This window comes from Artibeus jamaicensis, unplaced genomic scaffold, assembly GCF_021234435.1.
Source record: "Artibeus jamaicensis isolate MK-2021 breed Jamaican fruit bat unplaced genomic scaffold, CSHL_Jam_final contig_700, whole genome shotgun sequence".
NCBI lineage: Eukaryota > Metazoa > Chordata > Mammalia > Chiroptera > Phyllostomidae > Artibeus > Artibeus jamaicensis.
The window spans coordinates 9,042,028-9,102,975 of record NW_026521930.1 but is presented as its reverse complement, the minus strand read 5'-3'; the positions used below and the strand labels follow the sequence as shown (position 1 = coordinate 9,102,975).

Here is a 60,948-nt window from a genome sequence, read left to right as displayed (position 1 = left end):
AAGTTGAGCTGGCCGTCTCTCCCTCCAAGGGTACTGGAGATGCAGCCCGTCCCCCTGGGATCAGAGCAGCTGAGCACTGGGGCACCTGGACACCCCAGGCTTTAGCTCCCTGGAGTCTGGAAGCCTCAGCTGAAGGCCCCTCGAGGTCCCAGGGGTTCCCCGTGCCGGAGATCTCACGTCTCCTGGGAGGAGGGATCCTCCCTAACCCGTGGAACTGCAGCCCGAGCCAGCAGATGGATGCGCTCAGCAGCAGTTAGGGAGGACAGCCATTGTAAACGTGCAAATTTACACGTGTGAGTCAAACAGACTCGGGATTTCCCTGTTATTGAGCATAAAATGAGTGCGTGAGATTTCTAAGTGCAAAATGTGCATTCGATGTAGTCCCAAGTGCCAGCAGCCGGCGGATGCCCTTCAGAGCTGGGAGCCTGCAAACAGAGAGGAAGCCCCAGTCCACCCCTACCCCATTCAGCCGAAGGCATGGACTCAGCGCCCCCAGCCCAGCCACCTGTCCTGTGGCCAGGACTCCCTGCCTGCCTGGCTGGAACAGTGCTGCCCTCCCCTGGCCCTCCTACCTGCAGCTGGGACAGTTCTGCTCTGCTGTGTCCTGGGCCGGGGGAAGCGCCCCCTGTGTCTCTGGATCCAGGAGGCTCACGGCCCCCACCCAACACGTCCTTCTGTGTAAACTCTGGGCGGCTGTGGCTTTCCATTCATTCACATGACAGGCGTTTAGTGAGCACATTCTGTGCCTGTCCATGGCCAGTGGGAGTGGTCTGGTGCCAGGGGTTGTGCAGTGAGGGATCTCAAGGCAGGGGACATGAGTCCTTCCTGTCCTTGGCACCCACCTGGACCCCAGGGTTCTCAGCTACCACTGGATGCCTTTTGCAGGTGCTCTGAAGTCTCCAAGGCCTCTGAGAGAAGCAGAGTAGCCATGCAGACAGGCAGGGCAGGGGCTATGGGCCCAAGGTGTTCAGCCCCCCAGTCCTCATGGGGACCCTGGGGCGCAGCCAAGCACCCCCTGCTCCTGATCCCCACAATTCTGTCCTTCCAGAAATGATTTCCGGGGCCTCCAAGTCTCAGGAAGCTTCTGGAGTGTTTCAGGTTGAGCTGGAGGAACAGACGGTGAGGCCTGAGATGGGGCCACTAAAGCCGACTGACTCTCCTTATTGATCGGGGATAATTACCTGATGATAAACCCCATTAGGTTCTCACACATCATTTAAGACTTTAAAAATAACAGTTTATCATCAATATCACCAAAGGGCCAAAGTTCAGGCCAGGATGCTGTGTGCCCCATTGCGAAAAGTTGCCTGCTACCCTGATGCAGGACACTTTGGAGCCCAGAATGCTTTGCTTCACTAGCCCCAGGCCCCAGGGTCCCCAGTGAGCAGGTGCGTCCAATGGGAAGCCTGCCCCTTGCTCAGGGGTGGAGGCTCGATTCAGCCCCACCCCCTCACCCTAGACCTGGTGAGCGACTCTCCACTGAGATTAGGAGGCCCTGTCGTCATAGAAACAACCACGTTCCAGAGTAAACCACAGCCATCTGTGCCCCTGTCTGGCCAGAGCTGGGAGTGAGCTGGGAGTGGGTGTGGACAGGTGGCCTCTGCTCCCAAGATCTGTTAGTGGAACAAATAAGGTCAGTTCCCTGCTCACACCCCGCCTGCTTCCCATGGTGCAGGAATCAAATCCTGGGGCCCCTGCATCGCCCTGACCCCACCTGGCCCCTCATGTGCCATGCCGGCCCCTGGCCCCCAGCTGTCCAGCAGGCAAGCCAAGGGACACCAGGAGTTGCCAGAGGCTGGACGAGGCCAGAGGATCCTCCCCCAGGGCATCAGACAGAGACCCAGACACCCTGATGCAGCCCTTCCTGCCTCCTGCCTGCGGGAGAGTGCCTTTGTGTGTGAAGCCCCCCAGTTTCTAGTCTTTTTTTTTTAAAGATTTTATTTATTTATCTTTAGAGAGGAAGGGAAGGAGAGAGGGAGAGAAATATCAATGTATGGTTGCTTCTCGTGGGCCCCCTGCTGGGAACTGGCCTGCAACCCAGGCATGTGCCCTGACTGGGAATTGAACCGTGGTTGTTTGGTTCCCAGGCCCGCGCTCAATTCACTGAGCTACACCAGCCAGGGCTCTAGTCTTCTAAAAAGATTTTATTTACTTATTTTTAGAGAGAAGACAAGGGAGGGAGAGAGGGAGAGAAACATCAATGCGTGGTTGCCTCTCATGCGCCCCCTACTGGGGACCTGGCCCGAAACCCAGGCATGTGCCCCGACTGGGAATCAAACCAGTGACCCTTAGGTTCACAGGCTGGCACTCAGTCCACTGAGCCACACCAGCCAGGGCTCCGGTCCTTTGTTATGTCAGCCCTTGGAAGCTGTACACTGCCTTAAATAACATTTATAATGGCATTCTTCAATATGGACAGTTAATGTCTCATGTAAAATGTGTACAAATGTATCTTTAAACCTTTTGCTGCTTTTCTTGATGAGTAATATTCAAATCCAGCACTGTTTACTGAAGATAGCACCCTCCACATTTTTCCAATTAGGATACCTCCTAGACACCCCTCAAGGCCCTCCAGGACTTCTGAGTCTGCCCTTGGGGCAGCAGTAGCCCTCAGGTGCCTCCGGCCAGGGTCTCATTCGTGGCTGGCCAGTCAACCGGCCCTTGGGTGGCCAGGGCTCTGCCGACTGGCTGAGCTGGCAGCTTTGCCAGCACCAACATGCCACACACCTGCTGGTCCATCTCAGGGCAGAGCTCTGGCCAGCAGCAGCCCCTCCAGGACTCTGGCAGTGGTCACTACTCACCTGGAAGGGGGATTGTGGCTTAGCACAGTGAGGACCGGAGCTCCTGGCCTCACAGGTCTTGCAGGCCCCTCTGCTGGCTCAGGTGCTCGGTGCCCATGGTGCTCTCGGGGCCACTCACCATGGGAGGCATCGGCATGGGCAGCCCAGAGGCCCAGCTGAGGGGCACGGTGGTTGAGCTTCCTGGAGGAAGGGGCTCCAGACCCAGGCCCGAGGGCGGAGAGAGTGGGGAGGAAGGGGAGGGCACTCCGAGAGGGAGAATGACCCTGGGGGGAACCTGCAGACACAATGGCCTGGGTTCTCTGGACCGCTGAGGTCAATCTGATAGATAAGGGCCACCAGGGGGTGCTCGTGGCAGGTGGAGCAGTGCACCGGGAGGCTGGTGGGGCCGGGGAGGCAGGCGGAGCCCCCAGGAGGGAGCTTCCTGCAGACCTGAGCAAACGCTCCGGGGTTTGTGAGGGCAAGGCGCCTGCTTCCTCAGGCACACAGACGGGCCCCCAGAGCACACTTCTCTCTCTTCTCATGAAAAGCAAGATTTTCCCCTGGCTGGTGTGGCTCAGTGGATTGAGCATGAGCCTGCAAACCCAAAGGTTACTGGTTCGATTCCCAGTCAGGGCACATGCCTGGGTCGGTGGGCCAAGTCCCTGGTTGGGGGGCACGTGAGAGACAAACCGATCAGCGTGCCTCTCACACACTGCTGTTTCTCTCCTTCTCTTTCTCCCTCCCTTCCCCTTTCTCTAAAAGTGAATAAATAAAATCTTTACCAAAAAAGCAAGATTTACAATAATGCAGTGCATTAGCTCGAAGTGGGGAGGGCGGTCTGCGCCCATCAGACCGATCGAAGCCTCTGCTGACTGACAGCTCTTCAGAGCCTCCCGGGGGCCGTGGGGAGGGGCAGTGCTCGCGGGGCCTGGGGGCCCGGAGAGGCTGCTTCCCGCGTGGCCCCTGCCCCTCCTGCCTGGCTCAGCGACTGGCAGCTCCTAGAGGGGCCCGGGCTGTGCAGGCTCCTGTGTGGGTCAGGACCCAGGAGCCGAGGTCCCTGGCCTGGGCCTGTCCCCGCCTCAGCGACTCCCCTCGGCCTCTGATGGGCTCAGGACCTGGCGCGGGGCCTCCCGTGCCCCCCATGGCCTCTGCTCCATGGACTCCAGGACCCTTTTCTGGATCTTGTACCCCGGCTCTGGGTGCTCCTTGAATTCAGAGGCAGCAACTCGGCCCCCACCTCTTGGTTTCTTGCCCCTCTCCATGTCCCCCTTGCCCTTTGGCTGTGCTGACCTCTGGAGCTCCACTCCTCCCACCAGGTGGGCCCAGTGGGGGTGCAGGTGGCAGGGGCAGGGTTACCACTGCCCCTGAGAGCCAGCAACCCAAGTGTCCCAGCCTCACCTGGTGAGGGACAACAACTCCTAGGAGTTTATTTTATATCCAAGGCCAATTCGAACAGCCAACCTGAAATCGGGAAATTGAAACAAGGGAGTGCCAATTGCCTGGGGTCGTGCTCCCACCTCTGACCTCCGAACTTAGAAAGCGAGGCCAAAAGTGGAGGGAGCAGGGGTTGAGGGGTTGAGGGCCTGGCCTGGAAGCAGGGGGGTGGGGAGAGGCCTGAGCTGCTCACTTTTGGCCCAGAGTGACCTTGGCCTTCTCCTCCAAGCACTTAACTGGCTGCCTGCTTCCTCTTGGTGGAGACTGAGTAGCCCTGGTTCCATCAGCTAAGTGGCTCCCCACAGCGTCCACTGCTCCCACGAGGACTGTCTGGGGCAACATGTGCCGCCCAGCCTGTCTATTTTCGGGGCCTCTTCGGTCTAAATGCTGTGTGGAGCCTGACCCTTCAGCCGCGGGCCCTCGAGGGCCTGGCGTTCTCTGGCCAGAGGGCACATGGGGGCTGGCCCGGGCACCCCCACAGACACGCCTGGGCTGGCATTCTAGGGAAGAGCTTCTCTCTTCTGCTGCCCAAGTGCTGCATTAGAGGGGCCTTCTGCACACAGAACCTTCCCAGGATCCAGCGGCAGAGAACCGAGAGGCTGCTCTCAGGGCGGGGCCGGTATCTCGGCACCTCTGGCCCTCGGGCTGTCTGGACGCTGTAGGGGGCTGAACAGCAGCCCACACTTCCACCTACCAGATGCCAGGAGCACCCCTTCCTTTACAGTGGTGACCCCCCAAAGTCCTTACAGACATTGCCACGGTCACCTCAGGGAGAAGAATAAGATGGGTGGTAGCCCCATGGGGCTGGGGGCGACCACAGCAATGTGATGTGAGGGGGCCCCGCATGGGGGGTGTTGGGGCCTGGGGACTCCCCAGTCACACTGCATGTGAGGTCCTGACTCCTTTCATCTGGCAGGGCATCTTAGAAGCAGCCCAGCCCCAGAGGGCTTCAGGCCCAGACCACTGCCCCCCGGGAGAAGACCCACTCTGAGGCCCCCCGCAGGCCCAACCCCACTTCCAGCCTGCTGGAGCCACTCGGGGAGCACTGGACTTCTCCACCAGTCTCCCTAATGGGCTTCAGGAGCCCCTGGAACCAAGAGGTCAGTGGTGGGAAGACTGGAGCTCCGGAGGCCAAGTGGCTGAGGACCGGACACTCCACAGCTAGGGAAGAGGACAGTGGCTCAGGGTTTGCCGACAAGGGCACAGAGAGGTCAGGGGTTTGCCAGAAACCATACAGTGTACAAGAGGGATGAGAGGCTCCCAGGGCGGGGGTGGGGTGTGGTGACTTCAGGGCAGCTCTGTGCCCTTGACCTGCCCCTACACAGGGGCAGGATGAGAGGGAGGGGGCAGGCGGGGGCAGGGGTGGATGGGGGCAGCACGCTCTCCACTGTCCTCTGCGCTTGCCCTCAAATGGCCCTCTGGGCTCTTATCTGCAGCCTGCACACCCTGATCAGTCAACAGAAGCATTTACATACGATGTTGCCGGGGAATCTTAACCACAGAGCGGCTGCTCAAACCCCACCACCTTTGCGGACGGCCCAAGGCCACCTGGGCCATGACTCACCCAGGGGGCCAGAGAAGTGGATAAGGGGACAGGGGGGCCACCCCAGGAGGGGTCAGGGTGGGGCCAGGGACCCCCTGCTGCAGCGGAGGTGAGGGGACACCCTCGGAAGTCACTTCCAGGCCCCGTTACCCCAATCTCCCGGTCTGTAGCTCAGGGCTGGCCTGGGTTTGGGTTATTGCTTCGCAGGGGCTGGGACAGCCACGTCCCCCCTCAGGCCGCTCCCCTCCCATCTTTGGGCCAACCTCCTCCAAGCTCTCCTTTTTGGGGTTGCACAGGTAGTGGGGGCCAGAAGGGACGTGAGATGGGGAGTGGGCACCCGCTGAGACCTGCGGGACTGGATCCGTCTCGGGGCAAGCAGGGCGGCCAGTGACGCAGGGCACAGTCAGGGTTCAGCCACGACAACGACAGGCTCCAGATGGTCCCTCTGTTTCACAGATGCGGCCTGACCTGCCACCAGTCACCGACTCCCGGAATGCCTTGCTAAAAATAGCCTCAGCCCAGCCCCGAGCTGCCCAGGACCCTCCTGGGCCTGCAGCTCATGCGCTGCCGCCCCGCCTGGTGCCTGAGAAAGTTCCTGTGTGCCCGTCGGCGAAGGTCACCTAGAGCAGCGGCGTGCAACTTTTTCACCTCATGGCTCACAGACACTAATGACTAAAATTCTGTGGCACCCCAAAAATATAACTTTGATTCATTCTCGCTGAATGGCTGTTCTGTTGGCTGTTGTCATTTTTTGATTGACAATCTGAAGGGAAAGAGGTCGGCGTCTCTGACACAGAGGTCAGCGCTGTGCTGCACAGGATGAAAGTCACTGGCCTGACACCCCTGGGATGCACCCCTCCCCCTGGGGGAAGGGCTTCCAGGATGTGGGCGTGGCCGTCGGCCGGGGGTGGTCCCTTAGTCCAGTCAATTGCACTGCAGTCTGCTGGGCCCAGCCTGGTTGAGGGGGGCAGGGTGAAGACACCAAAGCCCTACGGGCTCTTCTGCGCCCCACACTCCCAATGGCAGGACACGAGCCCAGGACAAGGGCAGCCAGGCCTGGCAGGTGGAGGAGGGGCGGGGGTGGGGCTGGGCCCTTGGGAACTGTCCCTAAGACCACCCTTTCTCCTGACCACTCAAACTTCAGGCCCAGGGGTCTGCGGAGCCTGCCCGAGCCCAGGCAGCTAGGAGTCTAGGTGGTCCTCCCAGCGCAGGCCATCGGGGCCCGTGTCCTGCAGCCCTCGTTACGGGCTCTGCTGCCTCTGGACGTCAGGCAAGAGAGGCTGTAACGGCTCCAAATGCACGCTGGGCCTCTTGCATCATGAGGCATTTCTTTCCCCTTGGCTGTCCATGACTCTTGCTGCTAGAAGGTTCCTGAGGTGGTTTTCAAAGGCTCCGTGGCCTCTCCTGGTCCATGGCCAGAGCCAGCTTCCCAGCAGTGGTGCCACCCTGGCCTCAGGGCCTCCTGGCAGGGCTGGGGGTCATTAAAGCGATCCCTTTACCCTCGGACTCCAGAGATGGCTCGGGACGAGCGGCTGACAGGAGTCTGCCCCTTCCTGCTCAGGCTGGCTGTCTGCCTGCTTTGGGGCCCACGAGTCCGGGCTGTCTCCTTCTGTCCCCACGGCTGCATCCGCCTGGATGGTGTTGTGTCCGAGGCCACGTCCTAGTGCACCACTGCCTGCCTGTGGTTGAGCGTCAGCACACGGGTGACCTCACCAGGCCTCAGTTTCCTCATCCGTGAAAGGTCGGTCGGGAGGTAGGGGAGGCTCAGCCCTGCCCACAGCGATGGAGCCTCTGGGGGTGACGAGAGGCTTGCCAGACACAGTGGGTTTGGGGGCAGAGGGGGAGCACGGCGCAGGGGACTGGTGCCCCCCACACGTGGCCCCACCAGCAGGCTGCCCTCGCTCCGGGCTGCTGAGCCCCAGGCTGCGCGCCGTCTGCCCACCCGCCCACCCGAGGCCCAGGCATCAGCTGCCTGTCATGTCAGCCTGTTCCTGGCCCTGCTTGGGCAGATGCAAAATCTCTCCTAAATCCTGTATTTAATTTTGTTCTCTGGGAAACTGTAGGAGGTTTTTGGAGATAAAGCTGAGCTGATAAGTCGGGGATTTGGCCGTTCTACCCGAAAGTCCTGGACAGGGAGGCGGGTGACAGGGCCAGGATGCGAAGTCGGCTGGGCAGGGCTTAGGAGCCCCCGCCGCTACGCCCCCGCCTACCGCGTGCTGGGTCAGTAGGCTCCTGAGGGTGACATGCGTGGGGGTCCGACCCCAAGGCAGGCTGAGGCGCTATCAGGGACCAGTGTTCCTGGAGCCCGGGGCACATTGCAGGGCGGTTGCTGATGCTCAGGTACCCGGGGGCCTCTTCCAAGGCCGTGCCTTCCCCGGGGGTCTGGCGTCAGTCCTGCCCTGGTTGGATGCTCTGCCCCACTTAGCAACCCCCCACCTTCTGGAGCATTCTCCTCGTTCCTGGTTTGATGGGGGTGAGGCAGGCAGTCCTGCTCCTGCGGAGTTTACTCTTTAAGACCCCAGGAAGGTGCAGCCTCTCACTGCACCGCCGTGTTTTCAGAGTCAGGGTCTTCAAGACTCTTCAAGTGCTACCTGGGCAATGAGAGTAACAACATACCCCAAGAACCGAAAACAGCATTCAAACAAACGGAGGTGGCGTATCCATGTTCATAATAGTTCTATTGACAGCAGCGAAACCTGTAACGACCCAGGTGTCCATTAACGGACGGAGGGGTGAGCACAGTGTGGCCAGTCCGTTGTCCACACAGGGGAGTAGATGCACAGGGAATGGGCCCTGACACCCCACCTCCAACGTGGTGACCTTACAAACACTGAGTAGAGTGATCCAGACACAAAGGGCCACAGGTTGTGGGGTTCCATTTGCATGAAATGTCCAAAACAGGTGGACCCACAGGCAGGAGAGCAGATGGGTGGATGCCCGGGGCCAGGCGGTGGGGCGTGACTGCTGGTGGGGTCAGGGCGTCCGTCTGGGGCGTCCGTCCGGGGCCATGCAACGTCCTGCAACTGAACAGCGACGGCGGTGCACAGCCCTGCGCGTGCCCTGAACACGGCCCAACCACACACTTAGACGTGATCACAACGGCAGGTTTTCTGCTGTGTGTCTTGCCACAGTCAAACCGTAGTGATAAAAACAAGTGTGTCTCCATGGCCTGCTGCAAGGTAGGCGCCCTCCCTGATGCTGTCTCCGTCTTGCCTCCCTTGGTGGCCTCACACTCACCGAGTGGGGGATGGGCAGGAGCCGACACCCCCGCTTCACTGGTGGCAGGTAAACCTCCGGACCTCCCTCCCTCATGCCCATCTCTGTCCTTTCCACGTCACTGGGCAGAATTCTCTTTATAAAGCTGGCTTTCTATCTCCACATCGGTCCACCCCGTGCCTGGCAATTCCTCCCTTTCCGTCAGCAGCCTGACCTGCATCGGCCTCTCGCAGTTGGGCTCCTCACATCATTCCCTTTCATTCCGGACTTTCACGGCTTCTTTTAAAAACTGCTTAGCTTGGACATTTCTGGAGTTACTTCCGGAGGGGGGGCACCCTGAGGGGTGCTGAAGGTCAAAGCCCCCCTGCCTGGTCCCCCCTTTGTGGGCGAACAGGACCGGGAGCCCGGCGGACGCCCGCTCAGGGGCTGGTTTCTGGACCCTCCCAGTCTTCTCTCCCACCTGCACCCCCACGCCACCCAGACAGGCTTAGACGTGCCCGGAAAGGACATCGCGTGGGGGGCTGACACTGACCGAGACGTCCCCTGGTGAGGCCGAGGCTGGGGGCAGAGGCTGTTCAGACGAGGAGCTGGCCACACCAGCAGCCGCACTCACTGTCTCCCCGATTCTCCAGCCCCCACGAGGGGACTGTCCTATCCCTGTTCACAACTGGGGCGCCGGCCACACGGCCTCGGGGGGTGGTGTCTAGACCTGCCACCTGTGCCACAGACCCCCAGGGCTCAGCTGTAGGGGCGTGGACGTCTGGAACGAGCGGGCCAAGGCATCGGCAGCTGCCAGGGGCTGGGCAGAGCCCCTCTCCCCTCACCAAGTCCTGGAAGTGGACATGGCCACAGGGGAGCCACACAGAGTACCCACTTCCTGGCAGATGAACTGAGTCACACATGTGACATCCTCCCTGGATGAGGGGTAGATGGGACAGTGCCAGTGGTCCTGGGTCCCCACCTTTTGCCCACTGCCCAGGGGCGCGGGTTGGGGAGCCGCACCCTGGGTCTCCCTCAGCTTCCTTCCCGCTCGGCTGGGGGCCAGGCCTCCGGGTGCATCCTCACTCCCTGCCCAGCCTATCTGCCCACACTCAGGTCCTCTGCCTCTTCGTTTTTCCCCACCAAGCTTAAGCCTCCCCAGGGAAGGGGGCTTCCACAGCTGCCTTGGGGTTGGCCGGGGATGGAACACCCTTGTCTCCTCCCTACAGCCTTGGAGGTGCTCTGAGCTCAGTTCAAGTTGTGTGCTCTTCACACCTTGGTGGAGACCCTTCCTCCAGGAAGCCCTCCTGAGCCTCCCTCTCCTGCCTCCCGTCTATGCTCTGGGCTGATGCACCTGGAAGAGGGGTCCCTCACCCTCCCTTCCTGCATGTAGGGTGGGGACAGCACCTTCCCTTCCCTGCTTCTCGGCCTCTCAGGCATCTGCTGTGGCCATAGCCCAGCTCAGGGCCAGCTGAGCCACCTCAGGTCCTCCTGTTAGTACAATGTTCTGCTGGCCCAGGAGGGAGACAGCCAGGGATGCCCTTGCCCTTGCACAGCAGGTAAACCTTTCAGAGGCTGGAGAGCTCCCAGGTGGGAGGGCACAGACGGGGGTCTGAGAAAGCCAGATGGCTGGGTTTCTGCTCCGGTGCCTTGGGTCCCTCAGGGCCCCTCCACCTTCCCATCTGTGTGTGACCTCGGGCCTCCTGGAGGCTGTGACGCTGAGGGGTGACAGACTCCTGTTTCCCTATCTGGTGACTTTTGGGCCAGGAATAAAGTGAGGGGGACCTCAGGAGGGCTGGGTGGGACCCACCAGGCCCACCATGAATGGCGCCACAAGAGGCCCCTGAGACTTCTGTGGCGTGGGCCACCGCCATTTCTCTGTGTGGAAGCCCTGCTCCTGGGCTGTGGTCACAGGCTCTGAGGCCACCTCCCAAATGGCCCCAGGCCAGGTCTGCGAGATGTCCTCTGGGAGCTCAGGGTGGAGGCCAGGGCGGACTCTGGCCCATCCTTCGGGCCCTGGGTGGGCACATTCCCTCCTAACCATCCCTGTCATCGGGGTGCCAGTCATGAAACTGTGCCGCTGCCCCCTCACCCCCACAAGCCCCACTGCAGCCTGGCGACTTCGGCCCTGCCCTCCTCTCACCTGGGTCCCGACTGGGGAGCTGGTAGAGGCAGAGAACCTCTTTGACCATGGGCAGGGAGGAAACCCACTGCCCGTTTGCCAGGGACCCAGCTGACCTGTCCTCCCTCAAATCCATCATAAAAGGGACGCTGGGGTGAGAAGGTCCACCCACGGGGTGCAGAAGGTCCAAGCTGCGGTGGGGAGACCTGGGCTTGCCCCTGGCCTGTGAGGGGACTTCCCAGAAACAGTGGGACTCATGTCCTCCCTTCCAGCTCCTGCTGAGGCCCTGGGGCTGAGGCTGAGCTGAGGGCTGTTTGGGAATCCTGCCTGCCGCCTCCCAGCTGTGTGGTCTGCCTGTGACTCAGCGTCCCTTCTGTGCACAGGAAAAGTAGACACCAGTGGCCTTGTGACAGCCAGGTGCAGGAGGCCTGGGAGGGCTCGTGCAGGGCCAGCCTGCAGGCGCTGGGGGCTGGGTGTCATATCCCCCATGATCTGCCACATTAGCTGCCTCTCCCTGAGCGGCAGCCCTGGGCCCAGGCCCCTACAGGCCTGAGTTCACGAGGGGCTGACCCCAGAGGGAGAAGCACACTGGGGAGTGTCCTCCCGGGCTGCCCTGGGAGGAAGGAGTGCCCTGTCCCTGGGGGTGAGCAAGCAGAACTGGAAGTGGTGGGGGCCACAGGGCCTCTGGACCACACTGCAGGCTCCAAGCCACTGTGCGAACTCAGCTGGAGAGAAGGGTGCCAGGCAAGGACCTCGTCCCCAGGAGCCTCGGCAGGTCCCAGGACTCAGTTTTCCAGTAGCGGATGGGATCTGGAAACAAAGAAGCCCGATAAACCAGTGTGCGCACCACCCCGTGCTGGAACGCGGCAGCGCCACCCGCCCCCAGCACACTGTGCGCGCTGCACTCCCTGCGGCCTGCCTGGGGGTTCACGCCCCGAGGACCCGTGAGGTCCGGGGGGCTGTGTAGGGTAGGAGGGAGCCAAGTGGGTACTGGTCATCCCCAGCATTGGGCATTGGGTCAGCTGTGGCCACCACAGTCCCACACGGTGGCTGGCACAACCCCGCTCCTCAGATGGGGAACAGGCTCAGAAATGGCCTGGCCACAAGGCAGATGAGGGCAGGGCCACCTCCAACCCCGGGAGTCATTGCAGAGTGTCTGGACGTCCTTGCCCCTGCACTTCCGCTTTGGACCAAAATTGCAGAGGGATGGAGGTCTGCGGTTGACAGGCCAGGGTCCAGCCTCCTGACAGGCAAAGCCCTGCTGGTCCAGCCTCACTGCAAGCCAGGTTGGCCCTGGGGCCCTGCTTTGGAGACCATGTCACAAGGTGGGCTAGAGTGGGACCGCCACACAGGCAGGACCCTCCTCCCGCCCCTTGCTGGCCTGGGGAGGTCCAAGGTCACCAAGCTCTGCTCCAGCCCCTGTGATCCTGAGGGCTCCTGGGAAGAGGGCCCAGGCATCTCGGCCACCTGCTGACCGCAGGGGAGAGTCTCAAAAGCAGGTTCTAAATAAGAGGTGAAAGTGGTGCCCTCTGAGTGGGCCGCATGTTTGCTGCCCTTGGAGGAAATCGGGGCACAAAGAGACTGGAAGACTCTCCTCAGGCCACATCAGCCCCGAGGGTCCCCTGACCTCCCGTGCATGAGAGCAGACTCTGGCTCACCCTCTCACTCTGGGTCGGGAAAGTCTCAAACTTTGGTCCCCAAAGCCCACATGTATAAAGCACCTACTCTGTGCCACGAGGTGTAAGTGCCATCAGCACAGTAAGGGGTACCACTGCGGGGGGTCAGGGCCCAGGGAGGAGGGCACTGCTGAGGTAAGGGCGGCTGGAGCCCAAGCCGATGTGTCTGAGGAGGTTCCAGGCCTCCCGTGGCCCTCCTGGGTGTGGTGCGGGGCGGATGGTGGAAGGCTGGGCTTCCCCCAGACTATGCTGGGAGGTATGGGTGTCCTGCTAGGAGGACTGGGGTTGGGGGGTCCTGTAGGAAGAGTGAGGACTGGAGGGGTCAAGGGCTTGGTAGAAGTGGGAGGACCCAAAAGCATGGCATTTTGTGGCCAATGGCGCCCTCTGCTGCCCATATGGGGTATCACCCGCGTGCTGAAATTCCCCTTCAGAATGGGGATGAGGAAGGAGGATCTGGGCCCAAGACCAAGTGTACTTCTAGCCCCCTCCCCCCACCCAGGCCTCAGCTATAAGCCTGGCCCTGGGTGGCCTTAGGGTACTGTGCCCAGGACAGAAGCCTCCTCCACGTGGAGCAGATGTAGAAATCTGACTCCAGGCTCCTGAGGGAGGCTGAATTCAACTCCTCATCAAAGATACTTCCATGGGGGAGACCCCAAAGGGACCTCTGGTCCTAGGTGCAATGCTTCCTCCAACCAGATGCCAGACAGGATGGGTGGGATGAGAGCCTGCCTGGTTCTTTAAGAGAGCCAATAGGGGAGGGTTCCTGTTGCCTAGCAACAGGAGGGCTTGGCATTTACCTGTCGCTGGGAGACCTGGAGACTTCCTACTCTGGAGACGCAGTGGCCAGAGCTGCCCCGTTGACCTTGCAAAGTTCCTCTCCCACCCACCTGTACCCAGGCCAGTGGCACCATGGCTCAGACGGATGTGCTCCTGACCAAGCAGCCGGCCCCGCAGACAATACCGGCCTGCGAGCTGCCCCTCAAGCTGTACGATGTGGCCCGAAACACAGGTGCCTACACGTCCTCAGGCCTGGCCACTGCCGGCTTCCGCACAGCCAAGTATCTGGTAGATGAATGGTTCCAGAACTGCTATGCCAGCTACTACCAGGCCTTTGCCGACCGCGACCAGTCGGAGCGGCAGCGCCATGAGAGCAGGCAGCTGGCTGCCGAGACAGAGGCGCTGGCGCAGCGAACGCAGGCAGACTCTACCCGGAAGGTGGGCGAGCGCCTGCAGGACATACACTGCTGGAAGTCAGAGCTGCAGCGCGAGGTGGGGGAGCTGGTTGCAGAGACTGAGCTGCTGCTGGCCCAGAAGCAGCGGCTGGAACGCGCCCTGGATGCCACCGCTGTGCCCTTCTCCATCGCCACCGACAACCTGCAGTGCCGCGAGCGCCGCCAGCACCCTGACCTCGTTAGCGACTTTGTGGAGAAGGAGCTGCTGAAGGTGTGAGCCCCTTTGGCTTTCAGGGATCCACAGACCCAGGCCACCCTCACCTCTCTGCAGGGAGAATGACCTGCCTGGAACCTGATGGTGGACACGAGTGTATCCCCAAAACACAGGCTGGCAGAGGCCTTGGTGCCCATGCCCCTCTGCACACATAGGAACAGAGAGGCTGGCTCTGTACGTAGGTTAGGGACCAGAACTGGCTGGGTGCTGGGGCGACCCAGGCAGAGGGGAGGGTCAGGGCTCAGACTCCCCAGGAGGCAGGTGTCCCTGCCACCAGGAGTGTCTCTGGTCTGACCTTCCCGCAGCCTGGGTCTCACCATAGGCTTGGGGTAAGGCCAGGCTCCCTTCAGGGAGCACTGCAGCCCATTCACGCTGGGTTAGGGGCCTGTGTCCTGGGAGCCCCAGCATGGGGCTCCAGCACATATGGGGACTTGGGCTGAGGCTCGGCCCCCTGTAGCGTCCACTGGAGTGGGGGCAGGGCGGAGGCTGTGGCAGGATTTGCACCTGGGACATTGCACCTGGGACAGTGTTGGGGACATTTGCCTGTTGATGGGACAGTCAGAGGCTGCTGAGGCAGGGCGGGGCCCAGCCAGTCCATCCCCTGAGCCCTGACACCCCTTTACATAAACCCCGAGGATGGAGAGGGGCCTGAGCTGAGTCCTGGGGGCAGCCGCCTGAGATCTGGAGCATGTGCAGGGTCGGGGGGCCTTTCTTGGTCCCTGCATCCAGTGGATGGTCCCTTGGTCACCTCAAGTTCTGCTACCTGATAGGCAGCCCCTTGGGTCACCCTGATCATGCAAATTAAGCCTGACCCTGAGCTTCAAGAGGCTAAGTCCTCCCCACCGGAGGATACCGGTGGTGGAAATCCAGGCACCAGTCAGTGGTATGATGTGGATGGGGTAAGAATCGGGGGGAGGCTACATTCATTCCACAAGGATTCCCCCCACCTGGCAGAATCTGTCCTGAGAAAGCCCCATTAGAATCAGGGGGTTACCCAGCCCAGGTAGGGTTACCCTTGGTCCTGGTGAGGCAGAGTTCCCACACCTTTCAGAGCCTGAGGCTTTATCTATGAACAGGCTGAAAGAAGTGGGCATGTGTGAGATTCAGAGAGACAAACAGCTGTCCCAGAGGCTCCAGACATCCCTTGCACTGTCCCCGAACGCTCTGGCCGGAACCCTGAGTCCTGCCCCTCACCCTCCCACCTTCCCCCAAGTCCCCAACTCCCTCCTCGGCCCCCAACAATTGACCCCCTACACCCAGCTGCTCCAGAGCTCCCCAGTCTCAGGCTGTAGCCCCTCCGTCCTGAGCCAAGGCCAATGGCCCAGTATCGCCTGAGCCACTTGAGCAGTTCACGAACAGGAACACAGACCAGGGGACAGACCCAGACACACTTGCGTTTGGTGCAGGACTGGAGGCAAAGATTCAGATCGGGGGAAAGGAAATGGAGCTGTTGAGGTAGCAGCATAAAGACAGGCAGGGAATCTGTCGTGGGTGATGTGGGGAAGGTCTCTTTGCATCCACAACCCCAAGGGGTAGCCCTGCCCAGAGGAGCACCTGCTCCCAAGGGCCCTAGGTCCTCAGAGACCGGAGGCCTGGCTGTCCAGGGGCTGATGCCCACAGTGCCCTGGGTAGGCTACGGGGACAGCCCCCTGAGTCCAGGGGGTACTGGTGCCAAACGAGTGGGAACAGCCCCTGGGTGACCCTCCCAGCAGTCCTTCAAAGCCCCCGAAAGAAAAGACCCTATGCTGAATAGAATATTGAAAAACACCAAATAAACCTTGTGAGGAAGAGCAGGATTCATGCCCCATTTTCCAGGAAAAAGACCAGGGGTCAACAAGTCCCAAGGCCAAGGCCATTCAGCCAGAGATCAAGTGACAGCTGAGCCCTCCACTCCCCTGGACATTACCCTAAGCTTCAACCCCTCCTGGGCATTTCAGAGGCTGACTGTGGGCCCACAGCAGCCCTGTCTGCCGCCACAGCTTTACTAGGGGTGTGCGGTTCCTCCCCCAGGAGGCTGAGCTCATCCGGAACATCCAGGAACTGCTGAAAAGGACCATCATGCAGGCTGTGAACCAGATTCGGTGGGTCTCCAGCTGGCAGGATGACCCCCCCACCGTCCCCCCACCCGTTAGACTGGCTTTGAGCATGAAGTCAGGGTGATCTGGCTCTGAGGCTCAGAAAGATGGGACCTTGCTCTAGGTCACAGCCGGGAGTGCCTGCTGGGCAGGGGCCCCAGGTGGGTGTGGAAGTAGCGGATTCCTGCATGGCTTGGGGGACCTGGGTGTCCACGTAGCCCAGGCCAGCCTCCTGGGGAGGAAGGGGCAGCTGCTCTCGGACACTGCTGGCTAGGTGGGCCTTGAGTCCTGAGGACTCCACACCAGGCAGGTATATGCCTATGGCATGGGGCGGGGCGGGGGGCTTGCCCTGCAGCGTCCCAGTAGGCCCGGCTTCCCCAGCCCTCTGCACAAACTCAGGCTCCTCTCCGCTGCCCCCAGGCTGAACCGGGAGCACAAGCACGTGTGTGAGATGGACTGGTCTGACAAGGTGGAGGCCTACAACATTGATGAGACCTGCGCTGGGTACCACAACCAGAGCACGGAGGTGCAGTTCCACCCGCACTCCACTAAGTTTGAGGAGAGGTGGGCCACCCCATCCCCTCCCAGTGCTCCTCCCCTAGTCCCCACACCTTTACTCTTGCAGACCGCCCCCCCACCCCGGCCCCGCCTCAGGTCCTGGCTCCTCCCCAGCGCCCCTCGCCCCTGGGGCTCTCACCAAAGATAGCCCCCTTGAAGCTCTTCTGCTCCCGAGGATGGGCATGATCAGGATCCCTGCCCAAGTGCCCACCACCACACAGTCAGCAGAGGGGCTGGTGGAGCTGCAAAGGGAGACAGGACCAGGGGTTGGGGGCTGCCAGAAACGGGGATGAGATGGGGGTGGGGAGTGGAGGAGGGACGGCAAGCCTGGGAAACAAGAACAAAGACGACTGACTTGCAGGTCCACGAGAGGCCGGCAGGGGGAGCTAGGCCACCCCATTGTAGCGCAGCAGGGCTGGACGCGGGGAAAGCTGGACGCAGAGCGGGCGCAGGGAGGCGCTGGAGGGCGCTGGGCATTGCTGTGGTTGTGGTCACAGGAGGCGCGGTGAAGCACTGTGGCTGGGCGTCGGGGGGTGGGGCATGGTCTGTGCTGGGAGCCGGGGACAAGGGGTGGGCCTGGTGGGAACCGGAACAGTTGGCAGGGTGCCCACCGGCCGCTTCCACCCCGCAGCGCCTCCACGCCCGAGACATGGGCCAAATTCACACAAGAAAACTTGGTCCGCGCCGAGCGCGAGCGCCTGGCCTCCTGCAACCTGCGGGAGCTCATTGACTGCATCCTGCGGGACACTGCCGAGGACCTGCGACTGCAGTGCGACGCGGTGAACCTGGCCTTTGGGCGCCGCTTGGAGGAGCTGGAGGACGCACGCCACAAGCTAGAGCATCACCTGCACAAGGTGCAGACAGACGCACCCAAACCACACCCGTGGCCATGTCCAGAGCAGCCCGGAGTTCTGGGTGCCCATAATCAGAGAGACACTAGGCTCCTTGTGCCCTCCACCCCTGGCCCCTGTTCTGGCTACTATGCCCGGGTCACAACATAGCCTCGCCCCTGCCCCTCCTCTTGCCCTCCCATTCTGAGGGACCTCAGAGGCAGGGCTCCCCTCACTAAGCCAGTGAAAAATTAGGTGATGTCAGAGGTGGTCTAGTGGAGTGACCAACCAGGAGAGGCTGTCAGGTACGAGCAGGAGGAGAGAAGAGGGGAGGAGGTGGTCTGGGCCTGCCAGGGCTCTCACCCCTGACACGGCCTGTTAGGGTGGCCTGTGCTCCAAGTGTCTCTGGTTGTTGGCTAGGGTCAGGGCTGGAGACTGCAGGGCCGGGGGAGTTCAGGCCAGAGCTGCCAGACAACAGGCTTTGCTGTCAGCCCAGCCCCCAGGTGCCCTTGGGCAGGTCGAGGCAGCTGTGCGTGCCTCCCTGCCTGCTCGCCTCCTCCAGAGCCAGTGGGCAGGTTGCTTCCTGGGCCCAGCTCCAGGGCTCAGGGAGGAGGCCAGGTCCATTCTGGCAGCCTGCTTTGCCTGGGGCCCATGGGGACTGTCTCGTGTACAGACGCTTCGAGAGATAACAGACCAGGAGCACAACATGGCCGAGTTGAAGCAGGCCATCAAGGAAAAGGAGGTGCCACTGAAGGTGGCTGAGACTCGCCTGTACCAGCGCTCGCACCGGCCCAACGTGGAGCTGTGCCGGGACACCGCCCAGCTCAGGTACAGCCCTGGAGCGGGTCGGGCCACCGCCCCCGACCCAGGCCCCTGCAGGCCCCCCTCAGCCCCAGGGACCCCCATGAACACCCCTGCCCTGTACACACAGACCCACAGATGTGTTGAGGGGACACTGGGGCCTCAGACCAACACAGCTCATGCAAGCAGGCATTTGCATGTCCCCACTCCCACCCAGCCCTCTGGACACTGCACAGGCCCTGGGGGTCACTGTGTCAGGGCTTTGAGTGCCCGGGACAGTGGGGCACTTCCCACTCCACCCAGTGCTGTGCCATCTTCCCAGTGAGGAGTCTCGGGGTCTCAGAGGCTGAGTCCCCCTGCGTCACGGACCAGTCCACACCTCTGAAGTCACAGGGCCCACAGCCTGGGCTGGAGCCGTAGGTGGGATCCTGTCTTTTGTTTTTCTGACTCAGGGAGTGCCCCTCTGCCCCTGTGAGCAGAACGACCCCGCTGCCCCCACCCAGCTCGCCTTGGCCTTGTCTCTTGGTTTGTTCAGGAAATGGGCTTTACTCAGCTCCGCGGGCGTGTCCAGCCTGCTTCCAAACGCCAGGAAGAGAATGCAGCACGGGGAGCCTTCGGGCCTCTCCCGGCCTCGGTCACTCCCCTTCTCTGCTTGTGGGCTAACACTGGGGACCTTTGGGGTCTTTTACGTGTATCTGGGCCAAGACCCCCCGCCAGGGTTTCTAGCCTCTGAATCTCAGGCCTCGCCCCTCCCATCCCGAAGGCCCAGTGTTCTGGTAACGGCCCAGCTCACACCTCCTTCCTCCATATCCCCCAGGCTGGTGAGCGAGGTAGAGGAGCTGAACATGTCCCTTTCAGCACTGAGGGAGAAGCTTCTAGAAGCAGAGCAGTCACTGCGCAACCTGGAGGACACGCGCATGCGCCTGGAGAAGGACATCGCCGTCAAAACCAACAGCATCTTCATCGACCGCCAGAAGTGCATGGCCCACCGTGCCCACTACCCCACCGTCCTCCAGCTGGCTGGTTACCAGTGACCCAGGCTGGTGCCACAGAAAGCGGCCCCCTGTCCTCGGCCAGACACAGGCAGGCACCTGCCCCCCACCCCTCAAATAAAGAGCATGTTAGCTTTCCACTTGTGGCGTGGGCTCTGAGTAGAGCCTTGGAAGGGGCGATTCCTCGTGCGCAGGGCGGGCCCGGTTACCACCGTGGAGAGGGGTCAGCCGAGGTTGGTAGAAACCCTACCTCATCACATCACTCAAGCTAACCACGTGAGACCAGGTCCCTCCCCAGCTCCAGCCATAGCCCAGGCCTAGACGGTCTCTCTGCCCATCTGGACCACCTGCAGGATGCTTCAGAGTGAGGGTCCCCTCTCATCCCACCAAAGCCATACCACTCGTAACAGCCTCTGGTTGTTGCAACAATAACCTGCTCTTGGCCTTCCGTGGGCCCTGGATGTTGTCATGGCAAGGCTCTCCCCTCGCCAGTGGGAGGGGAGCCTGGGGCGGAGGTGTCAGGACGTACCACTAGCCTGCCTCTTCCCTGAAGGACTCCACCTGGGGGCTTCCGGCATCCGAGGTGCCTCAATACCCCTGGATGGTGCCGGGCCCCTGGGAAAACCCTCAGGACCTCTCCCTGCACCTGGCACAGGGCAGGCACCGGGGAAGGCAGACCCTGGCTTGGGAGGCGGGAATGTCTGGAGGGCCTTCATGCCCAGCCACCTTGGTTACCTTTGGGTGGCCAGTCTCCTTGTCCAGCACCCTTCTCAGCCGGCTAGTGAGTCAGGCAGGGGTGTGGCTGCAAGGAAACTGCAGAGTCCCTGCTACCCAGTTGGTGCCATACCACTCTGCACCCTGCGGCCACTTCTCTGGTCGGAACGGTGCTCCCCAGGGAGGGCCAGGCACTTTGTGGGGAGGTGGGGTGGCAGTGAGGCTCCCCTTGTTGTGCCTCCCCGCCCTCACCTGCCCACTCTCAACACCCCCTCCCTCCCCCCACTGCTGCCTCTTCACCAGCAGCAGCTCATAGACAGGACTCTCCGGGACACTGCCATTAAGAGGCCCGGAGATAATGGCTCCCACTGCGCCGACTCCTGCCACTTAGACCCCGTTACCACCCTGTGGCCAAGGCGGCGTCCCCATCAGTGCTGCTGGCTGCCCTGTGCAGGTTTCCTGAAGGGTGGCAGCTGATGGGAGCCCAGTGAGGGGGGCCGTTTGAAGCTCATTATTTCCAGAGCTTGGCGGTGAGACCAGGCAGGGAGGGTGACAGGTGGGGTACCGGGGGCCGCCTGACTGCTGGGCTTCGCTGTGCGGTTCTCTGTGAGGCTGGAAATTGTGTCATCCTGTGGAGAGCACTGACCGGGCCCCGGAGCGGCACCATGGCTCCAGGCAGCAAGTGAAATTCTCTGTGGGGCTTGGGGTGGGGGTGGACAGCTATGTCCACCCCAAGCTGGCCAGTTGCCAACAGTAGAAATTCAGCCTCTGCAGACCCTTTGTGGGCAGCTGACCACATGGGGCCACAGCAGCCGCCGCCCCGCCGTTGTCACGGAGATGTCGGGCAGCACGTCTAAGTGATGGCTATTTCTGTCCAGAAGCCTCGTCCTCCTGCCACCCGCTGAGTCACCTGCGGTGCTTGCTGACCACCCCCGTGCAGGGCCTGGCCGGCCTGCCGGGGGCAGTGGTGCACCCAGCCCGGGCCCCAAAGGCCTTCGCTCAGCCCCCACCCACCTGGCACGCCAGGCGCACTGAACTCCCCGCATCCTCCCCGAAGGGGGGGCTCACGGTGAACGCCCACCTCCCTTCTGGGGGGCTGCTTTGCCTGTTGGAGTCGGGGCGTGGGCAGCGGGAGCACGGGGTCAGACATCAGCCCCACAGCGTGGTGAAGCTTCTGGCATCCTGACGGCTGTGCCTCCCCCATGCCCATGCCGCACAGGGTCCACTCCCTGCACTTCTGGGCCCGTGGGTACGCACTTGCAGGTGGGAAATCAAGGCTCGGAGGCAGGGGGCAGCAGAACTTGGGCACCTGCCTCCCTCTGGGGGCCTCAGAGGTAACAGCTGTGTGGGCAGAGAAGAGCCCCCAGCCTGTCCTGGGCCCACAGACTCCACAGGGACATGGCGATGAGAGGCAGGGCCCTGGCCATGCATGGCCTTGAGTGCCGCCTGCTGAACTGCCTCGGGTCTCAGAGGCAGACCACAAGGCACAGGGGCTGCAGGGAGGCAAGTCAGCACTCAGGGCCTGCGGCTTCACTCCCCCTCTGTCTGTGCCACCTTCCAGGTGAAGACAGCTGTCCCCAAAGGGAGTGGCAGGGCCTGCCGGAGTAAGCTGTCATCTCCTGGGGGTGGGGCCAGTCTGGGAACTGGCTCCAGCTGGTGCAGCTCCCACCACAGCCCTCACCAGTCCCAGTCACCCTTAGCCTGGCATAGCAAGGCCCCCACAGGTGGGGCCACCGCAGCCTCCCTGGCCCCTCCCATTCGTGCCCCAACCTGGCGGTCAGTGAGGAGGGCCGGGGGTGGGGAGCTGTGGAGAGAACTGAGCCTGTGGCTGGGCCCGGATAGCAGGAATGGGTTCCTGCAGCAGCTTGTCTCCCAGGCCACGGCTGGTGCCTGCCCCACACGGGGCCTGGCTTGGTGTGAGGGGCGTACACTTCCCAGGAATTGCATGTCCTCATGTCCACAGGCCAGGGCACAGGGTTCTGCACCTGGGTCCCATACCCAGCTATCCAGACTCAAAGCAGGGACCAGGCTAGGCCTCAGCGTGGGCTCAGCTTCAGGTTCATGGTGGGTGGAACCCTTGCCTGTCACTCCCTGGGAGGCCCTGTGAGTCATTCCCACTGGTGGGCATAACAGGGACAAAGCCCTTACCCGCTGACAGGGTAGGCCGATGCTGAGTGCCCCCCAACAGGGTGCCGTGCAGGCTTCTCCGTCTGCTGGGCCCCCTGACCTGGCAGAGCAGAGGCAGAGGCCATGGGCCTGCATAGACACTGCTCCTCTGGGCTCCGTCCTTCAGCCCCAGCCCTTACTTCCCAGCCAGAGACAGGAGGTTGTCCCTGTCACTAGCTGGTCCCTGGTCTGCCCTGCCCCACTTTGGCCTCTGTCCTCCTGATCAGTGTTCTCCTAGCTGCAACTCTGGCCTCTCCTGTCCCACCCTAAGTCACTGCACCCTAAATGGAGGAGGCGGCCAGCCCATGGCACCATACCCCAACCTGCCAGTCCCTGACCCCAGGTCCCCAGGCCTACACCATGGCACAGGGCTGGAAGGAGGACCCTGGAGCCCCTGTGGCAAGGCTGTGCAGGCCCTTTGGCAGGTGGCCAGCTGGCAGAGGGAGGCCAGTGGCAGGCGGCAGGGCCCTGTGAGCCTCCTACAGGGAGTTCTGAAGCTGGCTGGAGGCCTGTTGGTCTTGGATGGCCCAGGGGAAGCCGTGGGCGCCTGGCTGGGGTGGGTGGGGGGACATGAAAAGGCTCTTTCACAGGCTGCTGGGGCAGTGACGCTGGAGACAGCCAGACAGGCAGCAGCACCGACCGTGAAATGGTAACAGGGAGCAGGGGGCGCGCTGGGTATTCATAGCCACCCTGGGCAGGATGGGCTTGCAGGCGTCTGTGCTCCCCCTAGACCCCAACAGGAGGGAAGCTCCAACCTAGGCTGTATTCGGGGCAGGCCAGGCGGCCAGGATGCCCAGGACCCCGGACTGCCGGTGGGACAAGGTGGGGCTCCAGTGGCACAGGTGGGATCCCTTGGAGACACCCACCGCTGTCAGATCCCTGCGTGGGAGGAATCCAAGGGGGCCTTGCAGGGTCTCCTGGGCTCTGGGGGGTGGGGTGGGGTGGGGAGGTGGGTGGAGAGATGGGGGTCCCATCTGCCAGGGAAGGTAAGCTTGAAAGTGGGTCCCAGACCCTCTGTGCAAGAGGAAGGACTTTGCCCAGGACCGATGTTCTAGAGGGCTCCCTGGAGGAGGCTGCCTGGGTCTTCGCTCAGCAAGGTTGGGCTACAGGGAGGAGGGGTGACCCTCACCTCAAACTCTGACCTTTGGCTGAGCCTCCTGGGTGCAGCCTCTGGAGAGACCAGGATGGGCAAGACTCACTTGCTGGGGGTAAACTGAGGCCCAGGTGCATGCAGGGCTCACCCAGGGGCCCCAGTAGCGGCTGGTTGAACCGGGAAGTGGTGCCCCTCCTGGCATGAATAGGCCAGGGGTTGGGGTGTCCCAGGGAAGGGTTTGAGAAGGCGAGAGGCCCGGGACTGGTGGGTGTTACACACCATCTTTTCCATGACAGGGTGAAGGGTCACATGAGGTAGCCCTTCCTCTCTCCCCTGGGAGCACAGGACTAGGGTGCTGCTCTCTGCCCAGCTAGGCAGCAGGCAGAAGTGGCCCCACGTAGGCCCCTCCAAACCTGGGACCCAGGCCCATCCTCAGAGGTCGGGGTACTGCCCTTCTTTGAAGCTGCCCCACCCCAAGGGCTCTTCGAGCCTACAAAAGGGTGGGGTTTCAGAGGGCTGAGTCTGAGCCCCCCTTTGCCGAGGCAGCTCCCGTTGATCTGCCAGGCGTCGGGTCCCCATACACGAGGGCTTTGGGGACCAGGGCTGCCAGGCTGCAGGCAGTTAGGGTGCCTGCTACATTGGAGAGTTAAGGCCCTCGGAGGCGTTGGGGCCACAGAGGGAGCAGCCCCTTAGAACCTGAAAACACCAACTCAGACTGGGTGGGGCTGCCGAGGCCACTTTGCTAAGGCCTCTAGGAGGGCAGGTGTGAGTGGTCCCCTGTGCAGGCCCCTCAGATGGGTGGTGGCCCTGGTGGTCCTGCAGGAGGATTCTGAGGCCACAGCCAGGCCTGGGTGAAAGAGTGTGGGGCTCCACCAGGAATGTCTGTCAGAGGTGGGGCGCTTAGAATCGGAGAAGGGTGAGCCAGGCCTCTGTCTGGGGCAGGATGAGCTCCGGCCCTGCCCACTGCGGCGCCTCAAGGGCCCCCTGCTGTGACCCACATAGGTCCCATCTGCTAGCTCCCTAGAGAAGGGGGCACGGCTGGCTGCTGTGGGGTCGGGGGGTGGCGCTCGGCGGGGCATCTCCTTCTCAGACACCCTCTCCTTCTCCCCACTCCACTCCCTGTCTCCTAGGCTGTGGTCCAGATGGCGGCACCTGCCCTCCTGCTCCTCCTGGTGCTGCCCGCCTGGCCCAGCCTGGGGCTGCCCCAGCGGCCGTGTGTGACCTGCTGCAACCTGGCCTGGCCTCCAGCTGCCCCCGGCTCATTCACCCCTGGGAGTGATGGGGAGAAGTGGGTGCAGCTGCCCTACGTGCGACCCACCATCGACCTCTCGGTCCTCAAAGGTGAGTGTCACAGAGAGGTGGGCCACCCTGTGCCCTGCCCCACAGGGACACCCACACTGAGGGACATAGGAAAGGGGGCCAGGAGAGCAGGGCAAAGCTCGGAGGCCCTGATTTACCAGAGTGGCCCTGGGAAGGCACCTGGGGCCCGGCCAGGCACAGTGAGCCCTGGCTCTCTGCTCACAACTGCCTCGTAAAGGCCGTCAGTCCCCCAGCCGGCCCCTCAAACAGGAGCAAGATGGCCTGGGAGGGGACTGTGAAGAGAGGGGAACCGAGGCTCCCTTCAATCTGTTTACCCAACCTGCATGAGCCCTCCTAGGCCCAGCGCCCACCAGAGGTCGGACAGGGAGGGCTGGGACCCCATGGGAAAAGGCAAGAGAGACGGAGCTCGAGGGGCACCGTCCTGGGGCAGACAGCAGGCCACAGGCGGTTGGACTTGAGTAACAACTTCCTAGCCCTCTCGTCTTTCAGAGCCTAGCTGGGACCCTTCCTTGGGCTGCTGCCTGGACTGTCACCAATCCCCTGTTCTACCGACCCCACTCGATAGTCTGCATGGGCCCCAGAACAGCCACAACTTTGGGGTGCGGCTCCTCATTGCCCTGCACCCATTGGACAGAAGCTGGGGATGTGAGGTCCCTCAAAGGGCCAGGTGGTTAGCAAGTGGATCCTGAGCCTTGACCAGAGGCTTCTGCTTGCTCCCCTGCAGGTGAGAAGGGCAAGACAGGGGTCAGAGGTCGCCCTGGGAGAAGTGGAAAGGAGGGCCCTCCAGGATCCCGGGGCCTCTGGGGTCACAAGGGCCAGAAGGGGCAGACGGGGCTGCCCGGCACCCCGTGCCAGCGAAGCTACGCAGCCTTCTCAGTGGGCCGGCGTGAGGGGCTGCAGAGTATCAAAGCCTTCCAGGCTGTGCCCTTTGACACAGAACTGGTGAACCTGCACGACGCCTTTGACCTGGTGTCTGGCCACTTCCTCTGCACTGTGCCTGGCGTGTACTTCCTGAGCCTCACTGTGCACACCTGGAACTACAAGGAGACCTACCTGCACATCATGTGCAACTGGCAGGCGGCCGCCGTGCTGTACGCGCAGCCCAGCGAGCGCAGCGTCATGCAGACCCAGAGCCTGCTGCTGCCGCTGGCCTCAGGTGACGTGGTCTGGGTGCGCACGTTCCAGCGTGGTCAAGACAACGCCATCTACGGTGAGCGTGGGGACCTCTACGTCACCTTCAGCGGCCACCTGGTCAAACCTGCCACCGAACTTTAGCTGCCTCAGCGACCCCACCCTGCCACTGCCATCCCTGGACAGCACTCATGCCCTGGACACCCCAGCCTGGCCCCGCCCTCATGGATGAGACCAATACCGGCAGTGTCTGAGCTATGACTGTGTGCACTGATTGAGCACCGACTGCATGGAGACACTGAGTGGAGCGGTGTGACAGGAGCGAGAGAGACTCTGGGCTGGTCTGGTGGGAGGGGTACAGACTAAGGGTTCATATCAAACGGTTCCAGAGGGAGACCTGGGCACGCACGGGTGTGCAACAGGCTGGTGGGACGTCTCTAGATGCTGCCGAGTTTGCCTTCTGGTTGAGCAATCATTTTACTTATAAAGGGCTGTGCCAACACCACCGCCTTGGAGACATTTATAAAGCACCTACTGGGTGCCAGGCTGGACACTGGGGAGGCCTGGGGTCAAATGCAGGCATTAGCGCTCTTGGAGCTGATTCTAGCAAGACCAATGCTGGATTCTGTGGGTGTCAGAGGGCGGTGAATGGGAGGGGACGCAAATCTTTGGTCAACACAGAGTCCTGCTCAGGGGGCTGATTTTCTGGGGCTCCTGGAGTTCCCTTGCTTGTCTGGAATGACCATACATCGATGTGCACCAGAGCCTGTGGAAGCCCCAGGGAGCCTCACACCTCACGCTTAGACACGCTACAGTCGGGGCCTGGTGCCGAGGAGCTGTCACTGGGCCCAGGCCCAGCCCTGCAGGTGTGCATGTGGGTGGAGCTTCCCCATCCTCACTGCACAGGAGGCCTCGGTCCACCCGGCAGGTTGAAGCCATCAGGCTGCCCCACCCTGCAGTCCCCTCTGAGTCTGTTTCTTTCCTGCCACGTGTCCTCTGGCCATTCCAGAACCTCCTGCCCAGCCCCTTTGGCCCATCACTGCTGCCACCTCTGTGCGGCCTCCCCTGGCATCTCCACCCGTGGCTGCACCCCCCTGAGCAAAGGTTCTGGGGCAGTGAGGCCTTTGGGGCTCTGGCAGGAGCGGCGTCTGGAACCATCAGAGCCTGCGGGGCTAGCTGAGGTCCCGGGCCCTGTGGAGGTGGCTGGAGTTGCAGGCTGGCCAGCTGAGCAGGAGGTGTCAGAGCCCTCATAGAAGGAGGGTCCTGAGGCCACCAGCTCGGGTGCAGGAAGTGGTAGGAGGTGGCTGGTGGCAGCCCCAAGCCCCTTTCTCCCAACAACGTGCCAGGAGCAGGCTGCCTGCCAAGTGGCCTGGGGCTGTATGGGAGCTGGACAGGCCCAGGACCCCCTCTATCCTTACCCACCTTTGGGGCCCAGGGCCCACAGGGAGCCTGGCCTGGCATGTGCTCCCCTCTTCCCACTCCCAGCAGGACCCCAGCCCATTATGAAACGAACCTCACATGCGTCCTGCCCTGGGGCTGGGGAACTTTCTCAGGAGAATGACCAGCTGATGGGGGGAGGCTAGAAAGGGGTGGGGACCCACACCTCCTGTGCCCGCACTGAGGGGGTTACGGTGGGAACACGGTAACCCTCCCCTGACACCACGCAGCTCAGTCATTCCAGGGGAACACAAACCCCTGAGCCGAGGTTGGTCCAGGAGCCTGCCCACCCACTGATGTGCAAAGAGCCGAGGGAGGGGACAGGGTCACAAAGGCCCAGACAAGTGCAGAAATGGAGGTCGGCAGGGTCTGCAGAGCCCTCAGTGTGTGCAGTGCTCAGAGCTGGCACTCCACTGACGGGACTGTCCCCATTCACTGTGGCCTGGACAGAGGGCTGCTGTCCTTGCAGGGCCTGCCTGTCTGCAAGCAGAGGGGCCCTCTGCCAACTGCCCACCCTGAAGCCTGGGCCTGCAGCCTCCTGAGCAGTGGGCACATCTCAGCACAGCACAGATCCTACCTGCACGTGTCCACGTGCTCCTGCTCACGGCCTGGCCCACGAGGGCTGTGCGGGTGTGACCTTAGGGGCTGCCACCTCAGGCCAGCACTGGGTGAGGAAGGCAGGCTTCCTGCAGCCCCAGGCACGAAATGCTCATGTCCCACATTCGGGCCTGCAGCTCCACAGGGAAGCAGACCTGGGTGGGGCGGTGACTCCAAACCCCCAGTGCCAGACCAGGGCATCCCCACTGGGTCTTGGGTTCAGACAAAATAGGACCCTGCCCTGAAAGAGCCACAGATGAGGTCAGGACAGGCAAGTGTCTGTGCTCTGAGACCCAGCACCTCAGGGGACTCAAAGGGGACCCTTGACATGGGAACCTTGAGGCTGGACCAGGCCCTCCATTGTACACAGCGGGTAGCAACAAGGCTCCCTGTAGCCGAGGATGAGGGGCAGAACACTGTGGGCTGGTGCAGCCTGACCCAGCTAGAAGCAGGAGGGTTGAGAGGGGCCCTGACTGCTGAGCTGGACTGAGCCTTAGGCTGCACTTTGGCCCTTCGGCCTGTGTTGTTTTATGGGTGGGGTAGCCGGAAACGCCCGGGGTACCTGGCAACCCATGGGCACATCAGGAGCTAGTGCTAATGGGCGATACCGTGGCAGGGAGGGTTCTGCTATAGAGATAAAGGTGTCTGAACAGGAACAGGCGTCTGCGGGAGGAACTGGAAGGACTCTGGACTCCCTCAGTCCTCCTAGACCCTGGACTCCCCCTCCCAACCTGACCAGGAACCCCAGACCCTCTGTGTGTTGTGGGCCAGCCTGGCCAGGAGGGACGGGGGTGCGGGGAAGCCCCTGTCTGCTGACGCCAAACAAAGCCCGTGCTCTTTCCAGCCAGCCTGGTGCTGAGGGCCCTGGAGCAGCAGTGGTGGAGCCTAGAGTGCAGCGCCAGGACCTGCCCTGGGCAGGGGAAGTCTGCAGGCCGCAGCCACTCTGCCTCCTTCTAACCTCATGGCACAAACCCAGCCATTAGAGCGGCCTGGGCAGGCGGGCGCTGGGGCGGCCTGGCCAAGCTTTGAGGGGCAGGCCCTGCTCCAAGCTGCCGACTCAGGAGGCCAGAGTAGATCTGGCCAAGAAGGGCATCTGACTACCTCCAAGTGCCAAAGTGCCGCATCCTCAGAGAATAGGGCTGGTGTGGAGGCGACTCTCGACTGCGGCCACACCCTCGCTGAGAGGTACACGCTAGGAAACAGTCCAGAGGACAGGGCCAGAGAGTCTAGGACAAGAAGGCAGTGCTGGCGTCACCCTCACACCCTCTGGGCTCGTTTATTAAAAACACACACAAACAGTGACCGAGAACTGCAGGCAGGGTGAGACAAACTCGCCCTCTGCAAGGTGATCAAAGATGACCTTGGTTAGAGGCCAGAGGCACGAAAATCAATGAATGAGGCTGGCTGCTGCCCTGGCCACTGAGGGGACACAAGGGGGATCCACCGCAGTCAGAGTAGCAGGAGGGGAGCCCCCGCTGTGTGGCTCGGTGGTGATCTGGAATGAACACGCCTGTGCCAAGAGAAAAAAGCTGGAAAAGCGAATACAGGGAAAGCCCTGCAACCTTCTCCTGAGAGATGGGATCCTGTCTGGGAGCCAATTTATCCATATTAGGTTTCTCTGCTTAGTGGAATTCCAATAAAACATCAGTTTTTAAAATTTAGGTGAAATTCACATACCAAAATTCACCATTTTAAAGTGAGCAACTTCAGTGGCTTTTGCACTTTCCCAGTGTTGTGCAATTGCCACCTCTATGTCCAGAATATCCTCACCATCCACAAAGAAACCCCATTAGCAGTCTCTCCGTAACCCCTCCCCTAGCCCCTTCGCCTGTGCCTGCAAATGTAGAGGAACAGACCCCCTTGGAAAGGGCCTCACCCCCACCCCAGGCAGGAGTCAGGGGAGGGAGGTCTGCTCAGATGCAGCCCTAGCGCACCCCCCCCCCCACGCAGGCCCAGATGGTGCCCTCCGACCTCCATCAGCACAAACCTGGCAGAAGCACAGTTGCAACCTCATCTCCAAGTACAGGGCAGAGCCTGAAGGAGAAGCGAGAAGGTGCGCCTGGCACCGGGAGGAGCAAGGTGCCTGGAGCAGGGTGAGAGCCCCAAGACAGGGAAAGGCAGGGAGAGGGACCCTCCCCAGGCTACCAGGCAGTCACAGGACCTTCAAGGTAAGGCTCCCACCTGGGCAGAACCCTCATCATTCAATGTCACTCGGTTCTTCATTCAACAAAACACCCTTCAGAGCTGTCGTAGCTAGACCAGCCCTCAGGAGCCAGGATGGCATCGGCCAGGCAGTGCCCTTGGCCTTGGTGGAGGGGAGGTGGCAGTTGGGCTTGGGGAGGCAACCCTGCCCCCGAGGCCAGGTGGAGGAGGGGCGGATGTGGATCTGGCTGTCTCCCCAGGTCTCCATCTCCATCTAGCCCTGAGATCCACGTTTCTGCCGGAGCCCTGAGAAGTGACCAGTGAAGATCCTATTTTCAATGTCATCCAATGGTTCTGACACCCGCCAAGGACATCACAGATCTCTGTGGCCCCAGGTTCCTGTGGTGAGTCCTTCCTGATGTCCCCCCTTCCTCTGCTGGTTGCTCTGCCCCAGGACTCCTGAGGGGGTGGGCCTTCCGACCCCTGCTCAGGACTCCACCCCGAGCTCCCAACATCGGTGTGCTGATGGGGACGTGCTGGGGACGCAGCTTCATCCAGCCTCAGGGCAGGCTGGCCTCCGTCTCCCTCACCGTGGGGTTGCAGAACCTTCGCCGCCTGAGGGAGCTAGGCCGCCACTGCACCCCACGCCCACCCTGTGCCCAGCCCCGCCAGGCAAACAGCCCCCTCCTGCTTCTGCACCCCATCCCAGGGCAACCTCATCCTGCCCCTGGGCCGGATTTCCTGAGCGAGGTCATCGTGGAAGCCACCAGAGCCAATAAAACCCATTGATGCAGGTGGAGAGCCCATAAAACAGGCCAGCTTTCCCAGAGGGTATGTGCTCTATAACACCCCACCCATCCCACTCAAGGCCGGGACCAGGACCTGCAAGCAGTGTGGCGGCTCCGTGGCCCCCCAGCTGTCCCCAGCTTGTGCTGAGTGTGGGAGGGCTGCAGCCAGGCCGGGCTGTGTCCCCAGGTCCATTGTTTCGGGTCCACTGGCTCCTGGGGCTCAGGTCCCCCCTGGGACACTCCTGCTCTGTCCATGACAGGCCTCAGGGAGGGTCCTTTTTCCCTCCCACTCAGTGGCCCACCCTCGCCTGAGCACCAGTGTCTGTCTGGAATGGCCACCAGCTCCCTTCCCAGATCCCACCCAGACCCAGGGTGCATGGGCTGCACAGAATCCCCTGGAACATCCCACGGGCTCCTCCACCCACTGGGTCCATCAGGCCCTGGGCGTGAGCACACTTGTGTCACACACATACAGGCGTGCATGCATGCACACACTCACACCCCGTTGGGCAGGAACAGATCAGGGTGCTGCCGGCATCTGCCCTCCCCACGTGGGCGCTCAGTTGGCACGGCCCGGCCCGGGAGGGAGCTCGCGCACTGGAATCAGTCGGGAGAAATTGATCTGGGCAGAGATTTCCGAGCCATCTGCTCACTCCCAGAGTCATTCTGGGGGCCGCACTTCGCATTCAGATCCAAGTGGAGGGGCTGACCCAGGGATGTGGAGAGCAGGTGGGACAGACCTCAGTTTCTCCTGGGGCACCTACCCCTCCCTGGGATGCCGGTCCCCAGGACAGGTGAGGGTGGGTTTAACCACCAGCTCCCAGTGACTGCAGTCCCAGGCTCTGTGGCCCCACGTGGAGGAGCTGCCCCCGCCCCCTGGAACTGAGGCCAGGAGTGGCAGACAGCCTGGATGCCTGGAGGCAGCCAGCCAAGGACAGAGGCCCCAACAAGCTCCTCCCCAATTCGTTGAGGCCAAATTCAGATCCAGTCCCTCCCAGGAAGTGAGAGGAGCCCTGAGGCAAGTGCACACCAATCCTTTTAACCCTATTGTTTATACCTTCCACCACAGCATCTTCTAAGTGCCCACTGATCACTCTGGCTGAGTGTTTGCCCACCTCCTCCTATCCACACGCTCTGATTTGCACCAGCTTCTTGGCTCCAGGGACAATATTTGCTTTGGGAAGGAGTCAAACATTTATTCTCTAATTTATTCAGGAGAGTGGTTTTCAAACTCTAGCACCCTCATTATGCCACTGTTTCCAAGGTTTGGCCTCTGCCTGGGGTCAGTGGCAAGACCTGGGGCTTCCCCTCCCAGCACAGCTCCCTTGGTCCCCATGCCCAGCTGAGGGTTGGGGTCCTGCTCTGGGCTGCAGAGGAAGCTCAGGTGAGGTGGCATTCATCAGGGCTGTTCCAGGCAGGGAGTCTTCAGATTGAGTCAGTCCCTATACCCTGGACCTTTCTGCCCAGCCCTGGGTAGAGGCCCACGGCTCTCAGGGTTCCAGGCAGACATCTTCTCTGGGACCCAGTTGTGGACCTGGGGTGGTGGGAGTTGCTGGCATTTCTGGAAGGTAGTTGGGATCACTCCAGTCTGGGGGGCACAGAAATTCCTGGCATTCGCCGGCGTTTGCATCCACCCACATAGTCTGTTCCAGCCGGCTGCTATTTGCGCTGAGAGGCCGCTCCCCGCACTGCTGTTTGGATATTTCTCTTCTGCTTTCATCTCCGCTCCCTCTCCAGCCCGAAGGCCCTGCTGAAAGCAGGCGACGTAACTGCATGTTCCCATGTCCTCACCCGCCCCCTTCCCAGGACAGCCTGTCCCAGTGACCCAGGCCCCCGGCACTGACCCCTCTGGACACCTGTGCTTCTGCCCCTTCACCCAGAAACCTGGGGGCTGACTCTTCACCCCCAAGCTCAGCTCCTCGCTCTCCCTCCTCACTTGCCTCCTTCCCCGCCCACTCTGACGGCGGAACTGTAGTCCCCATTTCTTGTTCCCCTCCCCAGGGGACTGCAGCTAGGAGGCAGGGAGATGGACGGGCAGGGGGTGGGCCAGCACCCTCTCTCACTGCCCTGGGGGCATTTGCAGCTTCTGTTCCTCATACCTGCCAGGTCAAAAGTCAACAAGCTCCCAGGTGCCAGGAGCCAGGGGGCACGGGCCATAGCCCAGTACATTCGGAGTCTTTAATTTCACAGTGTGGCACTTGGCGCTGATCAGGTGGTGCAGGGCTGACCCCAGGCGGGACACATGTGGCGAGAGGGTGGGAGCTGGGTGGGTGGTCACTAGCTCACACTAATGGCCGCTCCCTTGGTCTGGGAGGCTGACACAGGCTGACACAGGGCTGGGAGGTCGTGACGCCCTGACCATTGCCTGGGACCCCCGGGGCTGCTCCCACCCCCTCCCGCCCAAGACCCCGGAACCCCTCCCTGCCTGCGCAACAAGAACAGACGGGTGGAAGCGGCAGCTCGTCACTGCAGAACCACCTACAACCTCACCCCAGGCAGCGGCCCTCAGTCCGAGGAGAGTGTCCAGGCTGCTGAAGAGCACCTCAGCAGGTCCCCGAATCCCCGGGAAAGGCTTGGCCCGGCGAGGACTCCCACCCGAGGCCCTCACAGTCTGCTGGTCTGCATGAGCCCATTGGCCTCTGAGCTGCGTGCGGCCAGAGTAGCCTCCTGTAGCTGGCTGCTCTTCTCGGGCTGTGGCTCCATGACATCCACATCCTCAGTGCCGTAGCCCTTTTGGAAGCACAGAACCTTCCGGAAGCTCTGGCGGAAGTTGTCAGAGAGGAAGCCATAGAGCACGGGGTTGGCACAGCTGTTGGCATAGGACAGGATGACCACGAAGAAGTAGGCACCAGCGGCAGCGGGCTCCTCGGGCAGGACGACGGCCAGGTTGACGATGTTGATGATGAAGAAGGGCAGCCAGCAGCCCACGAACACCAGCACCACCACCACCACCATGCGTGTCACCTTGCGCTCCGAGCGCCGCCTCGTGGAGCCCACACGCACGCCCGAGGCCTTCACTTTCACCACGATGAGCAGGTAGCACAGGCAGATGACCAGCAGCGGCCCAAAGAAGCCCAGCACAGATGTGTAGATGATGAAGACGGCGCCCCACAGACCCACGGGCTCTGGCCAGCTGAGGTTGCAGGTGTCCCAGCCCTCCTGGATGTCCGCGAAGACCACCAATGGCAGAGACATGAGCAGGGAGAAGGCCCAGACTGCAGCGCTGGCCAGCTTGGCCACCCGCGGGCGGCGCCACTGCGTGGAGCGGATGGGGTGGACCACGGCCAGGTAGCGGTCCACGCTCATGACGGTCAGGCAGAAGATGCTGGTGAACTGGTTGATGCCGTCCAGCGTCATGACCAGGCGGCACAGCACAGGGCCGAAGGGCCAGTAGGAGACAGCGTTCTGCGTGGCCAGGAAGGGCAGCCCCAGCATGAGGAGCACGTCGGCCACTGCCAGGTTGAGGATGTAGATGTTGGTGACGGTCTTCATCTTGGCGTGGCGCAGCACCACGTAGATGACCAGCGCGTTGCCGCCCAGCCCCACCGCGCACACCAGCAGGTAGAGCACTGGCACCACCACCGCTCGGGCCCCCGGCGAGGGTGCCAGTCCTGCCATCGTCCGGTTCCCGCCGCCTCCGCTGGTCTGCCACTCAGTGGCCATGGAAGAGGCATTCCAGCTGGTTGGTCTGGAGGTGGGGAACAGAGGCTCCATGGCCACAAGGGCAGGATACTGTCCTTCCTGCAGTAGAAGAAGGGAGGATATGGGCAATTAATGGGACATCCAGGCACTTCCTCCCCCACCCCCGCCCCCCACCCCCGGCCACCCCAGGAGGCGCAGGATTACCCCAGTCATAGGGTAAACACGATTATCCATGTTCGACTTGGCTGGGAATCACATTAGGCAAATTGTTTGGAAAACGAGCCCAGAGAGGAAGGAGCAAGGGGACAGCGACCTGAGTTGAGACACCGACATGTCATCTGTTGATACTGCAGTGCCTGGCAGAGACCTGACCATCCCTGTATCCCCCACCTTCCCGGGGTGGTCCCCCGATTGGCCACAGCCGTCCTCCGTCTGAGGCCAGCACCGTCTCAGTGCAGCGTCACTACTCCCATCTGGCAGGTAAGGGACTGAGTACGGCAGGTGTTACCTCCCAGGGACCCTCGGGGACCCTCCCCAGAGTCAGGAGGAATAATTAACAGGCCAAGACATCGCTGGGCACAGCGGGTCCTTCACATCCAGGATGCCACCTGGAAGCGCAGCCACGCCCACTGAGCCCTGCTCTCCTGTGCGACCCCAAAGCCGACTCCGGGTGACTTCATAACCAGCAGGAGGGTGCCAGGCCTTTCGCGTGGCAAGGAGCTAGATCTCAAGCTGCACAGGCTTTGCCGGTGTCCACCTGGTTCCCGTGAACACCATCCCCTGGTGAGCCGCTTCTGTGTCACCCCCACAGAGCCCCAGCCTTGTGGTCCCAGAGCAGTTGGTTTCCCTGCCCCGCACAGCTGCCAGCCAGCCCGCTCGTGGCACCATGAATGTCCCCCCTGCGGAGGGAAGGACCCGAGAGACTGCGGCACGACGTGCTGTCACCACAGCGTACCGCTCGCTCCACGTGCTCCATGGGGGGCCCATCGCCTCTACAGCTGCGGCGGCCTTTCTCCAGAAGGGACCTCCACACACGCTGCACACTAGGGGACACAGTGAGCAGGCAGAGCGTTGCGGCAGATGACAGCCCGCGCCGCAGGCCAGGGGGACGCCTGTGCCCGGGAGAGAGTGTGGACGGGCACAGATGGGGAGAGCAGGTTCGAAGGAAAGACTGCAGCTGTGTGCGGGATTTCACAGAGACAGCTGAGGCAGAGATGGGAAACCTTACGTCTGCCGTCCAAGGCGTGGACACGCATGCATTGGCTGTACAGCTTTTGTGCTTTTCTGTATGTTTGAAATAGTTCATAAAAATAGTGATGCTCGCCCTGACTGGTATAGCTTAGTGGACTGAGCACAAGCCTGGAAACCAAAGTGTTGCTGGTTCGATTCCCAGTCAGGGCACATGCCTGGGTTGCAGGCCAGGTCCCCAGCGTGGGATGTGTGAGAGGCAACCACACACTGATGTTTCTCTCTCTTTCTCCTTCCCTTCCCCTCCCTAAAAATAAATAAATAGAACCTTTTAAAAATGGCTAAGCTCAAGAGAAAATAAGCACCTCCACGAGCAGGAGGGAGAGATGAAAGGGGACATGAGTGTGAGTGGTGCCTCGAGCCCCCGGGGGATGGGGGTTAGCAAGGGGGACTCAGGCAAGGTCCCGAAAGGGGCTGGAAAGGGTGGTGATGACCCAGCTGGGGTCGCTCAGGCCCAGCCGCTCCCTAGAGCCCTGCTCGGCGGACCCACAGTGCCCCCGAGCTGTCTCGGCCCAGAGGATTCACAGAGCAGCTGTCGGTCCTGAGCCGGGGGAGGCAACGCGGAAGTCTGCTGGGTAAGTGCTGGGGGCGGGTAAGCCCGGAACATTGGCAGTGACAGAAAGAAACTCTCTGCCCTCGAGGTCAACACACCAGAACTGAAGTCGGCCCGCCCGACAGATTCGTTTCAGGATAATAGTATTATAATGTAACAAGCACGTCCAAGATATGGTCAATATGTTTCGGATCCTCAATTAGGCATGGATAAAAACATTGCGAAATAAATCTGGCTTCTGTTTAAGAAGTAAACGAGCAGGTATGTATTTTTGAAAATTACAACTCCTGGGTGTGAAAAATCACCATTTGGGAAAAATTGTATCCAGTCTGGACACGGTTGAAGAGAGAATCGGTGAACCAGAAAAGGAGCCGAGGGTGCTCCTCAGAATGTGGTGTGGAGGCGGGGCCGGGGGGCTGCAGGGGGTTCTGAGCACGGGGAAGGGCATGGACCCACTACTCAGAGAAGAGACCTGGGCACCGGTGGAGCTGACCCACGACACGAGCCTGCTCAGAAGCACAAACCTGTCCTGAACGGAGTAAAGGAAACGCAAAATAGCATCACAGTGGGTCTGGGGAGCATCAGGAATAGGGAGCAAATCCTGAAGAACGTCAGCGGGGAGACAGGAGGAAGCCCTTGAGGAGTGAGGACCGGTACAGGCTCCGCAGCTACGGAGCCAAAGACGCCGTGGGGAGAGAACTCTCACCCGAACTCCTTGCCGGGAGGGTTCGGAGACGGTTTCTGTTTTTGCCGAATTTGCCGCTCCTGGTGCTGAGCACCCCTTGCTGGGTGTTGTGACCTGGTGTGAGGCATATGACAAAAACCCTCTTCAAAAAAGGCAAAAGTTTGATGTTTGGGGACAATTGCATTTCAAGACAAAGGGGCCCCTTGAGCAGTGCCCAAGCCCTCAGGCAGCAGGGGTGCTGCGAGTTGGGAGACCGCGCACTCCCCCACAGTGCACCCTCAGAGAAGGGCTGCCTGCAGGCTCACTCCTGCAAGAGCGGACGGAGTCAGCCTGCTCCCCGCGCCTGACGCAAGGAGGCCCTTACTTGCATGTAAAGACCACGCAAAGAACCCTGGCTGGTGTAGCTCGGTGGATTGAGTGCAGGCCTGCGAACCAAAGGATCGCAGTTCAATTCCCAGTCGAGGCACATGCCTGGGTTACAGGCCAGTTCCCAGCAGGGGATGCACAAGAGGCAACCATACACTGATATTTCTCTCCCCCTTTCTTTCTCCTCCCCTCTAAAGATAAGTAAATAAAATCTTTTTAAAAACTAAAAAAAAAAAAAATAATTTCTTTTAAAAAAAAAGAAATGCCCAAAGTGTTTAGGCCTATTCTGCATGGGACCCAAGGGGGCATGGTGGAGAGAAGGCGCCCTCCAGAGGTGCTCTGTTCAGCCACAGTGGGACAGGGGCTCCGATGCACCCAGGGTCTCGGCTTGCAGGCATGCTGTGGCTGAGTGCACCCTTGATTCTAAATCAGACACACGCATTGTCTTCACGGAGCTCTCAGCTGCCCTGAGGCTGCTGTCAGGTGCCCAGGCGGCGCCGAGCCCAGTGGGCAGAGCAGGCTGCCAGCCCCCGCCACCCTCCCAAACACCCCACCTCCTGTGGTAGACTCGAGAGCGGTGCAGAACAAAATTAGGCCACTATTACTGCGCCTGCCTCCTGGAACATAATTTCACAGAGCCATTATTCAGAAGTGGCGATCTTAGTCACATAAATTACGCACCCAAGGGAAAATCGTCTCCGGAGCCCTTTCCACTGTGGGTGAGAAGTCAGGGGAGGGGGACTGTGGAACTGACCGTGAGCCAATGCTGGGGCCTTTCTGACTCAGAGTCCCTCCAGGAAGGGCCCGCCCGCCCACTGATGTGGCATAGGTAACACAACCCACCCCTGCAGCCCCTGCCACAGTATCCCCCTCACACTGGTCACATGATCATGGGTAAGTCATGCCACTTCCCTAAGCCTGGCTTCCAGCAATCAGAAGCTCCTATAAAATCCAATCTTGCTGAACAGGCCGAATAAGCTCAGGTGCACAAGATGCTTCCTGCGGTGGCTGGCGCACACTGGGGTCTCCATAACCCAGCATCTGCTCCCCAACATCAGGGAATGTGTCTGTCAGGGCTCCTTGGAGAAGAGGGCAGAGCCTTCCCTGGGGGCTGGGGGCAGAGATGGGTCTCAGGGCTCAAGTGCTCCCGGACCCAGCTAGGTCCAGCCTGTGTCTCCCCAACCTTGCCCGGCCAGCCCACCACGCGGTCAGCAGGAGGGAGCTGCACCCTCCACCAGGGCAGCGGCAGAGTGGAGAGGGTGCGGAGCTACCAGGGTTCATCCCAGAGCCCCCACCTCCTCCGGGAGGTGGCAGGTCCACAGGTGCCGTCCCCGCCGATTTGGAGCAGGGCAAATGTGGGGACGTCCTGGGTGAGAGGATGGGCCCCAGCACAGCCCTGCCTCCTCCAGCACAAGCTCCCCCACCCCTCCTTCGTCTTGCTGAGAGGGTGCGCTCCTGCCCTCCCCCAAACATGTACCCTCTGTCCTAGGGCAGCCTGTGGTCAGGGCTCAGATTCCTTCCCCATGGAAGGGACAGTGAGCTGGATGTGGGTGGGCTCGGGGTGCATCGGGTGGCCTACCAGTGGAGCCCCTTAAAAGGGTCTTTACACACAACGGGATGTTTCCAGGACCACTTCATTGGAAATCCAGGTCATTGCTTTACCAGGAACCAATGGCGGGTCATTGTCATTGGTGCTATCCGTCACCTTCCCCTGGGAAGCTCCCGGTTCTCCCCCCCAGTGGCCGACTGTCCCCAGGAGGCTGTTCTCCTCAGAAGAGGATGAGCTGCAGCAAGAACCGGCTGGAACTTAGAGCAGCATGAGCTCCAGGCTCTCACCCTTGCTGAGGACCCCAGGCTGGAGGGCAGGGCGGGGACAGGGGGCAAGCAGGTGGGCAGATAGGGGCCCACCTGGTCCCTGGGTGGGAAGAGGCACACAGGCGGACTTCCAGGGCACACGCTCCCTCATGGGGACAGGGTGGGAGGGCGCCAGGTCCCAGATGCCTCGCCCCAGAGAAGCCGGCGCCCCGTTTGCAACCGGCAGCCACGGTGCTCCCTCTCCTCCCCGCCCCCCCCCCCCCCAGGCCAGGGTGAAGCACTCGCCTGCAATCGATTTTCCTGTCACTGGCCGCCTCCGGTCAGAATGGTGGACCCCACCTCCCCCGACCGACCTCCTGTGCTTCCCCCCTCACACCCATTGGCTCCCACTCCCTCTGCAACTCCTGCTCCCTGTATTCTGCTCTCTCGCCCACCGCCCAGCCACAGCCTTGAGCAAACCCTCCCCAGCTGCGCCATGGCCCACTCTCCCCAGCCCCAGGGTGAGCCCCACCGGGAGGCTGGGCAGGCAGAGGCTTTGGCCGGCAGTCTCCTGGCGCTTTCTGCCCTGACTCTGGCACACTAGGTCCGAGGCCAGCGGAGGGCAAGGGTGTGGGGAGTGGGTGGGGATGGAGCGGCCGTGACTGGGAGGGAGGGACCCACCGCGGCTGCAGCGAGTGCACGGGGGGCACCTGTGGGAGAGGATGAGCCACAGGCAGTGGTGGGGTGGGGGTGGGGGGAGGAGGATCCTGGGCGCAGGGTAGTGAGACCCCCAGAAAGGAGAAGTGATTTGTTTGGGACCCCACCCCCACTGGGGGCTCGGGATGCTGGAGCAAGGTGAAGGAGGGCAGGGGCTCGGCACTCACCAGTGGGGTGCCCTCTGGCCAGCGGGAGCCCAGTGCCTGCCGCTGCACGCTGGGGCTCAGGGCTTGGGGCTCTGGCGGAGGCAGGGGGCGGGGCGTGCGGGCCGGCAAGCGAGGTGGTTGTGCCGGTGCTGTGGGGCTGCGTGTGGGACTGGGGGTCGAGCCTGGGCGCAGGCACTAAGCTCCCTGCAATACCGAGCCCGGTCTGTCCGTCCATCTGTCCGTGCTCCATCCCCAAGCCTTTGCACGTTAGCCTGTAGTCCTTGTCCCTTGGGCAGTGACTAGGATGACAGGGCACCCCCACTTCATCGTCTTCTGTCCCCACTGGCTCAGACCTGAGTTGGGGCAGGGTGGTGGTCCGGTCCGAGGCAGGGGCTGTGGGGGGGTCCTAGTGGCACCCCTCTAAAAGTCTGAGGAGTGTTGGAGAGGGGCCGTCCCTCAGGGAGAAGCACCCTTCTCCCTGATGGATGGGGTGGGGTTGTCCTGGAGATGGGCCTCAGGACCACAGCTGAGGTAGCCCAGCTGGCTGGTGGTTTGGGGCCTCCCAGGATGCTCTGTGGGGTCTCCCTGTAGCAAACGTCAGAGTCAGAGTCATTAAAACACAGACACCTGGTCTTGTGCCCAAGGTTGCTCACCCAGGGCAGCAGGCTTGAGAATCTGCATCTCTGACAAGTTTCAGGTGATACCCGTGCAGCTTCTGGCGGGGACCCCATTCTGAGAGTCAGGGGTTCCACCCTGCGTCACTGGTGCTGCTGCTGCCCTGGGCAGAGAGCTGGGTGGGCACCTGGACAGACCCGCACCTGATACAGGGCCCGGCCCGCAGAGGCCAGCCCTGGCCATGTGAAACGAGGCTCTCCCAGGACCCCAAAGCATGAGGGCCCTCGCCCAGGGGGAGGCGGGGCGGCCAGTGCCGTGTGCTGACAGCCAGAGATAGAGGCACAGCCGCCCTCTACGCGCAGTGCCGGCCGGTCCCTCGGGGAGGCTGTTTGCCCGAACCACCTCTTTTCTTCTTCATGCTCTTCTGAGATTATATTTTCCACAAGGAGCATTTCCTACAATTGAGAAAAATCTCTGAAAGAACCAAGGAGGTCAGCCTGGAGGTGAGTGCTTTTTTTCATGCCAGCTCCATGTACGGACACTGGGCTGCTCCCTGGAGCACAAAATAAACCCTCCCTAGCCATACTCAGAAACGTGTACTCATGTGCACTCGCAATAGAGGAAAAAATGAGGGCTATACAAAGTGAGATAAAGGAAAATGTACAGGGAACCAACAGTGACGGGAAGGAAACTGGGACTCAAATCAATGGTGTGGACCAGAAGGAAGAAATAAACAGTCAACCAGAATGGGATGAAGAAACAAGAATTCAGAAAAATTAGGAGAGGCTTAGGAACCTCAGGGACAACTTTAAACACTCCAACATTCGAATCATAGGGGTGCCAGAAGGAGAAGAGGAAGAGCAAGAAATTGAAAGTTTATTTGAAAACATAGTGAAGAACTTCCCCAATCTGGCAAAGGAAAGAGACTTCCAGGAAATCCAGGAAGCTCAGAGAGTCCCAGAGAAGTTGGACCCAGGGAGGAACACACCAAGGCACATCCTCATTACATTACCCAAGATTAAAGATAAGGAGAGGATCTTAGAAGCAGCAAGAGAAAAGGAGACAGTTACCTACAAAGGAGTTCCCATAAGACTGTCAGCTGATTTCTCAAAAGAAACCTTGCAGGCAAGAAGGGGCTGGAAAGAAGTATTCCAAGTCATGAAAGGCAAGGACCTACATCCAAGATTGCTCTATCCAGCAAAGCTTTCATTTAGAATGGAAGGGCAGATAAAGTGCTTCTCAGATAAAGTCAAGTCAAAGGAATTCATCCTCACCAAGCCCTTATTATGTGAAATGTTAAAAGGACGTATCTAAGAAAAAGAAGATCAAAAGTATGAATAATAAAATGACAACAAACTCACAACTATCAACAACTGAACCTAAAACAAAAATGAAAACAAACTAAGCAAACAACTAGAACAGGAACAGAATCACCGAAATGGAGATCACATGGAGGGTTATCAGCGGGGAGAGAATGGGGGAAAATGTACAGGGAACAAGAAGCATAAATGGTAGGTACAAAATAGACAGGGGGAGCTAAGAATAATATAGGAAATGGAGAAGCCAAAGAACTTGTATGTTTGACCCACGGACATGAACTAAGGGCGGTGGGCGGGGGAGGGAATGCTGGTGGGAGGGGGGTGCACGGTGGAGGGGAATAAAGGGCAGAAAAAAATGGGACACCTGTAATAGTATAATCAATAAAATAGATCTTAAAAAAAGAACCTCGTGCTCAGTAGGTCACCAAGCCTCCGCCACCCCAACCCAGTCCATGTCCTTGTTGTCCCCCAGCTCCTCAAGCAGGCTGCATGGACCCTACCCCTACGGACCTGAGGCCAGGACCCGGCCAAGGCAAAGGGGAGTGAGCAGGCTGCAGCCCAACCCCTGCAGCCCCCGCCAGCCCTTCCAGAGGAAAGGAGCCCCACTGGCCTTGGCCTTCAGAGGGGCAGCTGCCCACTTGGCCACCACTAGGAGGCTGATATTTTCCTTGATGTCCTGCACAGAATAGCAGCCATGGTAGGCTAGGGTGCCCTGGGCACCCAGGACCTGTCCAAAGTTGGCGCTCAAGCAGGCACAGTCCGTGCTGGGATTCAGATGCCCCTGTGGGCTGGTGCAGGAGGCCTTTGGGCCTGGTGGGCAGCCATGTGGAGTGAGCTGGCCAGCCAGGGCCAGGCTGCATGTCCTGCGTGGCTGGCCAGCTGGGAGGCAGTCTGTGTGTGCACATGCCTGTGGCCTGTCGTACAGCCAGCAGATCCACACCGACCCTCTAGATGCACTTAGGTGGGAGACATACGGCTCCCGCCATTCCCAGGGGCCCAGCCTGCACTGGATGAGGCAGACACCACTGTGGACAAAACAGGCAAGACCTGTTCCGGGAGCTCCCGAGTGGCACAGAAGAGAAGTTTTAACAGAGGTACTTTTATTTTTTAATTTTAATTGTTCAAGTACAGTTTTCTGCCTTTTACTCCCATTCTAATCCACCCCCAACCCTCCCCCTCCCCTTTTCACTCACCCTTGTTGTTGTCCATCTGTCCTTGTCCCTGTAAATCCTTCACCTTTTTCCTCTGAAATTCCCTCCCCTCTCCCCTCTGGTCACTGTCAGCCTGTTCTCTATTTCAGTGTCTTTGGTTATATTTTGCTTGCTTTTTTCCAGTTAAAGGTGGGATCATATGGTATTTGTCTTTCACCGCCTGGCTTGTTTCACTTAGCATAATGCTTTCCAGTTCTATCCATGCTGTCGTAAAGGGTTGGAGCTCCTTCTTTCTTTCTGCTGCATAGAATTCCATTGTGTAAATGTTCCATAGTTTTTTGATCCATTCATTTGCTGATGGGCACCTAGGTTGCTTCCAGCAAAGTAAAAAGCTTCTGCATGGCTAAAAAAAAACCACTATTAAAATAAAAAGAGAACTAACTGTATGGGAAAACATATTTGCCAATGATACTTCAGACAAGGGCTTAATCTCCAAAATATATGACTCCACTCTAAGAAGACAAGCAACCCAATTAAAAAGTGGGCAAAGGACTTGAACAGACACTTCTCCAAGGAGGACATACAGAGGATCCAGAGACACATGAAAAGATGCTCAGTATTGCTAGCTATCAGAGAGATGCAAATTAAAACCGCAATTAGGCCTATCGGAGAGATGCAGTAAGATGCAAATTAAAACCACTTCACACAGGTCAGAATGGCCATGATAAACAAATCAACAAACAACAAGCTTTGGTGAGGATGTGGAGAAAAGGGAACCCTAGTGAGCTGTTAGTGTGATTGCAGACTGGTGCAGCTACTGTGGAAAACAGTACAGAATTTCCTCAGAAAACTAAAAATGGATCTGCCCTTTGACCCACTTCTGGGATTATATCCCAAGAACCCTGAAACACCAATCCAAAAAAACCTATGTACCCCGGTGTTCATAGCAGCACAATTTATAATATTTTTATTTGCTTTAAAGATTTTGTTTATTCATTTTTAGAGAGGGGGAAGGGAGAGAGAAAGAGAGGGAGAGAAACATCAATGTGTGGTTGCCTCTCGTGCACCCCCTACTGGGGACCTGGCCCGTAACCCACGCGTGTCCCGACTGGGAATCCAACCAGTGACCCTTTGGTTTACAGGCAGGCACTCAGTCCACTGAGCCACACCAGCTAGGTCTAACAGAGGTACTTTTAGATGGTCATAAATACTGTGTGGAGAGAAGAAGGGTAATGGGAAAGAGAGAGCCATGGGGACAGCGAGGCTGGGGACAGTCTCTTATGGAGGGGCCTGACTCCACTGAGGGTGAGGAAGACTCATTAGAGGCAAGAGCCGGTGCAGTGTCACTGTGGCAGCAATGAGCTTGGTGTGTTCATGCGGCTGAGCAGGTGGGCCATGGGGCAGGCCGTGGGAAAGGGAGCAGAATGGTGGGGCCAGGCCCAGCAGGGGATGTGGCTGATCTCAAGAGTGGACAGGGGGAGGGCCTTGGGGGTGAGCGCTTGTGCCCTGCAAACACTATTCCGGCCTGAGTGGCCAGCTGTGTCCTCCACATGCACAGAGCTCAGGGTGTCTCCAGGGTGGGGGTGGGGAGCCTGTGGAAGTCCTCACGACCACCTGGCGGCCCACCTGTGACCTCTGGCCCCTAGGGCTCATGCCATCTTGCTCTATGCAGGGTCTCCTTCCTACATGTGTCTGCCAGACTCTCTTGCTGGGGAAGCTCCTAAGTCCCCACAAGAAGCCAACCTGGAAGTGTAGGAGGCTGATTGCCCAGGGTACCCCCAATTAGTGTGGGGACAGAAGCCAGTATAAATGCCCAGCCCGTGTTTTCTGGAGGCTAATTCTGGGAGACAACATGTCCCGGTGGATTAAGCTGTGTGCAGTTCCATACCCTGCCCTGTCTTACACTCCCTACTCCTCCCTCCGGCTTCCTGGAGTCACCTGCCGAATGGTACCTCCAGACCGAGGCCCTGCTTCTGGGACTGCCTGGGTGAGGTAGGCGAGTGAGCTGGCTACGTAGCCCCCAGGCAGCAGGTAGGGTGGGGAAGCCTGGGGTGCACACCTGAGCCAGAGGCTGTGCTGGCCCGGTTCCCACCAGCTGGACCTGAGGCCCCATCAAGTTCCAGGGCGCCCTAAGCAGCCTCTGTGATCCCAGCGTTCTGGAGGACTGAATGGGAGTCAGTGCCCTGTGCGCAGCATGGACAAGGCCCCGTGGGTGGGTGGGTGGGTGCTGGCCCAGGATCAGACTGGGGCAGCCCAACACCCGAATACCTAGGTGGTCTCACCTGGGCCCTCCTTGGCAAAGGAAAGGAAGTGCCCAGAGAAGTGTCCTGTCCACTCTGAGACTGCCTTCTGCTATTACCCATGCTTCTGGCAAAAGCCCCCTTGCCTCTCAGCCCTGGGTCTGAGCCCCAGGAGGATCAAGGGAGGCGAAGCCTGGGGACACTGCAGAGGTCACACCAGCACTGGTGGTGAGGAGGGCGAGGATTAGTAGCAGCCAGGAGCCATGGCAACGGGTCAGTGGCCGGATGGACTCCCCACGGATGACCCCTGGACCCATCACATGGGCACCCCACAGAAGCTGTGAGTTTTGCCATGGCCTTGTGGTCCCCCTTTTCCAGAGGCTGAGGCCAGTGGCTGCTGGACACACAGTCTGCCCCTCCCGCCACCTCCAGCCACTTTGGCCCCCGTCCATGCCAGGCTCAGCCACTGCCGCTGGGGCGCCTGCGATTATTCAAAAGCGGCGGAGGCCGACTCCAGTTCACCTGAAGACACCCAGAGGCCCCCCTGCCTGTGTCCCCAGGGAGGTGCCCGAGCTGGGGCGGGCCCTATCAGCTTCGAGGCACTCTCTGTCCTCAGCCAAGCTGGTCCTCCCTCCGCCCCATGGCTGGGCCATGCTGCCTCTTACCACAGAGCCTTTGCCCTGGCTGTGCCCCTGCTTGGTGCACCCCACCCCCTTTCTCATTTAATTCATCTGTCAATTTGCATGGCCCTTCCTCCAGAAAGCTCCCCGAGCTGCCTCACATGGGTTATTTGGTCCCCTGGCCACCTGCTGCTCCCAGATGACATCACTTTGGCGATGTCAGTCCTGGCTGCAGAAAGTGTGAATGCTGGGGAGCAAGTGTCTGCACCCACTACCCTGTCTGTAAATACCCCTGTGGACTAATGAGAGGCAAGAGCCTCTGCAGATGCCTGAACCCCTGGGAGTCTGGTGGAGACGGGGCTGACCCCCCGGCCACAGTCTTAGGCTTCAGTGGGCACTGTCTTAAAAGAGAGGCACATTAGAATGCAGCTTCACAGGCCACTAAGCCTTCAGAATGAGAGGTGAACATGCCATGAGGCTTCACAGGGGCTTACAGAGAATCGCACTGGACTGGGCACCAGTCAGGAGCAGGGATGCAGTGGGGACTGGAGACCCAGCCCCTGGTAAAAGGGCCATGAACCTGGCTCTGCTGGGGAGGTGGGAGGGGAAAAGGAAGAACTTGGATGGACTGAGTTCAACAGACTTGACACCTGTTGTACCCTGCACCCCCGCCCCCACCCCCCACCCCCCACCCCCACCCCCGCCCCCACCATCACTGGGACCGCACCTGGCCCCACTCCTTCCAAAACAGCTCTTCGCTCACTGGCAGTTTGTACTACTCAGGGGAGGCATCAGATTTGTCCTGAGCACTGTGATTGGCTCATTTTGGGAGCCAGCCTATACCAGCTTGGCCCCACCCCTTGCCTAGAGAAGGAGGTGGAGTCTGTCAGGCCAGTGCCTCTCAGGTGCACACTCCCGGTGACCCCCTCCTGGGCACCCCAGAATGTCAGGACAGCGAGAGCCCAGTGGCCCAACCCTCCGGCAGAAAGCATGTGCCATCAGACACAGGGCTGGGGAAGGAAGGGAGAGAGGCCAGGCACCAGCTGCCTGGCACACTAGACCTCACCGCACCCTGCAGCCTGGGGGTGGGGGAGGCAAGTCCTAGATCTTCATTTGAAAATGGGGAAACTGAGGCTCAGAGAGGAAGGAGCTGGGCTGAGCCCAGAGCGAAGGTGGGCTGAACCCAAGTCTCCGGACACCCAGCCTGGGGCCTGCTCAGGACACCCTGCTGTCCTGTGAATGAAGGAGGGGACAGGCATAAGCACCTGTTCCGGGGGGGCTGTGCAGCCCCGCTGGGACCTTCCTCATCCTAGAAAAAGAGTTCTTGGGAGGCCAGGCCAGGCCTCTGCTCTGCTAGAGCCCTCCAGGGTGACTATGCAGCACCTGCATGAGGTGGGGCTCATCTTCCCCACCTCCCCACAGGCTGGGCGGGTAGTCCTCAGGGGCTTTGGGCTCACCTGGGCAGGGTGGGGAAAGCAGCCGAGGCCTGTCCTTGAAAGAAACTAGGCCATTTCCAGGGCTGCCCCACCTGTGTGCAAGACGCTGGCCCCCCAGTGCCAGTGGCACGGACTCAGCAGTGGGTGTGAGAGCAGGACGCGAGAGGGAAAAGGGAGGCGGCAAGCTTCCAAAACTGGTCGTGATGTGGCGTGGGGCTGCTGACCCGCAGAGACCCGCCAAGGGCCTGCCCCGAGCCAGAGTTGATCTGGGGGACAGAGGTGCAAGCGCTGCCCTCCTGGGCACAGACAAGGCTCAGAGAAGCTGTCCTTTCTCCTGAGGGCACTGGGAGCAGGTGACAGAGGTATCATCCAACCCTGACCAACGCCGAAGTCTGTGGGCTTCCCTGGTTGACTGGCCTGTGGGGTGGAGGCTGATGGAAGCGGGCAACCTGAGGTCTAGAGCACATGTGATAAGGAAAAACCAGTGCTGTGACATGGAGAGGGGCAACACACCCCGCCCGGGGTGCCATGCCCCCACACACCCCGCCCAGGGACGCTGTACCCCAAGGGCCTGGGCCTCTCTGGGGGCAGCTCCAGAACATTAGATGCGGCCACACAGAGCTGTGGCCCCCCGACCCAGTGCACAGTGCAGAGGCCAGGGGGTTCCCACAGGCCCTGGCTGGGTGGGTGGGTTTGAAGGTATCCACCTTCATCATCCAGAATCCCCAGGAGGCAGGACTCGAGTTGCTCAGATGGCTGAGAGGGGAGCTCCAGGCCCAGAGGGAAGCTGTGTGGCAGGGCCCTTCTGCCAGGGGCCTGGGGTGGCCGCTGGGGATAAGAGACTGGATATACAAACAGAGGCCAGCGATATATGACAAGGGGACTCTGGCCCTCAGTGTGCAGCACCAGCCCAGGACACTGGACCAGAGCCTCCGCCCAGAATGGTCAGGACGTGGTCAGTGACGGCAACTGTTTTGTGTTGTCCCTGTTTCTAACCCAGGACCGGTCGGGGGAAGCTGAATGTGCTTCCCAAACACATCCAGCAGGGGCCCATGTCCACGAGTCACTCCTGTAGCCGGCCCTCCTCCACCCCAGCGCTTCCCCCTGCCCAGCCCGACTCCCAGTCTCCGTCACATGTGCTGGCGGTGGCTGGCCCCTGGCTGGAGCGAGCTCTGAATGAACACCGTCTCTGCTCATGCATGGATCACAGCTGGTTGTTTAGAGGCACAGGAAACCACCCTGACTGGCAATTGGCAGGCGAAGTGGCTTCCTGTAGGAGGTGTCTCCAGGGCTCAGCCGAGCCCCTCCCTGTCAGTCCCATAGCTGTCCCCAGGGAGGCAGCGTCAGAAATAAGTTGTCAGGCTCCCAGCTGTCGCCTGAGAATTGCCTGACGGGCAGACACATCTGGTGTCGGAAGTGAAACGCAGAGAGCGGACTCTGTGTGCAGTGTTGCAGCCAAGAAGCTGTTTCCCACACCTCGCGGGACCCACCCGGTCGCCCTCACTGGGCTGGATGCCCTGCGGTGGCCATCTTAATATGTCTCAGAATTTGAGTTTGTACCGGTGTTTTAAAAGCAACATCTGTTGGCACAGCGGCAGGCGGCAGGAGCGGGGAGATGCGTGTAATGCACATGTCTGCCACACCCTCGAGCAGGTGGCAGCCCTGAGCACAGCCCTGGGCCCACGACACTGGTGGAGCCCCTACACGGAGTTCAGCAAGGCTGGCTATGGCCTAGGGTGTCCTGGGGCCGCCAGGACAAAGGACCACAGGCTGGGGGCTCCACACCACAGGAAGGTAGTCTCTAGAACTCCGGCGGCTGCAAGTCTAAAACTGAGGCGATGACCCGGCCTCGCTCCCTCCCAAGGCTCTAAGGGGCGATCTGTTCCGGCCTCTTCCTGTGCCTGGTGCTGGGGCAGCCCCAGCTGTGAGCGCGTCAGTCCACCCTCCACCTGCCTCCTCACACGGCCGCCTCCTCTGTGATTCTCCTTGTCCTCTTCTTACGAGGACACCAGCCATTGGCTGTGGGGCCCCTAAAACCCAGGAGGCTTTTGGCTTGAGACCCTTAATCACAGGAGCAAAGGTCTTATTTCCAAATAAGGTCACACCCTGAGGATCCCAGCAAACATGACCTTTGGAGGCACCCTTCAGCCGCGCACTGGTGAGGGTGTCAGTCTGCAGCTGAGTACAGAGGGAGGGAGGGCAGGCAGCTGACAGCAGGGCCCCAAGCTCTCCGAACCGGAACTTGCAGGAAGAAGGCTGTGGGGTTCTCAGACGCACACGTGACAAGGGCCCGTCCCTTCCTTTCCTGCTCATGTTACTTCCTGCGGGAGCCAATTCCACCGAAACCCTGACGCAGCACGGTGCCCATCCGCAGTCCTTCCTCACCCACCGCGGCCGAGGCCGCGAGCTGCAGGGTGTGCGAACGAAGGAGTGAAACTAGAACAGCTGCCTCAGATTTTCCCTAATCTAGTAACAAAATACACACGAATCTACCACTCACGAAACACAAATTGGGCAATTTGGGTGATTTTACTGATGAGTGAAATGCTCTTATAGCTGCATTTACAGCTGACATTGCACAACATAGAGACGAATATTGAAATTCATGCTCCTAATTTAAATCTTTAATGTCTCTTTACTTAGAACAACATTAAGAAGCCAGATGAAGACACTACACGTTGGGAGAGGCTGCAGAAGAAAGGAAGGCCTTGTCTGCGGTAGCACAGCTAACGGCACTTTCCCCTGATTCTTCCCGAACAAGGGGCCCCCTGTGCTCTCATCTTGCGCAGGGCCCACAGATTGTGTCGCCAGTGAATCCAGAGGAAGAAGAGAGAAGGGGGAGAGGATCCTGGAGCAGGAAGGATGAACAGAGGACGGAGAAAAGACGTAGACAAGGGGCCCGGCCTGGTACGGGCAGGCTCTTGGCACCCAAAACAGCGGTTTAGCGAGAGCTGGCCTTCCCTGCAAACCAAAACAAGCCAGTGGGCGGAAGATTCCGTCCCACAGCAGGCTGTACACACACTCCTTCAACAACGCCAAGTGCCCCTGCCCAGTTCACAGGCTCCGTCCGGGGTGGGCCTGGTGCCAGTGGACACGAGCCACAGAGTGGCCCTGCGCCACCTTTCTCCCTGCACCATGTCCTGAACTCCCAGTGACCAGAGCTGTGATGTCGTGTCACCCACACAGCCTGGGTTATCTGAGAAGGAGACAGAAGGCCAGGAGTGACCATTTCTCTCATGCAAGTTGGTGGCCTCAGATAGACCTCAGCAAGAGGGCGGAGCCATCAGCTTTGTGTCTGCAACAATCAGATGGGCTGGCCATCGTCCACAGCAGGTATGACCTATGCCGTCTCCTTGAGGGGCCTGGCCTGAATTTAATCTTTGCCTCTGCTTGGAACCCCTGTTTGGGAAACAAGAAGGGTGCCTCCCCACACTGCCCTTGGCTCTGCCCCGGCCCTTGAGGACACCCCGGAACCTGTCAGGAAGTGCCTCAGTCAGGTGCAATTTAACAAGCCGGTGCAGGGCAGCTGTGAGCAGTCAGCTCAGCTGATTGCCAGAGGGACTTGGGGGCAGTGATGAGGTGGGAGCTCTGGCTCTAAGGCGACAACAGCATGTGGGTTTGGCCTTGGGCAGGGACCAGAGAGGAAGAGGCCTGGGGCCTCGGGGGACCAGGATGGAGCCTGGGGTGGGGACTCCCACAGAGACCCCACAGAGACCCCCGTGGCCAGCCTGTGGTGGCCTGGTCGCAGCATGAGATCCAGGAACTGACCCTGGTCTCTTCTTTTTTAATCAATAGATTTTATGTTGTAGTGCGGTTTTAGGCTCACACAGACGGGGCAGCTAGTACCTAGTTTGCATGTACCCTTCCCCCCACACTCTGCATGATACATCTGTCACTATCGCTGTCACAGTGATGGAGGTACTGCCGATGCAGTGCTACTAATGGATGTCCTCGGTTCACGCAGGGGCTCCCTGTCGGAGGCGTGCACTCTTTGGGTCTGGAGGATGTCACGAGCCCTTCGCCACAGCATTGCACAGAGTGGCGGCGCAGAGTGGCGGCACAGAGTGGCGCCGATTGCCCTGAAACCTGTGCTCCACCTCCTCCCCTCCCCACCGACCGGCAACCCGGATGCTCTTGCCGTCTCCATAGTTTTGCCTTTCCCAGGATGTCGTAGCGTGGGAATCAGCCGGGAGGTAGCCTTTCAGACCGGCATCTTCCACTCAGTGATCTCCCTTAATCCATGGTTTCCATTCCCCACAGCCAGTTGCTGTCCAAAAATATTAAATGGGAAATTCCCAAAATAAACAATTCAAAATTTAAAAATTGTGCCCCTAGTCACGCTGGTCCCAGAAACCAAGGGCAGATATGTCAGCTTTCTGGACAGCACAGCCCTGCCACCTCCTCCAGGAAGCCCTCCTCCTAGAGTTCAGTGGCCACCACCGGCTCTTGAGTGTTCAAGGGCCTGGCACACAGCAGGGCCCTGCACCAGCTGAATGGCATTCCTCCACAATTCACATCTACCCGGAACCTCAGAAAGTGACCTTATTTGGAAACGGAGACTTGCGGATGTAATTAAGCGAAGGCCGTAAAGATGAAATCTCCCTGCATTCAGAGTGCACCCTAAATCCGATGACTGATGTCCTTGGAAGAACACGAGGAGACATGCAGGCTCTGAGGAGAAGCCATGTGAAGGCAGAAGCAGAGATGGGTGTGATTTGGCCACAAGCCGAGAAACATCTGGAGCCCCTGCAGCTGGAAGAGGCAGGAAGGGTCCCGCCCTGGAGCCTGTGGAGGGAGTGAGGCCCTGCAACACCTTGATCTCAGACCTCTGTCTTCCAGACTGTGAGAGGGCGAACTTCAGTCATGGCAAGCCACCGGGTTTGCCATGGGATCATTTGTTCTGGTGGCCCCAGGACACTAGCACAGGCCCAGTCCTTAAAGGCACCCTCCCTCCCTCTCTTCCTGTTGGCCCCCTGGACTCCCTCATCCTGGGCCAGTCCCACGTGCTTCCCCAGAGCTCTGGCCTCTTCTCGGAGCTCTTGTTGTGGCTGGATGTCCGGGTGGTCGGGCTGGGCACTCCCGTGGCCCCGGCACTTTGCGTGGAGGAAAGGGCCGCATCCCGAAAGGCGGGCAAGGGCCCACCTGCTCTCCTCACCTCCTCCACTCTCTCCCCAAACGCAAGGGCACTGTTGGGACTTCGGAATTTCACAATTTTGCATTTAGTGTGTTTTGATGTTGACACATTCAAAGTTCATCTAAGTCCCTTTGTTTTCCACTTAGAGGCAAATCAAAGAAGCACATCGATTTGTTCACATCAATCAACTTTTCCATTAGTTAAAAAGTCCATTTTGGTCACTGGATGCCCCTGGAAAGCTGTGTTTTCTAATATGTGAGAGTTTAGTGATTCACCAACGTATATTATTCCGTTTGATAGTCAAATGGCATTTGGAGATGGAATTTCTCATTAGAGAAAAAGTCATTACTAAGTCAGGACAAAACCATGGAACTGAGCAATGCTGTGACTTCGTGGTGAAGTATGGTGTTCGAGATTTAGGGGACAGTGACAGTGGGGGCACCGATGCCCCCAGCTCACCTCGCCACAGTGCCCCAGCCCCCAGGGGAGGGGTGACCGACGGGGCTCTGGAGCGCCTCTTCCTAAGGAACCGGACAGCGAGCTTCAACGAGGGTAAGCTGCTCACCCGGGGGCAGCACCGCTGCGTCCAGGCAGCGCAGGGGCCGGGCTGGGCCTCTTGCTGTGCGCCCAAGGACGAGGCCCAACGTTGCTGGAACTTCTGATTTTCTCCAGAGAAGTAGTTGTACAGGCACGGACTGGCTCATGTGTGCTGTCCGCGAACTCAAATGACACAAATCTAGGGTTTGAGCCCGGTGGGGCCCCTAGAGCCTCCCAATGTGTCCTTGTCTTGCCCTTGACCAGGGGTTAGGACTTCCTCCCAAGTCAGCCGACCTGGGTAGACGTGCCGCCCTTGGGCCACCTCAGTAGCTGCATCTCCCAGACACCCCGACACCTACCCAGGCAGCCTGGTCCTTCTGCAATGGCCCAGGTAGAGGTGTAGCTGAGGGACCTCGGCTTTGCCCTGACCATCTGGGGACCCCGGACAGTGGCCCACTCTGAGCCTCTGCTTCCTTATCCAGAAAGCAGGAATGGTAAACACAGTGAGAGTTAACAATGACGGTGCCGACTCGACTGGGTTTCTGTGCCCACTTGGCATGGCCCCGGTGCCCATCGCTCCATCACTCACATGCCCGCTGGCGCCCCATGCAGGCCTGTGTGGCCATGGCTGACAACCGCGGTCACGAGGGCTTAAGCAAAGGTGGTGACCCTCAGTGAGGTGGGTGGGTGGGCCTCACTCAAGCCTTGGAGGCTTCAGAGCAAAACAGGTTTCCTGGTGGAGAGGGAACTCAGGAAATCACTGCGACATCGAAGGCCGCACCACAGGGACACTGGCCTCTGCACTCAGGCTCATGTAGCAAGGACCCTGGGACCCTAAAGAGGTCACACACATACCCCACCCCCAGGCCCTGGAAGGGATGGGCCCCAGGAGAATACCTGGCTAATGAGCAGGTCCAGGTGACAATGAACCAGCTTTGTGCCCAGCCTGGTCCCAATGAGCTCCACCCACTGAGGCCACAACCTCTTAATAAGTGGCTAATGCTTCGTCAAATTCAACCAGAACCCAAGTGGTGACCACTGGCCACAGATGGTGGCCAGTGTGCTGGAGTCCAGCTGCCTTGCGACGTCTCAGAGCTGGAGTGGGGGTGGGGAGCGCCCAGGTGGATCCCGGCTTCCCCACCACTGCAGCCAAGACCAACGGGTGCCCAGTGGGGCTCTGCCCCTGAGTGCCATTCCCGAATCTCAGTCACCCCTGTGTCGAAGGGGCTAGACAGGGGAACGGAGGCCCCGGGGGCTGCACACCTGTTCAGAGTCACCTGTGTTATGTTCCCACAGCTGCTGTAACAAAGGGCCATACACTGGGGCTGAAACAGTGGGAATCTATTCTCTCAGTTCCGGAAGCTAGAAATCAAAACCGACGTGCGGGCAGGCCTGTGGGGGAGGCTCCCTTCTGCCTCCTGTCCCCAGGTGTCATCTCCACCTCTGTCGTCACAAGGCCATCTCTCCCTCCGTATCAGGGACCAGTCATTGGTCCCTGCTCCATCCAGTGCGACTGTGACTTACCTTGATCACAACCACGGAGACTTTATTTCCATATAAGGTTACTGGGCTGAGGCCTCAGACATCTCTTTCTGGGAGCACAATTCAGCACCGCACCCCCACCAGCTTCTGAGTAGCAGGTCCTCTGGCTTCAGTGACCATGGGGCTGCGATGCTTATCCGCAAGCTCTTCCCCAGGGTATGGGGCTGGTCCCTCCCCCCACTGAAGGGACCACCTGGCACAGGGTACCAGCCAATCCCCAGTGAAGACAAAGTCCAGCAGTGGGGCTGTGTCCATCCACCTCCATGTGCTAAGCTGCCGGGCTCCTTGGAGACTGCTCTGAGGGTGCCCCCAAGAGAAGAGGTAACCCTTGAGGTGCCCCCAAGTGCCAGGCCAGCTTCCTTGTCCACTCAGAAAGAGTCAGGCCTTGGGCTGGTGATCCAGAGTGACTGCTGTCAGCTCTGGGTCCCAGTGGGGCACTGGAGGCCACCTCTGGGTGGCTGGCAGAGTCCCTGGAGACTGATAAACAATTCATTGGCAATCAGCTCTGTGAGCCTTTCAGCATCTTCCCTGAGGCATTTGAGAGTCATTGTCTCTAACTCTGTTAGGGGGAACTTGGCCCGGTGGGGCCTTGTGTAGGGTGGGACCGAGGACAGCAACGCGCATGTACCCCCTGCCAGCCACACCCCGTCTGCGCCAGCTTTGGAAACCTCCCCTCTCAGGTACTCAGGCCTTGGGAGGGGTTCCTGGCGGAGAAGTGGTCCCGGTACCACCAGGCTGACTCACCCCTCACCCCAAGCCCCTGGTGGTGAGACTGAGCGGCCGCCACTAGGGTGCCGTCCTCTGCCCCTCCCTACACAGAGGGCAGAGGCAGTGTTCAGTCTGCAGCTTCCTTTCCTGGGGTTTCGGCCTTGACCCCCTTCCCTTCATACCAGGCCGTCAGGGGAGCGGGCGGGCCCAGAGGTGAGAGCTCAGGGGCAGGGCGGGACTCCGCTCTGGCGAAAGCGTTCCTCAGAGGTCTCAGCCTGTGCTTCCGCGTGGATCTGGGGAGCGTCGGGCTGACGTTGTGATAATTAGCTGAAAAGACAAATGAAGTCATTTAGCCAAGGACAAATTAGAGGTTCTCAACATAGCTGGAAGGAAAGCGGGGTACACCTGGTCTGAGCCGAGATGATGAAACAAGAGGGAAGGGGAGGGGCATGGACACACAGGCTCAAGGGCCCCTCCATCCTCTCTACCTCCCAGCCCCTTAATGCCGTTTGTTTGAGGGGTGTAGGGTGCTCAGGTCCCATTGCCCCCTCCTGTGCCACCAACCTCCCCTGGAAGGTCCTCTTCCTGGGACCCTATGTTCCCTCTGAGTACCTACATGTGCCCTGGCCTCAGGCCATGGATGACCCCCGAGCTCTCCCTTTCCTCCCAACACTTTCCTCCCTGACTGGACCCCACCTGGGCAGTGAGGTGGGTGGGGGGAGAATAGGGGGGAAGGAACAAGACCACTCAGGACTCACTTCCTTCCCCGAGGTTTCTGGGATGAGCCAGCCCCCTCCCCTCCCCTCCTGGAGGGGAACTGACGTCCCTGCTGGCACAATCAGGGGGTGCCGGAGGCAGGGTCTCATCCCTGCACCATGGGGCCCTTCCGCAGTGACTGCCCTTCCTGCTCCTACCTGCTCCATCGGCCCTCCCTCCACCACATCGCCACCTCTCCCTGCCCAGCCCTGACCCTGGGGAACGTGCCAGGGCACGGGACGAATCCAATCACCCATGTGCTGGTCTCTAGTGACATCTGCTGAGCACCACAGTCATTGCGGTATAGAGGGGCTAGGGTTGGCGGCACCCAAGGTGAGGACAAAGGGGAGGCTGGGTGGTCCCGAAGGGCCATGACTACCCCCTGCCATGGTCCTTCCTGAATGAGGTGATGTCAGGGTTAGGAGAAGACAGCCTGGGGCCCCCATTGCCCTTCACAGTCCATCCCAGGACCTCACAGACCCACAGTCATACCCAAGTCCATGAACAAAGCTCAGTGCCCCCCAGCTCCATCCACAGCTTGGCTCATGGCTCTGCCCAGGGCCTGGCTTCCCAGCAGCTTTGGTTGCGTGGCCTCGGCTGATCACTCAACCTCTCTGAGCCTCAGTGTCCTCATTGGCAACATGGGGTCGCAATGACAATCTCTCCAGAAGTTTCCAGGGAAGCCCTGTCTTAGGCCTGCCCCTGTCTTCTCTCAGACCTCCCAAAGTCTATGCTGGGGCCCGTCGGCTGGAAAGCCCCTCCCTGGCGCTCCCACAGCGCCTCTCCCTTCCCCACAGCCTCTGCGTGTGAGCCAGTCTCTTGGGCATCAGTGGCAAGAGCCTCAGGTTCTCCCCCAACCTGGCTCCGGTGGTGCAGACAGGAACGGAGAAGAGGGGGTGAGACCTTCCCCGAGGAGGTCACTCTTCTGCCCACCCCTATGGAACCAGCTCACCTTTTCTCCATGAAGGACTGGGGGCCTGGTCACATGGTTTCTGGGCACACCCATGTGACAGGCGTGGGGCCGTTCATACCCAGCACAGCCAGCCCAAGGCCAGAGGGTGTGGAACACAGCTCCTGCCCAGGTGGCCCTAGGGCCCACTCCTGAGGCCCCCACCCTTCTCAGGTTTCCTTCTGACACTGAGACCCTTGTCTAGAAGCTTGATTTGGGGACCCCTACTGAGCCAGCCACATCTTGGTCCCCTCCTCCACCTCAGCCACCTAAACCTGCCCCAAGCAAGGTCAGAGTTCAGAACCTTCTCTGACCCTGTGCTCTCGGTGGACCACAGCACAGTGGCACCCACAGGCTCCTGCGTCCCTGGAACCCCATCAGCTTCTGAGAATCACTGGGAGCAAAGCAGGCACTTGCCGCTGGGGGGCGCCAGCAGTTCGCAAATGCTCTCACACAACTGGGGAAGGTGGGGAATAGGATTGTGAGGTAGGGGGGCGTCCAGCCCCCTCTGAGACCTGAAGATTTAGGGAAGCGGATGTTCTCGCTGTGCCTCCTCTCCAACTAATGGTTTGGATTTCCCATGTCAGATTGGGAACATGGGTTTCGGGCCAAGCCCCAGGTCTGGCCAACTGCCCTGGCCTGACTTAGGGCCTGGAGAAGCTGGGTTGTCCGCCGGGCTCTGGCAGGGGCTACGGTGAACCACGTGATGAGTTGAACCCTCTTGCAGCCCCAACCCAGTCCACCCTCCGCTGGCTTTGCTGCCTGGGCCAGTGGCCAGTGCAGCTGCCCCACAACCTCTGGCAGCAGCTGGCGGATGACCTGCCCTGCCTGGTGGCGTGGCGGGTGGACTTCGCTGGCCACACCTGCCACAGCAGCTGGTTCAAAATCCCCAAATCCTGCAGACTGGCTCTGCTTTGCCAAGCCAGGGAGTCCTTGGTCCTGATGGTTGGCCTGTCCTTTGCTGAACTGGCTGTCAGGGACTGTGGCCGGGCAGGCAGGCAGGCAGGCAGGCGGGTGAGGCAGGCCGCTCCCTGGAGCGCCAAGGGCTTTAGGCAGGCCAGGCTCTGTTGACCCTGAACCCTTGAGCCCTTGGTGGGGCAGGCAGGTCCCTGCTGCTGGAGTGAACCTGGAGAGCCTGCAGACTCACTTAGCAGAAAGAGTCAGAGCGACTTTCACCCAAGTCCCACCACCCGGCTGCCTCAGACCAGAATGAGAGGGAGTCGGGGCACAGTCCCTGTGCAGTCGCGCGGCCACCACCCAGTCGGCGATCATCGGGGTCCCTGTTGCGGGAAGGGAGGGGCGCAGAGCCACGGAAGCCCCGTGGCCAGCTCCCTGTGTCTGAGCTGCTGCCAGGCCCGGGGTGAGGCGCTGCTCCCCTCCTCAGGGCACCCGTGCAGAGCCTGGGTGGGGGTGAGCGCTGCCCTGACTCCCGCCACCTCAGGCTGCAGGAAGCAGGACAGGCACCCACAGGAGTAACTTTACGAGACTGCAGGTCAGCGCTGTGCCACGCCAATGCTCAACCACTCCGTGAGCATTTACGGAGCACCTGCCACGGGCCAGTGATCCTGGCACACACCACTCGGGTGCAGCCTTCCAAGGCCCCCACCCCCTCCCTGCAACGACCCTCACTGAGGCCACACAGCACCCGCCTTGCCCTGACCTGCCGAACCTCCATGCAGCTCCAGGAGGTTGGTCCTGTCAGGAGGTGTCAGCCTTCGGGGGGTTGGGGGAGCTTCTGGGTGTCACTGAGCTGCCCAGGGGGGGTAATCTGGAGCTGGGGACACTGTAGTCACTGAGCAGAGACTCGGAGCTGACTAGGGGAGGCCGTGCATCGTTCATACGAGCAGCATGACCCCTGAGAGCGGGGGAAGCACCGCAAGTTGCATCTGTGTGGCCTCCCATCCAGGGGAGCACCAGTGCCACCCCTGGGGGCCAGAGGCCAGGCGGGGGCCCCCTGTGCTCTCCCTCAAGCCCTCTCTCCCCTCCCAACCCTCTCTCCTCTCCTCCCTCCCTTATTCCCCAAGCATCTGCAGCCCCTGTAACTGATCCTCAAGCAGGGCCAGCCTGGGCTCTGGGCTCTCCTGGCTCTGGAGCCTCCAGCCCAGCTGTTGCTGGGGAGGCCATGTCTGTCCTGGGGACCAACAGCTGCAGGCCCGGAAGCTCTCCACCCACCCCAGAGCAGGTGTGCCCCCACGGCCCAACCCAGTCTACCAAGGTCCTGTCCCAGGGGTATGGGACTGGTCCTCATTGCTTAACTTTGGGGGGGTGCCCTGGGGTGGGACTGGCATTCAGGGTCTTCAAGCTTGTGGCAGCAGAAGCCAGGCCCCCTGTGGCCAGCTTGTGGGCAAGGTCACAGTAGTGCTCACTGCAGCCAGTGCCAAAAAGGGCCCCTGCCACCAGCCATACTCGTCGGACCCTGTGAGGCTGGCAGTATAGACCTGGACAGAGTGCCTTGTCCGAGGTCCCCAGGGCAGGGTCCAGGAAGGTCAGCTTCCCTGAGGAACACAGAGTGTCCTCACTCCCAGCCACCTGAGTGAGCAGCAGTGAGTAGCCCGGGGAGCCCACCCCCAACCCCCGCCCAGACTCCACCTGGGTCCTGCCCCACATGCTCCCCACCCACCGGACCCTGGCACCCAGTGTCTTCCCTGATCTAGCCCCCACCATCCACTCTGATTTCAGGAGAGGGGGCCCCTAAGCTGTCAAGACCACTTGTGAACATTTGTCAAGGAGTGTCCCCCCCCTTCAGGGTGCCTCCAACAGGTGCCGGGCCCTGCTCCATGCAGCCCGGCTGCGCGCTTCCCAAGCCGTCTTCCACGGCCACCACAAGAGGAGCTGCGCCTTCAAACCAGGGACCACCCTGTGTGCCCTCTCCCCCTACCTTGTGCCAGCTCTGGGCCCTGACTCCATTGTGGGTCCTGCACCTGCTTCCCAGCCTGGGGTGCCCTCCCTGGCCCCCAACACTCTAGGCCTGTGTGTTCTCTCTGGCCCTGCCAGCCCCTCCCTCATCGGAGCCAGGTCCAGGACCAGTGCAGCCTCTGAGGACAGGGAGCAGCTCCCAGTTAGGACACAGGGCATGGGAGGGCCAGCTGGGGGACCCCTGAGGGCAACTGACCCACTCCCAGAGGAGAGGCCGCAAATCCGAGAGGAGGCTCACCTGATGGGTGGGTGCGAGCCAGGCTGGCTTCCCCTCGCTGCCTGTGCTGGGCTGAATGGTGTCCCCCCAGATTCATGTCCACCTGGACCCCCACTTACTTGTAAGTGGGATTAAGTTAAGATGAGGTCAGACTGGGTTAGAGTGCGCACTAATTGCAGTGACTGGTGTCCTTAGAAGAAAGGGGAGATGACGCGGGAAAGGCTGTGTGACCGCGGAGGCAGAGGCTGGAGTGACGTCAGCCCCAGCCCCACGGGGCAACGGTGTTAGGCACGGCGGCGTCGCCGTGCTGGCCGAGCACGCACAGGACAAACCAGGCACCCCGTAAAAATCCTTCCGACCTGCCCCCGACCAGAGCCACTCCTGGAGGCAGTTTCTTCCAGGTCAGCGTCAGAAGCCCAGACTGGTGTGGACCGTTCAGGAACTCAGAGCTCTGGTCAGCTTCCTGGCAAGAAGAGAACAGAGTGGGCACGGTGGCTCCCATATTCTGGTCCTCTCCGGAGCCCGCCGAGACAGGAAGCCCGGGCCAGACATCACCACGGTCAGGCAGACAGGGCCCCGGGCCCTTTCTGAGCCCCCGCATTCCTACAATAGCATCAGCTCCTGTGGCCCCGCAGCAGCACCCAATCCATCAGCTGTGCTGCAGGCACAGGCCCTCCAGCCCAGGACCCAGCAGCGGGTTGGCTGGCGGGCTTTACGCAGGTAATTTATCTGGGCTTTGTTTCTCCCCAGCATCTTCAAACAAACATCGGATGATTTTATTTTGACGGAGTCACTCTCTGCGTGGTCTGGATTTCCC

General features: G+C 60.4%; 3 protein-coding genes across 3 annotated transcripts; 2 read left to right on the top strand and 1 right to left on the bottom strand.

Annotated features, from left to right (window-relative positions):
- Positions 1–13,659: 13,659 nt before the first annotated feature.
- On the top strand, positions 13,660–19,569 carry TEKT4 (tektin 4). Its single transcript, XM_053671777.1, has 6 exons — positions 13,660–14,193; positions 16,207–16,277; positions 16,692–16,835; positions 17,461–17,683; positions 18,333–18,487; positions 19,278–19,569. Exons 1-6 carry the CDS (start codon positions 13,660–13,662, stop codon positions 19,492–19,494), a joined length of 1,344 nt encoding a protein of 447 aa, XP_053527752.1. The 3' UTR covers positions 19,495–19,569.
- A 3,365-nt stretch (positions 19,570–22,934) lies between these two features.
- On the top strand, positions 22,935–26,020 carry C1QTNF8 (C1q and TNF related 8). Its single transcript, XM_037157170.2, has 3 exons — positions 22,935–22,981; positions 24,556–24,766; positions 25,470–26,020. Exons 1-3 carry the CDS (start codon positions 22,979–22,981, stop codon positions 26,018–26,020), a joined length of 765 nt encoding a protein of 254 aa, XP_037013065.2. The 5' UTR covers positions 22,935–22,978.
- A 7,424-nt stretch (positions 26,021–33,444) lies between these two features.
- SSTR5 (somatostatin receptor 5) lies at positions 33,445–34,554 on the bottom strand. Its single transcript, XM_037157101.2, has one exon. The coding sequence runs from the start codon at positions 34,552–34,554 to the stop codon at positions 33,445–33,447; it is 1,110 nt and encodes a 369-aa protein (XP_037012996.2).
- Positions 34,555–60,948: the final 26,394 nt, after the last annotated feature.

What these genes read in the sequence shown, in the direction of transcription:
- SSTR5 (XM_037157101.2), bottom strand. Translation starts at nt 34,554, where the DNA reads ATGGAGCCTCTGTTCCCCACCTCCAGACCAACCAGCTGGAATGCCTCT.
- C1QTNF8 (XM_037157170.2), top strand. An exon ending in CGACCTCTCGGTCCTCAAAG is followed by an intron (nt 24,767 to 25,469) that starts GTGAGTGTCACA and finishes GCTCCCCTGCAG; the next exon opens with GTGAGAAGGGCAAGACAGGG.
- TEKT4 (XM_053671777.1), top strand. Translation starts at nt 13,660, where the DNA reads ATGGCTCAGACGGATGTGCTCCTGACCAAGCAGCCGGCCCCGCAGACA. An exon ending in TAGAGCATCACCTGCACAAG is followed by an intron (nt 17,684 to 18,332) that starts GTGCAGACAGAC and finishes TCTCGTGTACAG; the next exon opens with ACGCTTCGAGAGATAACAGA. An exon ending in CGGGACACCGCCCAGCTCAG is followed by an intron (nt 18,488 to 19,277) that starts GTACAGCCCTGG and finishes CATATCCCCCAG; the next exon opens with GCTGGTGAGCGAGGTAGAGG.